The sequence below is a fragment of the Malus sylvestris genome, chromosome 8 (assembly GCF_916048215.2).
Source record: "Malus sylvestris chromosome 8, drMalSylv7.2, whole genome shotgun sequence".
In the NCBI taxonomy this organism is placed as follows: domain Eukaryota; kingdom Viridiplantae; phylum Streptophyta; class Magnoliopsida; order Rosales; family Rosaceae; genus Malus; species Malus sylvestris.
Window position 1 is genome coordinate 27643502 of NC_062267.1, and position 72089 is coordinate 27715590.

General features: G+C 36.9%; 5 protein-coding genes and 1 pseudogene across 6 annotated transcripts; 3 read left to right on the plus strand and 3 right to left on the minus strand.

Annotated features, from left to right (window-relative positions):
- Positions 1-2837: 2837 nt before the first annotated feature.
- Positions 2838-4729, minus strand: LOC126631501 (cytochrome P450 736A117-like; annotated as a pseudogene).
- Positions 4730-23058: 18329 nt separating this feature from the next.
- On the minus strand, positions 23059-26976 carry LOC126631032 (cytochrome b-c1 complex subunit 6-1, mitochondrial). The gene is made up of 5 exons (XM_050301193.1): positions 26823-26976; positions 26339-26406; positions 24251-24335; positions 23352-23441; positions 23059-23262 (listed from the first exon to the last, which is right to left on the minus strand). Coding segments are annotated over exons 2-5 (210 nt in total). The 5' UTR covers positions 26341-26406; positions 26823-26976; the 3' UTR covers positions 23059-23229.
- Positions 26977-34605: 7629 nt separating this feature from the next.
- On the plus strand, positions 34606-36405 carry LOC126631030 (uncharacterized). Its single transcript, XM_050301191.1, has 2 exons — positions 34606-34632; positions 35268-36405. The coding sequence occupies exons 1-2, from the start codon at positions 34623-34625 to the stop codon at positions 35753-35755; spliced, it is 498 nt and encodes a 165-aa protein (XP_050157148.1). The 5' UTR covers positions 34606-34622; the 3' UTR covers positions 35756-36405.
- A 10031-nt stretch (positions 36406-46436) lies between these two features.
- LOC126631029 (uncharacterized) lies at positions 46437-47729 on the minus strand. Its single transcript, XM_050301190.1, has 2 exons — positions 47424-47729; positions 46437-47015 (listed from the first exon to the last, which is right to left on the minus strand). The coding sequence occupies exons 1-2, from the start codon at positions 47616-47618 to the stop codon at positions 46614-46616; spliced, it is 597 nt and encodes a 198-aa protein (XP_050157147.1). The 5' UTR covers positions 47619-47729; the 3' UTR covers positions 46437-46613.
- An 8397-nt stretch (positions 47730-56126) lies between these two features.
- LOC126631031 (uncharacterized) lies at positions 56127-57703 on the plus strand. Its single transcript, XM_050301192.1, has 2 exons — positions 56127-56375; positions 57512-57703. Exons 1-2 carry the CDS (start codon positions 56127-56129, stop codon positions 57701-57703), a joined length of 441 nt encoding a protein of 146 aa, XP_050157149.1.
- A 4215-nt stretch (positions 57704-61918) lies between these two features.
- LOC126631024 (WAT1-related protein At1g25270-like) lies at positions 61919-69153 on the plus strand. 2 transcript variants are annotated; one of them, XM_050301183.1, is made up of 7 exons: positions 61919-62250; positions 62633-62695; positions 66266-66382; positions 66802-67048; positions 68097-68255; positions 68390-68541; positions 68734-69153. In XM_050301183.1, the coding sequence occupies exons 1-7, from the start codon at positions 62045-62047 to the stop codon at positions 68975-68977; spliced, it is 1188 nt and encodes a 395-aa protein (XP_050157140.1). In that variant the 5' UTR covers positions 61919-62044; the 3' UTR covers positions 68978-69153. The 2 variants fall into 2 exon arrangements, with proteins under 2 accessions (XP_050157140.1, XP_050157141.1); XM_050301184.1 differs by lacking the exon at positions 68097-68255.
- The last annotated feature ends 2936 nt before the right edge of the window (positions 69154-72089 follow it).

Sequence of the window (72089 nt, forward strand, 5' to 3'; positions counted from 1 at the left end):
GATATTTAATGACATATTATACGCCCAATTAATTTTGACACCAAAATATTCTTATTACCTTTTATGTTGCTATATTGATTTAATCCAATATTCCAAATTTTATTTGATTTAATCCAATATTCCAAATTTTATTTATTTATTTTTGCAAAATTTGAAACACTTTAGACCCTGTTTGATATTCAACTCGATACAATTTTTATAACTAAAAAATAAGTTTTAATTCCAAGTTCAAATTTTTGTTTGGTGGTCTAGGTTTTAAAAACTGAACTTAAAAAAAAAGACTATTTGATAAAAACACACTTTTTGTGTTTTGTTTACACTACAAAAAATATGTGGACCTTCAACAACCTCCAAATACAAAAATCGATATGGCTGACTCTCTCTCCTGTCCCTCTTTTCTCTCCCTGCCGATCTGGACTCTCTCTCTCTCTCTCCTGTCCCTCTTCTCTCATATCTCTCTTTCCTCTTTTCTCTCACGTCTCTCTTGTCCTTTTCTCTCACATCACAACCTGAAAAAGGTGATGAAGTTCAACTGAGTTCTATAATTTTGAGATTTAAAACAGTTTATGAGTTCAATACCAACAAATAATTGGATTTTATGAAAAAACTAATTTTAAGAGAAATTCTCTTTAGTTGTTTTCAACAATGATAATAGATTTTGAGTTGAATACCAAACAGATTTTTCTTTTTGTTTTTATCTTTTTTCATCTAAGTTCACCCATATCCATATCCAATCCTTCATCGGTGATGAAGTTCAACTGAGTTCTATAATTTTGAGATTTAAAACAGTTTATGAGTTCACTACCAACAAATAATTGGATTTTATGAAAAAAACTAATTTTAAGAGAAATTCTCTTTAGTTGTTTTCAACAATGATCATAGATTTTGAGTTGAATACATTTTTATCTTTTTTCATCTAAAGTTGACCCATATCCAATCCTTCATCGGTGATGAAGTTCAACTGAGTTCTATAATTTTGAGATTTAAAACAGTTTATGAGTTCAATACCAACAAATAATTGGATTTTATGAAAAACTAATTTTAAGAGAAATTCTCTTTAGTTGTTTTTAAAAATGATCATAAATTTTGAGTTGAATACCAAACAGATCTTTTTTTTTGTTTTTATCTTTTTTCGTCTAAGTTGACCCATATTCAATCCTTCATTAGACTCCTCCACTTGTAAGGAACTCGACCTTGATTTCATCTTAAAATTGATTTTGACATTAGGAATCACGAAGATGGATAAACACATATTATCTCTTAAGATGAGGAGCAAAAAAAATTTCAAACATGGTTGGTACAACCATGTGGTCAATTCCATAAATAAGATTTGAATATGTAGTTTACTCATCTTGTTGTCCGGGTTCATATGTTTGGTAGTTCCTGTTTATGTTTGAGTTTTATTAATAACTTGTTCGCCATGAATGCTAAATTGAATGTCTTCTTCTATTTTGGCTTGTTATTCAATCTTGAACTCACTTTCAATTGGCGATTTAGCTTCCTTTTCTTCAATTTATTCCTCTATCTTTTCTAGGCATATGTGATCTCAAAATAATTTTTCATTCACTACTTTTTTTTTCAAAATAATGTTTTCCGTTCTTAAAAGATGCAAATCATATTCAAACGAAAACTGTACATTTATAATAAATCTCTTCATCCTATGCCAAGATCGGATATGGTTTTTTCCTTCTTTCTTTCGTGCCTTTTGCTTAGCAATATTTCCCATTACATGTAAAGTGGCTATCTTGACCATCTTCTCCTCTAGAATAGTTATTTATTCAAAGAATTGCTCCACAACTGAAACCCAATCAAGAAAATCTTTTATGGATTCACCACCCTCAAACGAGGAAGCTTCCCAACATCAAGTTAATGAGTTTGCATTTAGGCAAATCCTCCAACACATTCCCCACCAATAAAAAACTGTCTGCAACCACCATAGAAGATCTTTGGTGTGCCACAAATAGCATTCCTCCCACATTAACGCTGAAGAAGAGGTTTGCATCTCCCCATGATCGATTGCCATTAGAACATGGCAAACCAGTGCTCTAATACCAATTGGCGCAACATGAAACTAACAAGGGATACCAACTTAAGCCCAAGTTCTGGTGTCCACTAGATTTTGAGAGAAATTCTAAAGAGATTTTTTTTTTATTATTAATAATTGAAAGATGATTACAACAAGAGCCAACCGTTAACTTAAATAACCTGATTACAACACCCTTAGGTGGCTCAAAGGCTTTAGGAAATTGAGTGAAAATAAAATGACATTAATCGGACAACAAACAAAAAATTTAGTCTTTATTATACAAATTAAAATGCAATTTTTTTGCCTTAAACACGACATACTCATGGTATCTCCCACGATCAACATTGAAGAGAGGTTTGTATGTCCCGATATCAATTGCTATTAGAATAGGGAAAATCTCTACTCTGACACCAATTGACGTAGAACCAGTGCATAAGGATTACAAATGTAATCCTAATGAAGAACAAAGGTTTTTGAAATCCACTAGAAATTGGGATAAAACCAAAAGGTTGTTTGATTATTGATTTGAAAGATGACATTACAAAGGAACCCAACAGCCTAAGTAACATAATCAAAAAGTCCTGGGGAAGCTCAAGGGGCTTATGGAATTTAACGAAATCAAAATGACATTAATCAGATGATCACAAACGAAAAGTTTGACTTTTATAACAGAAATTAAAATGCGCTTTTGAAAGCCTAAAAGATCATTTTATTTTCTTTATCTTTCTTCGTTTGAGTTGACGCATCTTGTCCTACACCAATCATCGAGTGCAAAAAACTTTAGACGAGCACACGCACACAAACACATAATTCAGCAAGAATATGGAATAGCTACTGCTTTTAGAGGATATTTGCTGTGGACATGCGCACCCGTTGATTCGGACATGTCCAGGTCCTCCCCTCTTGCACCACCAGGCAATGCCCAATCAAACTTGTGCACTAAATTTGCCAAAGTAATCTCTTCAACAGCCACAGCAAACTGAGTTCCAGGGCAAACACGTCGGCCAGCCCCAAACGGAATTAGTTCTTAGTCATTCCCTTTATAATCTATTTCACTACTCAAGAACCTTTCCGGCTCGTACTCCTCTGGATTGTTGTATGACTTGGGATCTCTCCCAATCTGCCATGCATTCACTATAACTAGTATGTTGGCCTTAATGTTGTAACCGTTTTCACATCTTGGGTTGAGATCCTAGGCAACAGTAGCGGAAGTGGAGGATGTAAGCGAAGAGCCTCCTTAATCACCGCCTTCAAGTAGTGCATTCCTATTAAATCATCCTCCGTTATGTCCGTTTTGTTGCCGACCGTTCCTCGTACCTCGTTCTGCAATTTTTTCATCACTCTAGGATGCCTTAAAAGCTCAGACATTGTCCACTCTAGGGCTGTAGATGTCGTATCAGTACCAGCCGCAAACATATCCTGCAAGAGTATTCATTAATTTTATTAAATCCTGAACATATACTGCATTGCTTTTTCGTTATCAATTAATAGAAATAGTTCAAATAATTTTCAACCATAAAATCAATTTTAGTTCTTTGTGTCACACACAGAGCAGTACGAGAGAATGTCCATTGCCAAGGTAATAGCTTTGATGCAAACTCGATCAAGAGGAATAGCGAGCACGTTTTCTTTCTGAAGGGAAAGCAAAACGTCCACAATATCCTTTTCGTCCTCGTTCTTGACATGACCATCGCCATCCATATGCTCTTGAACAACTGTCTATAAGAAGTCATCTAATATTGATGCGTGATGTTATCTCATTCAACTCCAGGGCAAGCCCCTTAAACGTATTCCCATCTTGGTCGCCATCGTTGTACTTGGTCCCAAGTGTAACTCTAAAGATAACGTCATTAGTCAGCGTCCGGAAGATATCGCTTAAATTAAAAACTGACGATGTAGTTGACGTCGATTGCTTCATGATGTTGTTGATCATGGATTTGGCTTCCTCTTCTCTCACAGTGCGAAAAGAGCGAGCCTTTTTGCTGCTCAGAAGATTTAACACACATATGCTCTTGATCCGCCTCCAATACTCGCCATTAGGCGCCGATGCCACATCTTTGCAGTCGTAGAGAAATTTCTTAAAGAAGGTGATCTTGGGTCTGTTGGAGAGTGCGATGTCATGGGTCTTCATGACCTCGAAGGCAGCCTCAGCCGACAAGACCACGAGGACTGGCATGCTTCCGAAATGGAGCTGTTTGTGTTAAAACTTGAACTTTGGGCTCAAGAAGGAATTGGTCCAAAAGGAGGTCTAGAAGGGGAAAAGCCCGAAGCCCAGCTAAAGCCCAGAAGGCAGGAGAGGCCCTTTTCTGACTAGGTGCAGGCTATTTGAACCACTTGCTCACCTGCCTAGAGACCAAGTGGTGTAGACCAGCCAGCTAATCAACCTAAAAGTACTTTACAGTGGCAGTACAAGTAAATAGCTGATGAGTCACTACCCTTCAAGCTGCATTCGGGCAAGCTTAATGCTACAGGAGGCTAATCCGAAGTGTCTATAAAAGAAGAAAGAGAAATCAGAGATAAGGACACAAACAAACAAACAAATACAAGCACAAACTTTGCTCAAACCAGATTTGCCTTTAACGAAGCTGTAGTCAACCCAAGTCTTCATCCCTTTCGGGATCAACCCTCACCAAAAGCCTTTGTAATAGCTCTACTACCTTGTCTAAATCTTGCTGTAGTATCGATTTGCTTCTGTAAACTCATCTCCCTATCCCTCTTTCTAAGCTTTCAAACCCCTTGATAAATCACAAAGATAGGAAGTTGCAAGACGATCAGCCTTGCCCGATAAGGTGAAACCTTGCCCGACCCTCTTTGTTTTTTGTCTTTTCATTCATTAGTCTAGCAATATGTTGTATACTTTCAGTTGTATCCATGTTATTTCTAGCAAGTTGGTGATTAAAAGACTCCTCAATTCTTAAATCTGATTGACATTTGTCTTCACAGTTTAAATCAGATCTAAGTTCTAAGCCCTCGGGCATGTAAAATTGATCATTCAAAAGTCCTTGGTCTCAAGGCATAAAAAAGAACCTTATGTGGACTTAACTCATCCACGACAGTCCTTGATAGATAAGAAGTCCGAAGTTACTTGGGGTGCAAGTAATCGACCTATCCCTTAGTTTTATTTATGTTATATTATGATTATCATAGAACGTTTGAGTAGAGATGGAGTTCTGATGGGAAGCCTCAAGGCCTATATCTAAGGCCCTACAAAGGCACCTATTTGGATTCATTCTGCTATTCGGGCTCGGGTAATTATAAGTATAATGGTTATAACACTTCTGCAAACACTTAAACAAACATTATATGTTCGAGTACTGGGTTAGTTATTGACTGAGAGCCTCAAGGCCTACACCTAAGTCCCCACAAAGGCACCTGTCATAACTAAAACGGTCTCTCGGGTATATATACAACTAAAACTCAACATCTGTTTTACATTTGCCATGCTAAAGATGGCAGTGGCACGCCAAAGCACCTAAAAGTTAATCTTGATTGTGAGCCTCAAGGCCTACACCTAAGGCCCCACAAAGGCACCTTTCAAAGTTAACTCTGTCATTCTCTTTCAGCCTTGCCCGACAAGCCTTGCCCGATAGGTTTTGCCCGACAAGCCCCTAGTAAGCAGAAGCCCGAAAGAAAGCATCAACCGGCGCCAACCTCTCGGGGAGCTGTGTGCTCATCGGCTAGGAAACATCCCCAACGGAAATTCTAGCCAAAAACATAGTTTTGGCATGCTCGGTATGATCCACTTGATCAAAAGAAATATGTCAAAACTGCCAGCAGATTTGCAAACTACCTTGTTGCAAATGTTGCAAAGATTGGAGAGTGCCTCCGCAGGCTTCAGAAGGGAAGCAGACCTGGTTATAAGACCAACTATTCCTATATCTTTACCTCAACTTAAGGAAAAATATGATAGGGAAAAAGAGAGACTTAAAACCAACCAACCAAAAGAAGCAGTGGTTGACAAACCTGCAGATCCCTTCTCAGATGCCCTAGTGAATTTGATCAGTATGGCATGGGCTGAGAAAGGGAAAGAAAAGGTCACAAGGGAAGAAGAAGGAAGATTGGCTGACAAATCCACAAAATGGGTAATCAAATTGCCCGAACATCCAAAAGCAGCCATAATCAAAGGGATAGTTATGTGCAGTAAATGCCAATGCGAGTGTGAGCTCGAAATACCACCAATAGGAGTCCTTATGGATCACAAGCTAATCAGGAGGAATGAAGAAAAAGAAAGAAAAGAGGCCCGTGAGAAAGTTAGGCGGACTGCAGGAAGGGATACTTCCCGAAGTGTTTTTCAACGGTTAGGAGGCGATTCCCAACCTAAAGCTTTATTAGAGATATTTCGTAATCATGAAGTTTCTGAAGAGGCAGAAGATAAAGATGCCAAAAAGCCAAAAGAGAGGAGTATAGAGCATTCTCAATACGGCCATATGGGAAGAGAAGTAAAGAGAAATGATAGGATAATGAATCCTGTCAAGAAAGATAACCCTGCCCGTCTCGAACAAAAATGGTACGTGGTTGGGAAAAATGGACAGCTCGTTAAACAAATGGGAGCCTCCATGGTCAGAAGGGTCCAAAGGCAACACAAAGCCTACATGAACTCCTTAAAGACCCTTGCGACGTCTGAAGCATCCAAGAATCAAAAGTTGGAAAAAACGTCATTTGGGGGAGTAGTCAGTTCCGCTGGAGGAGTAAAAAAGAGGTGAAAAAGGCTAATAGTAAGACAGATGGCGAGGGAAACCATATACCACAAAGCCTACACCCTGGGAAATATAGGATCTTGAGGAAAGCTCAAGAAGATATGATCATGGTACCAACTCCCGGATGGAAGACATAGCCTATTTGTTTTGGAACTATTTCACCTGAAAGAAAACCACATTCTCTATCATTAGTGGATCCTTTCGGTGAAGTTCCAAATCAAACACCATATTCGGGCATGAATCAGCAGGAGGGGGCACCAGAACCACTACTTCCAGAAGATGTGATGGCTTGGTTAGATGAGTTCATGGACCAGATCGAGAGTAAGAAAGAAGAACTGCCAGAGCCTAGCAATTTTCATATCAACATGGCGTATGTGCTATCCGTTATGTTTGGTGCCAGATTTAATCAGCCCGCCACTATGGAAGTTGACTATGTGACAACTGAGCCAATGATGGCCCATGTCAGTATTAAGGTAGCTGAAGAGGGAGAGTCGGGAAAAGCTGAATCATCCGAAGCATCCAAGGATGGTCCTTTAAGGATCTATACAGATAAAATGGTGTTCAGCCGCCCAAACATTTTGCTTGCCAATCATCTTAAGCCAATATATGTTACAGCTCATTTGGATGGGGTGCCCTTCAAAAGGGTTTTAATAGATGGAGGAGCAGCTGTTAACATGCTACCAGCCAAGCAAATGAAGAAGATGGGGAGAAGCACAAAAGATCTTATTCCTACGGACCTCACGGTTTCAAGCTTCTTGGGCGCTATCACCAAAACTCATGGAATATTGCCCTTAGAAGTGGATTTGGGGTCCAAACAAATCATGGTGGCATTCTTTGTGGTAGATTGCACTTCCACCTATGGAGCCTTACTTGGAAGGGATTGGATCCACCAAAGTCTTGCCATACCCTCCACTCTACATCGACAAGTGGCTATTTATCATGAGGCAGGCACAGATGGACTAAGCTTTTGGGAGATGGTAGAGGCCGAATCACGGCCATTTCTCCCTACAAATAATGTTGCGGAAGCAAGTTTCTACAATCCTAATGTAGGAATTCTGAAATGTTCAGGAGCAGATGAGAACGGCCGCCCTACCAAGGTGACGGCCCAAAAGCTTTTAGAACAAGGAATGTTCCTTACTAGAGAAGAGTGGGATAGACCTTGTATCGTCCTAACGCCCCTACACCATCAATGACAGAACAAAAGATGAAGGATCAGGTAATGGCAGTCAGGTTCTTGATCAAAAGACTGTTGGTGTATGGGAAAGAAAGAAAGCAAGAAATGGAGCTCTTAGACAAAGAAGAGCAAGAATGGCAGCTAGGAACTCCGACCAATCAGGATAAAAGCAGAGAAGAGCTTTGCGAAGAAGAGTTGGATATGGCCATACGAATGGCCGCGTGCATATATGACCTGGATGGGCCAAACGACTTGCCCGAAAACCCGGAGTTAGTCGAATTTTTGTGTGCAGAACCTGATAAGCCACCTCCAGAAGTTCAGGATCCTTTGGAAGTTATTGATCTAGGGACAGAGGAAGATCCAAGACCGATACAAATCAGTGGTTTATTAGAGACTAATGATCGAGCAAAGATTATCTGTCTCTTGCAAGAATTTAAAGATTGTTATGCTTGGCATTATACTGAGATGCCAGGTTTAGATTCAACCTTGGTGGAACACAGAATGCCCATCAAGGAGGGATATAAACCTGTTAAGCAAGCACCACGAAGGATGTCAAATGAGATAGAAGAGAAGGTCAAAGAAGAAATTGAAAGGCTAGTAAAAGCTGGATTTATTAGGCCAGCCAAATATGTAGAATGGTTAGCCAACATTGTACCCATTTTAAAAGCTATAACAAAAGCAGTACGATGTTGTGTTGATTACAGAAATATTAATGGCGCTACACCAAAAGATGAATATCCCATGCCCATGGCTGATCTATCCATAGATGCAGTAGCAAAACACAAAATCTTATCTTTTATGGATGGAAATGCCGGATACAATCAGATAAATATGGCCCAGGAAGATATACATAAGACATCTTTTAGGTGTCCCGGGCATGCGGGGGCATATGAATACCTGGTCATGCCATTCGGGTTGAAGAACGCTGGTGCAACCTACCAAAGGGCAATGAATGCCATCTTTCATGATTTGATTAGCCAGAACATGAACGTGTACCTCAATGACATCGTGGTGAAATCCAAAACAAAAGAGCAGCATCTGATAGACCTCAGGCAAGCATTGACAAGAATGAGGATCCACAAATTGAAAATGAATCCAAAAAAGTGCGCGTTTGGAGTAAGAGCAGGCAATTTCTTGGGATTCCTGGTTCATCAAATAGGTGTAGAAGTGGACAAGAACAAATCTCGGGCAATAATGAAGTCGCCTTCACCCATCAACAAAGTGCAACTCCAGAGGCTGCTAGGCAAAATTAATTTCTTAAGAAGATTCATTTCCAATTTAGCGGGTAAGATCCAGCCGCTGACTCCTTTGCTAAGACTAAAGGATAAAGAAAATTTCGAGTGGGGACCACCACACCAAAGGGCTTTCGGTAGCATCAAAGCCTATTTGACTTCTCCACCAGTGTTGGTACCACCTCAAAGGGGAAAACCCTTAAAACTATATATCTCTGCTTCAGAGAAATCAATTGGGAGTTTGCTAACTCTAAACAATGAAGGCGGGAAGGAGAAGGCGGTGTACTACCTCAGTAGAATTCTGATCGAGGTAGAAACAAGATATTCCCTAGTAGAAAGATTGTGCTTAGCTCTGTATTTTACTACCAGTAAGCTGAGGCATTACATGTTACCTTGTCACGTGCACATCATCGCCAAGACATATGTGATAAAGTATATGTTGTCAAAACCAATGCTAGCAGAAAGGATTGGGAAGTGGCTTCTAGCATTATCAGAATTCAGCTTTCAATGTGTACCCCAAAGGGCAGTCAAAGGCCAAGAAATTGCCAACTTCTTAGCGGAGCATCAAGAGTCTCAAGGATAATCAATATCCCGGGAACCCTGGAAGTTACAAGTGTTTGGATCCTGCCAAGCAAAGATATTTCGGGCAAAGATGAGTAGGTCCAGCAAGAGATAAAAAGAGTGACTGGCCTCTGGATTACTCCTTGGAAGCTGTATTTTGATGGTTCCTACACTCAAAAGGCTTCAGGAGCGGGGATTGTAATTGTCAACCCTCAAGGGGCTTATCATTATTACTCATTTCTTCTAGATTACCAAGGGAACACCAATAATCGAGCAGAGTATGAAGCCTTAATAATTGGTTTGGAAATCTTGATGGATCTGGGGGCAGTGAAGGTAGAGGTCTTTGGTGATTCAAAGTTAGTAATAAACCAGCTAAATGGGGAGTTCAAGTGCAGACATATCACCATGGCGGTGTATTACTTGGCGGCCACGCAATTGCTGAGTTATTGGGATTCTGAGATATCAGTTAATCATGTTCCCAGGGGATCCAATCTAACGGCCAACAAGATGGCGCAATTAGCCTCAGGCGTGCCAATACAGGAAAGAAAATATGGGGTAGATGTCAAGATTCAAAAAAGAAACCTTCCTTCTATCCTGGAACGAGGATTTAGTCTGGATGTAATGTTTCTAGAAACTGAGATTGAAGATTAGAGGTCACCCATCATTCATCATTTAAAGGATCCCTCTTCACCGACAAGCAAGAAGAATAGACAGCAAGCAACCAAGTATGTTTTATGGGCGAAGAACCTGCTAAGGAAAACTCCAGACGGGTTACTATTGAAATGCTTAGGCCAAGAGGAATCCATGAGAGTGAAGGCCGAAGTACATGAAGTGGTATACGGATCACACTAGGCTGGAACGAACATGAGGTGGTTGCTTAGAAGGTATGGGTATTTCTGGCCCGACATGGAAAAAGATTGCAAGTCCTATGCTCAAGGTTGTGAAGAATGTCAAAGGCGTAGACCCCTCCAACATGTGCCTTCAGTGCCTTTAAATCCAGTGGTCAAGCCTTGGCCTTTCAGAGGATGGGCAATGGACTTCATCGGGCAGATCTATCTAGCTTCTAGCAAGGGGCACACTTTCATAATTGTAGCAATGGATTACTTTACCAAATGGGTAGATGCCTCGGCCGTAAAATCCATAACCTCAGCTGTAGTCAAGAATTTTATTGAGACCAAGATTCTGTACAGATTTGGGGTGCCCGAAACTATAGTAACGGATCGTGGGCCATCTTTTATTTCAAAAGAAGTTGAAGAGTTTGCAAGCAAATACAAAATAAAGATGATCTAGTCCAGTCCTTATTACCCACAATCAAATGGCCAGGTAGAATCCAGTAACAAGATTTTGGTAAACATTATAAAAAAAATGGTGACAGATAGTCCGGAAAAGTGGCATGAAAAGCTGGGGAATACTTTGTGGGCATACAGAACTTCTAAGAGGGCAGGAACAGGGACAACTCCTTATGCTTTAACTTTCGGGCAAGATGCAGTGCTTCCCATGGAGATCAATGTAAGTTCTGTCAGAATTCAAAATCAGTTTGGGTTACACAATGAAGAGTACATCGAAGCCATATGTCAAGGGATTGAAGACTTAGATGTAGCCCGAATTGAAGCCTTGAACCAGATTCAGGAAAGAAAGAAAGTTGTTGCCCGAGCTTATAACAAAAAGGTAAAGATAAAGTCTTTCAAGGAAAGAGATTTAGTGTGGAAGACAGTCCTTCCTCTAGGAGCTCAGCTTAGGGGCTTTGGAAAATGGAGCCAAGGTCCTTTCATGATTAATCGAGTATTAGACAAGGGAGGATACTACTTGGCGGACCTTGAATGGAATTGGTAGAAACATCTCATTAATGTTAAATTCTTGAAAAAATATTGTCCTATATTATGGGATGTTAGAGATTGTTATATTGAAGAGGAGGTAAGGTAAAACAGGCTTTGGGACACCAAAGTGCAGTGTTTGTTCATCAATCATTCAAGAAGACAGAAAGATAAAAGGTTGCCAAAATAATGTTTATTTCATTTCGACAAATTGGTGAAATTTACAACAGATTCAGTTCCAATGTGCTATGTTCGATTCCTTTTGGATGTAACAAGGTCTCAGCTGGTTTTCCGATGTCTTCATGGATAGAATCTGATTAGGTGATCGAGTCGTGCGGCCAAAATGAGCTTGGTAGAGGATCCTCAAACAAAGTCATCACCATATATGATGGTGAAGCCCGACTTATCATAGCAATGAGCAGGAAGGCAAGCTTTCAAGAGGAAACCGCCTAACCAAAGGTGTTGGGGATAGCGAGGTGTTTGAACAAAGGTGTTGGAGATAGTTGTCATTTGATGAAAATACTTTTTCTCACGAAAAGGGAGTTTTAGGAAACCCCAATTGAATTCGGAGGAACCCATTTTCCAGTTTTAGAAGAAAACTGAGAAGGCAAAAACGTCTGAGGGTGATGAAAGAGAAGGCTGAAGAGGATCTGTTGACTGGACAGGAGCAATTCGAGTCTGAATTTATAGAAACCTCAAAGGATAGCTCAAAGGTCATGAGCAGAGCAAGAGGTGCAAGATTGCATTCGTCCCGTAGAAAACACAAGTTCCAAGAGGAGATGTACAGACATGCGCCTATTCAATCAATATTGGCGCCTGGAGTTCCAATCTGAATATAAATTGAATGGGGCACTATTTGGGTTAAAACTTGAACTTTGAGCTCAAGAAGGAGTTGGCCCAAAAGGAGGTCTAGAAGGGGAAAAGCCCGAAGCCCAGCCAAAGCCTAGAAGGCAGGAGAGGCCATTTTCTGACTAGGTGCAGGCTATTTGAACCACTTGCTCACCTGCCTAAAGACCAAGTGGTGTAGACCAGCCAGCTAATCAGCCCAAAAGTATTTTACAGTGGCAGTACAAGTAAATAGCTGATGAGTCACTACCCTTCAAGCTGCATTCGGGCAAGCTTAATGCTACATGAGGCTAATCCGAAGTGTCTATAAAAGAAGAAAGATAAATCAGAGATAAAGACACTCAAACAAACAAACAAATACAAGCACAAACTCTGCTCAAACCAAATTTGCCTTCAACGAAGCTGTAGTCAACCCAAGCCTTCATCCCTTTCGGGATCAACCCTCACCAAAAGCCTTTGTAATAGCTTTGCTACCTTGTCTAAATCTTGCTGTAGTATCGATTTCCTTCTGTAAACTCATCTCCCTATCCCTCTTTCTAAGCTTTCAAACCCCTTGATAAATCACAAAGATAGGAAGTTGCAAGACGATCAGCCTTGCCAGACAAGGTGAAACCTTGCCCAACCCTCTTTGTATTTTGTCTTTTCATTCATTAGTCTAGCAATATGTTGTATACTTTCAGTTGTATCCACGTTATTTCTAGCAAGTTGGTGATTAAAAGACTTCTTAGTTCTTAAATCTGATTGAAATGTGTCTTCACAGTTTAAATCAGATCTAAGTTCTAAACCCTCGGGCATGTAAGATTGATCATTCAAAAGTCCTTGGTCTCAAGGCATAAAAAAGAACCTTATGTGGACTTAACCCATCCCCGATAGTCCTTGATAGACAAGAAGTCCGAAGTTACTTGGGGCGCAAGTAATCGACCTATCCCTTAGTTTTATTTCTGTTATATTATGATTATCATAGAACGTTTGAGAAGAGAATGAGTTCTGATGGGAAGCCTCAAGGCCTATATCTAAGACCCTACAAAGGCACCTATTTGGATTCATTCTGCTCTTCGGGCTCGGGTAATTAGAAGTATAATGGTTATAACACTTCTGCAAACACTGAAACAAACATTATATGTTCGAGTACTGGGTTAGTTATTGACTGAAAGCCTCAAGGCCCACCTAGGGCCCCACAAAGGCACCTGTCATAACTAACACGTCCTCTCGGGTATATATACAACTAAAACTCAACATCTGTTTTACATCTGCCATGCTAAATATGGTAGTGGCACACTTGAGCATCTAAAAGTTAATAAGAGACATCTATAATTGAAAGTTGTTGAATACAAAGAGTTTCCCTCTAATTAAAACCATGAATACGACTTTCACACTTCTTCTACTGTATAAAGAGGATTAGATTTTGAACTTTTCTTCTCTAACAACTCAAATGTACTTGAATTTGAATGATGAATTATGTTTTAAAATGTATATTTTTGTTGCTACATACATTTTTATTTGCCGTATCCATAGCATATCGTATCTTAATTTTTAGAGATTTTATGTATCGTCGTGTCGTGTCGTATCGTATCGCCGTATCCGTATCCATATCCATGCTTCATAGTTGATAGGGCTTCATCTATTAGTTTGATCAGCTCCACCATTTTCTTTTCTGCAAATCTCTTCTTCTTCTTCCCTAACCTACTGAAAATATATATAAGATCTATCTGGTTCCGGTTTTCAACGAAAGAGGTTGAACAGCACACATCAAGGGAAAAAATAAGAAGAGTGTAGTCAAATTTGGATGTGAGAGGATTTTAAAAAACTTTAAAATCCTAGTGTAGTAAATTAAAAGATTTTAATGGATTTTAGAATCCATTCAAATCTAGGTGTAGTCAATTAAAAGATTTTAAAATCCATTCAAATATAAATGTATTAAAAAAATTAAGATTTTGGAGGATTTCAATAAGTTGTGGATTTTGTGGGATTTGAAAGCAAAAAATATATATAACCAAGACTAAAAATAATCCAACCCCACCCCCTAGGATTTCAAATCCTTCCACCACAATCCATTCAAATTCTTTAAAATCCATATGAACTTTGTAGGAGTCTTTAATCCTCTTAAATCCTATAAAATCTATCACTTTTAAATCCTATATAACAAAATAATCATTTGTGTTGTGGAAATAGTACCACTGAATAAACAACCAAATTACAGGCACTGTTCAAAAAAACATCACCTAGCGCCGTCTAGGCGGCTGACCACTGTCTTAATTAATGTCTAGGTGTTTGAAAATTAAGAAAGGGCGTCTAGACCTGCTCATAAAGCGCCCACCTAGCCTGCCTAGACCCGTCTAAGTTACGACTCACTTAGACAGAAAATAGATAACTTTAATTATGCATTTTTTTTTTCAATATTTTGTAAGAGACTTGTTGAATACTTAAATGAGCACACATTATATGCTTGTTCCCTATGTTTTCATTATGTTCAAACACTTCATAATATATATGTCATTATATTTTGTAATTTATGATAAAATTATATATACTTTAAGTATAAACAGACACTTATTTATACGAAATATAATAGATTTACTTAAATTTGCCTAGTCCGCCTAGGCACCTGTCTAGATCATGCCTAGGCGCTAGGCTCCAGCCCGCCGCCCAACTAGCACCTAGCGCCTTTTAGAACCTTGATTACAAGAGACTTAAAACAAGAATGCCGTAAAATGCGGGAAACCTGGCCGAAATTATTTGTTTATGCATTTTTCTTTGGAAATTTTAATGAAAAGCTTCCGGTATTGTTCACTTTAATGAAAATTCACATTTTTACTCTAAAAAGTCAATCTTGGTACTATTCACTACAATACCTTTTTATCATTTTCGTTAAAACTCAAAGTTTTCAAGACATTTTCATTAATTTTCTTTTTTTTCTTTTGTTTTCTGAGAATGACCGTTCACGTACCAGTAATGTATTCTTTTCAATATTAATTAGACAGGTTCTGATGATTGCGAATCTTCCTTCTTCATTAATAAAAAAAAATCATGATATATATACACCCCATATATCGAGTATTTATCATACATAGCCCAAACCTCTAATTTTATAAATGTTATTTTTTATAAAAATTATCAATTATAGCCAAAAACACACCTAAATAGACTTAAATACCCTAAAAATTAAAACCCAATTACACTAGACCTAAAATCCTTGGAGTTCCCTTCGATTCCAACTCATGTAATACATACAAAAGGACTACTGGCTTATTTCTGGAAATACTAATTTTGACTGCCGAAAAGTAGATTTCCCCCTAGTCGTTTCATCACCATATAAATGTGAAGAACACTAACAATAACAATCACCACCTCAAGTTCCGAAATGGAGGATTAAAACAATTGGGTACTCTGACCCAAATCTTTGCAATCCAAAGAAATTAACCTTTCTTAGATCAATACATGTCTGACAGCATGTGAAGCTTTTTCGCTATCAATACATGTTAGGGCATAAGAGTTTATTGGAGCATTTTCGATTGTTTTTACCGGACGATTTAATCTTATTGTAGTATTGTATCAAGGGGAGTTTTTTTTCTTTTTCCTAATATGAAAACGAAACTAGACTTATATAATTTGCAATTCCCCAAAGGTTGATATATTCGAACAACAGTTTTCTTCCCAGTGAATCCAAATTTATTGTAGGCCTATGAAATTTTGCATACTTGCTGCTCATTCATTAAGAGGAAAAGGTAGCACACGTTACAGAAAAAAAGGTTTAATTGTGGGTGTTTGGGTCTACTCAAAGAGTGATTTTGACTATGTATGAAATTTGTTACAAAAGTTGACATTTATGAAAGTTGGGCTAAAATTTGGCCATATATGATAAAAACTCCCATATATGGCCTTTTTTGGCATGGAGGATTGGGTTGGAATGAATAACTCTTTAAATTTAAATTATTCTGAAGGTGTCACTTAGCACTACGATCTAGTAGTATTCATTTTTACTTGTAAGTGAGAGGTCTTAGGTTTTTTCCCATAAGTGATTTTCTTAAAATCTGCTGAGTTAATTTATGTTTTGCTGATATGTTTTCTTTAATTTAAATTGTTTGGTTCTTATTTTCATGTTTTAAATTCATAAATTCAATCTCTTTTCTAAAATATGTTTTCAAATAGTATATTAAGGATTAGTTTAAATACAAACATTTCATTCAATCTCTATGCAGAACGACCTTGCATGAGCGATTATACTATAATTCTTTTGAACTCTTGCAAGTATTTTGTGTGATTTAATCTATTTGCGCAGATACTACAAATCCTATTAATCCACACACTCATTTTTACTACTTACACACCGTCGGATTGAATGAATTGAAAACAAATTAATGAACAAGAATTAACAAAGGTGTGAGAGGTAATGTGCGAATAGCACTACCCATTTTTTACATGTATCTACTATGAATAAAATACCTGGATTTAAATAGAAAAATATATCAAGGGGTTGACCAGATAAAACACCCGACCCCGTTAAACTTCGACCTGGAATTTGATTTTTGCTTGTCGTTTATATATTTTCCAGATCTAGTCCTAGAGTCTAATTGTATCCTTTGGTCCTCGTAAATAGATAATACAAGTTCAAATCCTATAATGGAGACTTTGATGCCAAATATGTACCTACGTATTTTCATAAATTGTTCTGAATTCAATTTGAACCGTCTATTTGATAATGTTGTGTGATCTTTTTAATTTGTGTACTCCAAGGGGTTTTAAGTTCCACAATAGCATCAGCAAATATACCGGCCAATAAGAACGAAAACACTCCAAATCACATTAAAAAAAACATGTATAAGTAATCAACACATTGGCTAGATAACTCCAAATCGTCCTAACTTGTGTTTACAATTTACCCAAAAAAAAAAAAAAAAACTCGTGTTTACAAGACTATCATCAAGAAATTATCGTGCGCATCAGGCACACCAAAGAGCCTAACTTTACTTTTTGTTGATCACAAAATCAATGCCTCCATGTTCATAAAATGTGTCAATCATCCATCCCTAGTTCGGGGAACAAAACATACTATTTTGAAGCATTTAATTGACCAGGAGGATCCTGATAATCCTCAAATAGTATTCGTTGATTGAATATCGTACGGTCAGTTTTCGTCATATACTATTCATATTTCATTTAAAATAAAAGTATTTAAAATGATTTCTGATTGCACGATTTACGATGAACGGACACGATTGAAGAATCGCTAAGATCCTCACAAAGAGTATCCGAAGAGAATCCTCATTCTTTAATTGACTCAAAAATTGAAAACCAAATGCAGTCATTCTAGGAAAAAACTAATCAGCACAGCACTTTAGTTTCAGGAAAAAAGCTTTGGAGCTACCAGCATCGAGCAATTATAGTGTTAGACTTTTAGGTGAACAAGCAAGACAGTATAACTAAATGAGTTTCAAGAAAGACTTATCTTTTCTTCTACGATTGCCAGTTATATTGTTTTTATTTTTTAATGTTGTAAATATGGTGTATGACCCAAATGATGAATTTGAAGCTAATAATTGAAATATTACTGTGCATATGAAGACTTTGAAGCCTGATAATTGAAGTCTTTACTGTTCACATGAACACTTTCTAAATAAGGTTAGTTTGCTTTTTGTAATTGTCGGATGAATACCTTTATATATGATTTGCATTATTGTACACAACAAAATATCACACGCAAAAGAAAGAAGAGAGATGCATAAGAAAAATACAGTGACATATACTAAGAAAAATACAGTGACATATACTAAGCTCTGGTTTGGTACTGAGATGATTTAAAAAAAAGTGGTTATCAAAAAAAAAGTTTGGAAAGTTTGTGGTGCTCGGTAAACATTCCAATTCAGTTTTATTTCAAAGTTTTAGATGAAAAAAAAAAGCTAAAAACCTTCTTGTGAAAATCACAGAGATACAATAATTTTAGTAATGAAATTTTCAATTTGCCAACATTGCCCACCCCGTCTCCAACGCCTCGTCGTCTCCAAGCATTCGCCTCCGCAACTCCAACTGGGTTTGTGAGATTAGAGCCAAGCATGCACCTCTAACTAGGACTTCATCCGAATGCGAATTGGGTTTGTGAGATTCAGATTCGTGGTGCAGCAGCAAGCAATTTAGGCTTTATTCGATTCGAGCTTCGTTCAGGTTCGATGGTAGAGATTGCAAGTATGGCTTTGGACTAGAGGCTGCAGATTTGATGATCTGGGTTTGACTATGTCTAATTCGATGTTGCAGTAGTAGCAGAGTGTGGGCTTTTGTAGTTGGTTCGTGCCTTCGTATTTGGACGCAGATTGATGGACAAAAATAATCATATTTTTTTGGTGAAGTCGATGAGGTTTTTAGGGAGAGTGGAGATATGCCGGTTCATGGGGAACTCTTTGGGAGTTGGACTTTTTTAATGAGCATGATGGGTTTTAATGGGGGGAAATATATGAATTAATAATAATAAAATACTAAAAAAAGGATTACAAAATAACAAAAAGAAAAAATTTAGTGGGAAAAATGCTCATAATCGTATAGAAAAAGAGTACATTAAGATCAAGCAAGTATATTTAGTAATTCATCTTTATTTGTTAAGAAAATTAGATTAATGACACATTTAGTATTATACATTTTTTTGGTCATTTTACACAGTCACAGCTGTTTTACATAAAAATTTACCAAACACTATAATACTGCTCTCTTTTTTTTCCAAAAGTATTTTTACAAAAAAGTTTACCAAACATTCTGCTACTTTATTTTACAGCTTCTTATTCTCACAGCACGGCAGAAGTAGTTTTTTTTCAAAGCACATCAATACCAAACTAGCCCTAAGGCTAGGGAGAAGAGAAAAATAGTAAGAGTTATTTTTGTACTCTTAATATGTTAGATAATGAAAGAAACTAGCACCGAGGACATAGGTACAGTTGCCAAACCTCATAAGTATTATGCCTTATTACTTTATATTTTACGTCTACTTCTTAACACGTTATCAGCATGATAAGTTCTCGTGTCAGTGGAAGGCGCAACACTATGAATCCGGTGAAGCACTACTTACCTCTCACCTCTTTCTGTCAAAATCTCACAGATAAGAAAATTATTTTTATTTTATCCTCATACCTCTGTACGACTCATTTCTTAAATCAAGTGTATAACTTGTCATATGAATGTAGATTATTATTGGCCGAAGAAACAAAGAAAAAGTGTTGAGTCGATTTCATAATGTATATTTTACCTTATTCTTAGTATGTTTTAGTGAGATTTTGATACTCTATTTTATATTTTAAATGTAGGACATGTGACTTTATTCTATGCAAAAAGTGATTAAATGTTTTGGGGAATTTCCAATTGGAGTAGACTCACAAGTGACCACCGCATAGTCCTGGAAGATTGACCTATTGGGCTTAATTCTGACTTTGGTGTACGAAGATGGCATTTTCTGTAGTTTAGCCATTCTACAAAGTTGTAGTAAGACGTCCTGACCTTTAAGACAAGACTTTTTGGGCCTTCTTGTGTGTTGGTTTGGTCCAGAAACGTGAAGAGCTTCTAACTGGCAGATTACCTAATTGGATTAGGATTGTGATTTTAAGTTATCCTTTTGTTATTTTGCTTACAGTTTTTAAGAAGACCTTACTAGGTGGGATTATGAGTAAGTTGCTGTTTATAAGCACCCAGTCGACCATTAGGGTTCTTTACGCGAATTGAGAGAACTCTGCTGATGGCTCTGGCACTTTGCAAACTTCAACCTACAAGGGTGCTTTTCTTCTACTTAATTCTAATGATATTTTATGTGACTTTTATTATGAATATGTAACTAATTCATTTTTCTAAGATGAGACCACGAGCCTTAGCATGAATATGTAATTCTTATCAAATTTCTTATGAATATATGCATGTTTGTTTTGAATTATTAATCACTTTGCTTAAATTATCTAATTGACTTAGTGAGGAGAGAATTAGACAAGTGACTTGACGCAATTTCTGTTGGAACATCACCTGAAATTGAGGATAGCTTCTTGTGATTGATAATTGTGATTTTCACTTAAGGTGAATATCATGATCTTAAGCATTGGGGTGTATTTCAAAGGGTTTTCACATAACTTAATGAGTCTTACATATTCATATTTGATCTGCATATCACAATCGGATTGCATGTTAAATATAGGTTTTTGTTAGAACATTACGAGGAAAATATGTTATAGGAGAATATGTTATAGGAAAACCTAACATTCAAAACATGCATGTAGTAATTCATCATTAATTGGTAGAACAGTGTAGAATTGTTCATGGCAACCGCTAAACTTTAGTCTTTTCCATAAGTGATTTTCTTAAAAACTGTTAAATTTCTTCTTGCAAGCGTGATTTTGTTCTTTGAATCATTTTTGTTTCTTTTATTTACATCTTTTAACTTTCACAATCTCAATCTTTTTTTTTCTAAAAATCTGTTTCAAATAGTTAATTAAGGATTAGTTTAAATACAAGTTATTCGTTCAATCCTTGTGAAAGAACGACCTTATTTGAGCATTCATGCTACAACTGTCTCTGTCTTGTACTCTTGCAAGTATTTTATGAGATTTTAATCCTACTTATCGAACCTCGTAAATATTATGCCTTATTTACTTTATATTTCACTGCACACATATCGTAATTTCACAACATTTAACAATTCCATCATTTGACCCAGGTTAATCAAATCCTTTAACATTTTTATATATTTCTAAGATTCAATCTGCATTTATGTAGCATGCTCACGTATTTTTTTAGGGGTGTGATATCTACACATCACTTATTAATTTACATCCATTGATTTTATTCAATTCAACAGCTAAAAAATAAGATAGTGCGTGAGAAATAAAAAAAAAATGTGTGGACAACACAACCCTTTTTTTATGCATCCAAGCTTTTCAAAAGTCTCTACTATGTTTTTTTTTTTTTAACCTTTTATACTGCGACCTGGTTTCTAATTTTTTTGAGTCGAACTTTTGTGTTGTTTATAAAATTGCCAGATCTAGTTCACACCCCATTTTTCCTTGTAATTGGATACTTCTAAAATCTAGTACTTATGTGCTTGTAAATATATAGTTTCAAAGTTCAACTCTACAATGGTGACTTCAATTCGATACTAAATACGTACCTACGTATTTTCATAAATAGTTCTGAGTTCAATCCAACCGCCTGTTTCGTCAAGAATGTTGTGTGATGTTTGTAACTTATGTATAACAGCGTCAGCAAATATACAGGCCAATAAGGAGGAAACACTCGAAATCACATAAAGAAAAAAAAAAAAACATGAACAAGTAATGAGCACACTTGTCACATGCCGACCTAGAGTCCATCACATTCCGGGTTTCGCCGTAGCATGATATTATCCGTTTTGAGCTCCAATCACACCTTCACGGTGGTTTCGTCGTAGCATGATATTGTCCGTTTTGAGCCCCAACCACACCTTCATGGTTTTTTTTTTTGAGAACTCACACAAGCAAAGCTTCTCAGTGGATTATCCATCCTGAGAATGCTCTGACCCCTTTCTCGCTTAACTTGGGAGTTCCTATGAAATCCGAAACCAGTGAGCTCCCAAAAACCCTCGCTTAACTTCGGAGATCAACATGCACATATAAGGCATAGATGATCCACTCCCTAAACGATGTGAGATCTAACAACACTAGCTAGATAACTCCAAAACGTCTTAACTTGTGTTGTCCATAAATTATCGTGTGCAGCGGGCACACCAAAGAGAAATTTTTCACAGGACCAGGTACACACACATAAGCAAAACAGGTGGTGTTCCCAACTAATTACTTACTGACACCTGTAAAATAACAATTAAAACAGAGATAACTCTTTCAAAAATTAATTGTTTTGATAAAAAAAAAAACAAAAAAAGTCATTAATCGATTCCAATTCCCCAGTGGACCAACCACCCTTTCTCCTCCTTCCCCATCCGCGCAGACTACCATTTCCACCATTCCTCCCGTGAAACCCATCTCATCTTTACAATTTTAATCATGCTTAATCATTTTGTAGATCAATTAAATATCACCAAATTCAAAATAAAGTAAGAAAACCAATGATTGATCTACAGGCCCTTAAACATGATTAACTGATCGGGATTCAATTGACCTCACAAGCCATTAAATCGGAGGCCGGCGACAGCAGATCTGAGGTTGCGACCGACTACTCTCGCGTTACATGTCAACATAAGAATGGGAGAGAAAAGAGGGAAGAGGAGAAAGAAAAGGAGGAAGAGAGCAGGGATGGGGCGTCGTTGGCAGGGTCACAGGGCGGCGATAGACGTGGGTAATCGCTGGTGTTGTGGGTGTTAAGAGGGGAAGGGATAAATTTGGCATCAGATAGGGGTAATTCAGAATCCAATTGACCAAAAATTCTAGTTATTTAACAAAATTTCCCTTAAACGACAACGTGGCAATTTTTTTAACTTTAAAACTGAAATAGCCAGGTGTTATGATTCTATTCGCTGGGAACTCCTCGTCACGTCATGTTCCAGGTACTAACTCACCACCATTTAGTGTAGTGTATGCTCACTATCCTATTTATCACCGTTAGGTGAGTTTGAATTTTGAGAATCATGTAATAGATAAGCATAAATCTCGAAATTCAAACTCATTTAATGATGATAAATAAAGTGGTGAGCATACACCACACTAAACGATGGTGAGCAAAAATGCCCGCGTACTAAAAATTTATCCACACGAGAGAGTATAACTTTACTTTTTATTGATCACAAATTCAGTGCCTCCATATTCATAAATTGTGTCATACATCCATCCCTAGTTCAGGGAATAAAACATACCGTTTTGAAGCATTTAACTGGCTCAAAATTTGAAAAACCAAATGCCGTCAGTCTAGGACAAAACTAATAACCACATCACTTCAGTTTCGGGAAAAGCTTCGGAGCAACCTGCACCGCGCAATTGTAGCTTTAGGCCTTAGGTGAACAAACAAGGTGTAACTAAATGAGTTTCAAGACAATTCAACACAACTACTTACACATTTGTCGATACAAGACCAGAAATCAAAATATTGCCCAGTACAATGCTTGTGTCCGCTATCATCATCTTGGATCCTCTTAACGCATGCCTGCAACAAAGTATGAAATTGCCATTTTTACACACCCTTTGCAAACTAATTCAAATTCGAGGGCCACAAACTTCCACGTAGGTCAACCATTTTGGGAAAGACTTCTGTTTTCCTGTTCATCTCTGGCATGTAGCAGAGAATGCACAAAAGGTAGAAAACCACAAAATAATTACAGTGGACTGTTTGACAATCAATATTCTATATCTTAACTATCTCTACTTATTAATTCCATATAGTTAGGGTAAAATATTTCTGACTTCCTTTTGTTTCCTCATGACTACCCACCACTGACCAATTGCTTAAACAACGAGATCAAACTACTAAAACATGTATGACTCAATCTAGTTCTGTGTTTGTTTGTAAATTATATTACATGTTTGACTATCATCTCCTAAGAAAACTTTGGAAGAGACTCTAAGAAAAGACTTAGAGTACTTGGATCTAACAGAAGACATGACACAGCACCGAGCGCAATGGCGTTCTAGGATTCATATAGCCGACCCCACTTACTGGGAAAAGACTTTGTTGTTGTTGTTATTGTTGTTGACTAGTGGGAAAAGGCTTTGTTGTTGTTGTTGTTGTTGTTGATGACTATCATCTCCTGTCATCGTGAGTTTATGTTGAACTCGTGAATCTTGAAAAAAATTTACTTTCTATTTTCAGAAATTTGTCAAACTGTTTTTGGTGTTCGATATGTGCCTTACTAAATGTCATGCTGGTCTTCAAGGGCAACCCTTATCCTGGTCAGAGTAATGAAACAATGGAGAAAGACATTTCATAGCCGAAAAACATTAGGATGTTGGAAATACCTGATACTCGAGGAACGGTTTCACACACTTTGGCTTGCAAGACTCTTCGAGGTACTTCTTTTGATCAACAGGTTCCTCGTCCGCCCTAAATATGTTTTACCAAAAATATTATGAAAAAAAGAAGAGACGTACAGTACATGCACACACAAATAAAAAGGGACATGCCAAAACTAAATCGACAATAGAGGTGTTACACACAAAACCAGTTGAGCATTGGAGAATATGTAATAGTATAATCACTAGAGAAGGAATTGAGCTACCAATACCAACCAACTATTAAGGCAAGGATCCAGTAGTATGAACATCCAGAACTGACCATTTTGTTATGGAAAGAAGATTTTCTGCTAATTCTGCAACGATCATGCATTTTTGTAATTTACCTAGCTACTCATGTGAGATATTAATCATAAAATCTGACTACATATTATATTATTACCTAGAGTCTAACTTAGAATATGTGATTGTCATATAAAAGAGCAAGTTGTTTCTGTTCTTATATCCTTACAAGTTAATCCTGTGTTAATTGTGTTGTAATGCTTAATTGTAAAATCGTTTGCTATTTCTTATTTTCTACGACACATCTTTTATCCTCCATACAAATCAAAAAACCAAAACGAAGAAAACAACCAAGAAGCGTATCCCACAAGAAGATTACGATATAGTGACTTCGCAGTCAAGCCAAATAGCTGAAAAAAAAAATCCCTACTATGTGTAAACATAGCAGACTTCTAAATTCATGGATCCAAATTATTTCGTCCTTCTGCCTACATGTAAACGTATTCAGCCAAAGGCTTCTTTGAATAACTTAGTACATATAAAGGAAGCTTAAACTGAGGGATCCCTCAAATAAGCTTTATTATAGGAACACATCTGTAGGGCCCACTTAGCATTGTATTTCTATGATTCAAACAATAAGTTTTCATGTCTTCTCTCAAAGATCATCCTTGCAACAAATCACTCAAATCTGAAATCATTATTGTATGGCTTTCATTTTAGTGTTTCCTTCAAATACCCTGTTCATCTAATTCTATCTACTGAAACAAGATGTCTTACAGTTTCAGATTTGTCTCATTTGAGGATGAACTTTGAATGAAGAAAGTTCGGATAATTGAAACAAAATAGTGAACCCCACGAGGTGTTCCTCAAACAAAGGTTATTTGAGGGATTCCTCAACAGATAGGGACTCATTTTATTCACACAAGCACATACATATGCATACATAATTACATACCACAAATAAAATAACAAATAAAAAGAAAACTGAATGTGATCTTTCAATTGGTTAAAGTAAAGTCAGCCAGCTATGGCACAATAACATCATATATTACACCAAAACTTAGTTGATGAAATCTAAACCAAGCATCATCTGACAAGCGACTAGAACTAGAAGAATGATATCGTGAGATTGAGCATATATGATTTCTTTACTTACATGAGTCAGAAGATAAAGTAAGCTCTCCAACCCTAACTTTAATAATATAACAGAAAATATGAAACCATTTGAGAAGCGGTCTGCTTTTTTAACGGAAAAATATCTACAGTTAGAGAAGCAGGAGGTAGAACTTAGCTAGCCACTGAGTCTAGTTCTGTGTAATGTCATGTTGCTAACGCAAAATGTCAGTAGTAACTCCTGTTCACTAATCATCACCGTCTAACAGAACAAAACACAGTTTCAATTGAAAATTAATCCGAAGATTCTTTAGAACCAGGTCCTCACTAGAAGACCCACTTCAAAGCTAACTGGATGGATGAACTTGATGGAGTAACAAATCAAAAGATCAAGGGAATATATAAAGTGGTAATCTTTCTCTCTATCTGATGGATATTGCACAACATATTTAGCTCTCTTGCAGTCCCTTACCAAAAGAGCGGGTTCTCTAGTTCACTGAATCACTGGTTTTTGCTTATCTAACATTTTTCAATCCATGGAGCACCATTTTTAACGGTTTGAAACAAGAAGTTCACAAAATGTAACAAAACACCAATTTGGACTCTTGTTCAGATTGGAAAACAAAAGCAAAGCCGTATAAATCCCGAATACAAAACTTAGAGCAGATTCTAACAATTAAACAAAAGAATAACACTCACATGGCAAATCAAGAAAGATCAGTTGAGAAGTCACACGACTCGTACAGGGGAGCCTCCAAATGACCTGACTGCATCAAGTAACCCACACAAAAAATATCTCAAATACCCGGGTCGAAAAATTGCATAATAAGATGCAAATCACTAAACAAAATAGCAACAAATCCAACACCAGTGACCATTCAGGTGTTTTTGAATTACAAATTACAAGCATTAGATCTATCAAAGACACAAATTAGTTCAATTAATTACTAAATTATTTATATGCAAGTTTAAAAAACCTATCAATTCTTATAATCCCAAAACAATTCCACATATCCATCCACATCTCGCATGAACAAATACAGGTTTAATTTGACTTAATTAAATTTTTTATTTTTTTTTTTGGGATTAGAGAGTAAAACAGATCTGATTAACAATTATAACAAAAATTAGAGGTTGGTCCCAAGATATCTCGAAACAAGTGGAGAAGAAAATGGAGTTTTACCTCTGGAAACCGAGTCCACGACAAGTCTGCGCTGCGGGAGTTTGGAGTTTGTGGGCGAACCAAAGCTTGATTCAGCTACTACTCTTTCTTTCCCTTTTCTATTGCTTTGGCATATAACGCGACGCTGCGTTTTATTACCTGGGCTGAAAAGATCCAAGCCAACTACATAAGCCCAGTCCATAAACTGCCTCTCCTTCTATGCTGCTTTTTTGTCCATCTTCTGGTAGTCAAAGGTTGGAATTTAGGCGTGGCATGATGGCTGCTCTGCCATATGTTGATGGAAGAGTGGTAGACATGTGGTACCCTTTTAATTTTAGAAAAATTAATGAAAATGATTTAAAAATTTTGAGTTTTAACGAACGACAAAATAAAAAGTAAAGCGAATAGTATCATGATTGACTTTTTAGTGTAAAAATATGATTTTTCGTTAAATTAACAGTACTGAGAGTTTTTCGTTAAAATTCCCTTTATTTTTCCTACTTGATGTTTTGTCCTACATGATTTCCTTCAAGATATAGGATTTTAGAGTTTTCACTTTATTTTTCCTACTTTATTTTCCCTTTATTTTTCATCGAGGCTCACTGTATTAGTGTACTATTTCGAGCTTTATATTTTCACGACTAATCAAAATACTTCATATCTTAAAAGATATAGGATTGTAGAGTTTTCACTCGATAGGTTATAGAAGAGGTGCATGTGTGCGCGCTTCATCATTTTTATTTTTATTTTTTTATTTTTTTATTTTTTATGCCATGCTCGGTGATAGCTTTTAGGTAGCACAATTTTTTGTAATTAAAATATCGTGCTTTTATTGCTTATCTTCACTTTTGGATTTTGGATGGATGGTATTGAGCAAATCATTTATACCATCTTAGGTGTGCGTGTGTAGGAATAGGACATTATGAACCCCTGACAAAGGATATAGAAAAAGTACACATAGTGTAAGAGAGAAATACCGTTACAGGATGCTTTTTCTTTTTCTCTTTTTAAAGAGAGGTGGCTTCTCCACGCTATTTTGAAAACCGAGAATACTCTAGAGGCACTTTGGCCTCCTCTAGATCATCATCATGTGGTTCATTAGTGTCATGATATTTTTTCTCTCTTTCTTATTAATTGGGAGAATGAGTTGTACTTGAGATCTATTACAACATTGAGAAGATACGGTATAACGATAAACTCTTTTGATGTCTTGGTATATTTTATATACTTTATATGTGGTACATATAGAGCCATTTTAGACTAGTATCGAGCAAATTGATACGTGTCTGAGCCGTACGTATTAGTATTAGATGATCACCTGGCGAGCAAGGAATTTGGGTTAAATCCTGACTTTTTTTTTATTTTTTTTGTCAATCGTGATTTGCTTGATTAGATTTCAATGTTTATGTATCATGGATATTTGTGATTGCAATCTGGCTTGTTGGTCCTTGTGTTTTAATTTGTTTACTGTTTGAACATTTTCATCAAATTGGCGGTAGTTCAAATCCCCGACCGATTAGTGAAAATTATCACTAGTGTATCAAAGAACTCAAAAAATCCTAGAAGAGTGCTTGTATCAAGAAAAAGAGAAATTGACTAAATATATTTGGATGAAAATTTCTCTTCATTAACCTAGCTAGGCGCACAATGACATGATCATAATATTCAAAACCTTTTTTTAACCTCAAACAAAAAACATCATTTAAAAGGCAACCCTAAGTCTCTCCTTTTCTTGACAGATATATGAATTTATTCTTCGTTTTTCTGTGGTTGGTTGCAGCTTCAGAAGTCTTACCCAGAACCCTGGTTTAGTGACGAACCTCCTCTTTCCTCATTCTTCGGCTTTTCTTGTTTTGAACCACTTAAAACTTCAGATGACTCTTCACAAGGGGTTTCTTTCATTTCTTCGATCTACAAAACCAAATCATTGTGTTACTGGTTCCAAGCTAAACGTCTATACTAACGTAATTTTGTATAGGTTACAATCAAGGAAGAAAATATCGGTGATATCGGAAATATCGGTAGTCCGAAAACACGGAAATATCGATGGAAATATCGGTAAAATATCGATATCGATAAAAATTACATGGAAACCACGGAAATTGTAAGAAAAACTTGGAAATTTTTATTGAAACTTTGCAGGATGTTTATTTAGTCAATTATCTATTAGTTTATCATAAAAAATTGGAAGGAAATGCATTGCATGATGAATTTAACTGATTTAAGTTGATTATATAGCAAGCTGGCAAACATTGTAAGTGTAGAAAATATGTAGTAATTAATAAAATAAGTTTAAACACACCATAATCATTTATATATAATGAATTAGTACAATATTTTACACTTTATACATTGTATGGTAAGATACATGAGTGACTTAGCATCACATAGAATGAACGTGGTGAGTAGTTCAAAAGTAGATACTTGAAAAGAAATTAATCAAATTTTAGTATGATGTAATTATTTGGACTTGATTTAAAATAGAAATTAATCATATATAATATATGTAACTGAAAAAAAAAATAATCAAATTTTAATATGATGTAATTATTTGGATTTGATTTAAAATAGAAATTTATCATATATAATATATGTAACTGAAAAAAAAATAATCAAATTTTAATATGATGTAATTATTTGGACTTGATTTAAAATAGAAATTTATCATATAGAATATATGTAACTGAAAAAAAAATTAATCAAATTTTAATATGATGTAATTATTTGGACTTGATTTCTCTTTATACATATATTCTTCTTCCTATTTTCTAGTATTTCAGTTTAGTAAGTAATTTTAAATTTCGGAGACGAAATTCTTTTAAGAGGGGTAGATTGTTACACCCACCCCCAATTTAAATTGTATTTTCATTTATCTTACTTTTAAAATTATTTTTTGATCTTAATAGGTGTGCCCAGGGCCCACCTTGCTTTTGTGTCACCGTCTCTCTTTTCTCTCAGATATCTCTTTTCCCTCACTCTCTCATCTCTACCGTGCTCTCTCTCTCTGCACTCTCTCTGCACTCTCTGCACTCTCTCCTTCTCCCCGTGAACCAACCCACACGCCACACCCTCACTTTCACACCACTTAAACGGCGACACCCCCTCATCGCTCTCTGCACTCTCTCCTTCTCCCCGTGAACAACCCTCATTCTCCCTCTTCGCCCTCTCTGCACTCTCTGCACTCTCTGCACTCTCTCCTTCTCCCCGTGAACAACCCACACCCTCACTTCCACACCACATCAACGGCGACACCACCTCATCGCCATCTCCGTCTCTACGTCTCTGTCTCTGCCTCGGTCTCTCCGTCTCCGTCTCTCCCTCGGTCTCTCCGTCTCCATCTCTGCCTCGGTCTCTCCGTCTCCGTCTCTGCCTCGGTCTCTCCGTCTCCGTCTCTCCCTCGGTCTCTCCGTCTTCGTCTCTCCCGCGATCTGGATCCTTCTTCTTCGATCTGGTTTCTGGATCCTTCTTCTTCGATCGGGTTTCTGGATCCATCTTCTTCGATCTCTCTTCTCCCAAACACACACACACACAGAGATCGCCGTTGATCGTGGCTCAGGCGAAGTCAGAGGTGCGCCGCGGAGCAAGGATCGTTCGTATTCCGCTTCGTCAGGTGAGATTCCATGAAACCCTAAACCCTAATCTCTCCGACTTCACCTTGCCTTGAATCGTTTGTATATTTGTGAAATCTGATGTATATTTGTGAAATTAATGTTAAGATTTGTGTTTTTGCAAGGTTTTTGGGACGAAACCGGCCCGGGAATCGCCCCACGGTCTCCGGCGTTCTTCTCCGACGTCGCCTCGGATTCCGATTCCACCGTCCATGGATATTTCGCCGATAATTTCCAAATATCGCGATATTATCGATATTATCGATAATATCGCGATATTTGGCCGAAAACCCCACGGAAACCAGTTAAAATATCGCCGACCGGAAAAATCGATATTATCGGCGAAATATCGCCGATAATATCGATATTTAAATCTGTGGTTACAATCATTATGTTAAACATGATAACCAAAAGCATCAGTATGCATGACTTTTAATAGACTCAAAAAAAAGTAGCAATACAAAATTCAAAATACTGCTAAATAGTCAATAAGAACACTTACCCTCCGTTGGGAGGAGAAAAAAAACCTAAATTGATTATATAAATGCACTTGTTTGGATACATAAACATCAAATTAAGAAATTTCATGTGGAAAAAAATTTGAAATTTCATATAGATAGTTGTTATTTCTGTAATTTAATTAGCAAAGGGGAGAACATTCGTTGGCCCCCCACCTTGTCATGACCACCACTGCCACCTCCACCACTACCACCACCTATAGTGCCACCATATTCCAAGTTCCTTATTATCTTTCTTTTAAAACAAAACATGATACCACTTTTAAGTAAGAGGATGTATAAAGCTCAGTGTACTAGATCTGAGAATGAGTGAACGAATCAGAAAAAGAATTACAAAGAGAAGTGTGTTTCACATACTACTTTTCTTTCTTTACTTATGTTTACTTTTAATATGAGTAATGCTAGGGAGATCAAATTTTTAAATCAAATTTTGTAAATCAAATGATGTGGACGTTGATGATTTGATTATTACTTAAAGTGTTGATTAATGTACTTATTTTTTATTTGTGACAAATCATTTGATTTGCAAATTTAGTTTAAATATTAGGTCCCTAGCTAGCATTACTGACACACCCCGTCCCGAAGGAGGGCATGCTGGCCGTCACGTGAGAATGACGTAACCATTTGCACAGTACGAAAGCTTTAAGATACAATTTATAAGTTGATACACCCGAAGGTGAGTCCTAATTTTGTCCAATCTGTCAGAACACCGTCGAATTCCTCGTAGTCACCACACCTTTGTGATTCCTGAACCTGGAGGGGCGCAAAACCAAAATTGAGTGGGTCAGTAAAACAATTCTTTTAAAAATCCAAACATTTCTCAAAACGTTGTAACCCCTCTCCGTAAAACCTGTATACTTTCCCAGAAATGTAAAATATAAATATACATATATATTCTCAAAACTTCATTTTTACTATCTCAACATTTTTCTTTATCAATCATGCCATGCCATGTCTAATTCAACAGTTAAGTATGGATGCATCAACAATAATCATATCAGGTGCAAGAAAGTAATCAACCGGAGGCCCTCTAATAGCCCTGTACGGTTGCACCTAGAGCTCAAAATCTATCACTCTCACTCTGCCGGAGTCACCTCTGTGACCTGTACGGCCTTCTGCACATAAGTTACGCTCTAGTGCTTTCTCATCAATCATCTGTGCACATAATCTAAGGTCACCCACCAGTCGAAATCTCACTAACACTCTTCGACTGGCCCGTCGCACCCACTCCGCGTGGACTGTGCGACCAGCATCTACTTGGATCCAAGGCGAGCGTGCGATGCGGTGAATACTATAAGCACTAAACTATGGTGCAGGATTTGAGCTCAATATACATCAACATCATCATATCAGTATTTAAATACTCACCTGATACTCACCTGTGCGTCCGCCGCACCATTCATTCATATGCATCATATCTCAATTTCATACTTTTCATATCATTTCATGCATGGCAATTCGATTCACATTTCTATATACTTTTCATATAATTTTATACATTGCATTTAAAGCATACTTTCATTCAATTTCAATTTCTGGGAAAACGTCAAGTATATATATATACGGAAAACAAAACTGCCCACTCACCTGGAGTTCGCCCTACAACTCCCTAGCACAATACGCCAAGGCGTCATGACGATCGGCGCCTAAAACAATAATCAATTCCAACCTCAGAATTCATATCGATAGAATATATAACTTATATAAAATACGTCACTACGTAGTTCAATCCGGAAGATCCACCACTCAGATTTTAAATCCATAACTTCCAGAGGTCCACAATATATCTCTAGGATAACATCCTAAAATTTCATTACCATCCAACGGTCGGATCTCCGTCAATTTCCAAAACTAAGTGACGATTAACATTTTATTTTATGAACTTACAACTCCAATTCCGGAAGATCCGTAACTCGGATTCCCAATCCGTAAGTTCCAATAATCCTCAAACATTACGTATTGCAACGTATTAAAGTTTGGTAACGATCCAACGGTCGGATCATCAATTCACATTTTCACCTAATGCGAAAACTATAAAACGTTATTCGAACACCTAACCAACAATCCTTAATAACTTTCTCATACGGTGCTCAATTTGGGTATATGAATATACCACAGTGATCTACTCGACGTCACGGACGTCGACATATTTTTAAAATAATTTTTTACTGTAGCACGCGCCCCCACGCGCCAAGGAAGGCACGGGTCCACGCGCGCCCACGCGCACCTTCTTCCTCGCGGGTTCGCCGGACTGGTTTTTCCGGTGGCCGGAAAACTGGGGAATTTTCAAATGCTTCGTTCTCCTTCGTTTCTCAACCAGTTTCTTCGTATAATATATCAATTTAAAGCCCTCAACATGTAGAATCACAATATACTACTTTTAAGCTTCAAAAACAACTAAATCTCACCGGAAAAATCCAAGCAAAACCGGCCAAACTTAACCCTCGTGATCCCGACGTCCAAATCCTTCCAACGAAGCACTCCGAGCTTCCTTGGGACCTCACTAAGCTCACTATGAGCTTGGATTGTCCTAAAAATCAACCAATTCAAAGCTCATGAACAGTACACATTCACGGCAACTTTAGAAACTAGGGTTTTCGAAGTGAAACTTACCTTAAACTGGTACCTACGTGATCGTGGAGTCCTCAGGAGTGCAATGGTGGTTTTAAATCCGGCGTTGGTAATAGTTTTAGGTGGTTTTGATGGTTGCCCGTGTGTTCGAGAGGGTGAGAGAGAGAGAGTGAGGTCTGAGGAAGAGAAAGAGAGTATGAAGGACAGTATACGGGAAATGGGGAGGGAAATAAGGAATGGGGATCCCACGTGGTCCTTTTCCAATCCCCAACTCCAAACCACAAAATTTTAACCTAAAAATCTAAGTTCCATCCTTATTAAATTCCATTTTATTTTCAAAACTTAGGAACCTAGATAATTATCAACTTGAGCTTCACATACTTAGTATTTCTTAAGGGCAATTTCGTCCATTCACAGCCACGAATGTAATATTTTGGAACGGGCTGTGACAATTACCCTTTTAAAATATGAATTGAATAAATTAACAGTAAGAAGATAAACAAGACTAAGTGGATTTTGTTGTTGTTGGAGAGATCATTTCTCATTAAGAATTGAGGATGCAGATATGAAAATTATAAACCTATATATTGTAAAAACAAAAAAAGAGAATATATATATATACATATATATATATATATATATATATATATATATATATATATATATATATTAAGGTATAGCAGACTGCTTGCAAGGAAGAGTTAGATCGAAACAACAACAACTACAACAACAACAACATGTTAGCAACGTTCAAATATTTTCACTTAAGGTGGTCCACATATTAGTCATTAATATTTAGTTACTGATATTGGTAATTACTTAAGATATGAATTAGTCAAACAACCCACTCCAAGCATGACTCTAGTTGATTACATTTCACTAAGAGCATGACTCTAGTTGACAGATAAGAAGAGAGATTTTTACTCAGCGAATCCCTTGATGGTAGGGATTAGTGGAGTCAGTTTGTTTCCACGTGAGATTAAGGGGTCCCTAGCCTAGTCTTTATTAAGCCTTGCATTCCATCTGAGAAAGGTACTCAAGTGGCAATAGGCTAGAAGATCACTTAAACTATAGATACAGGAGCTTTCGATTTCGCTGTGCTGGAAACCTGCTGTTGGACGATCATGGCTGGAGGTTAGTACGAATTCTATTTTGCATATTACTGCGCTGAATGTGATCATAAAGATAATTAACATGTGGTATCAGAGCCACCTTCAGTACATATTGTTCACAATTCAGTTTTCCAAAGGCACGAAGTGATATTGTTTGATCGTGCTTAAGGGTTCAAACTTGTTTAATCTATTCATATTACGAGTTTCATTTCATTATTATATGAAAATTGTAAGTTGATGCCATATCCATGTATGTTATGAGGTTCTTTGAATTTAAACTCAGTAAGTTAATACATATATAATAGCTTCATGTTGATTTAAGATTAGCCGCAGCATCTTAAGTCTAAAGTGTGTGATTTATTCACGTAAGGAGTTCAGTTTTAATAAACATGAAATAAGGAATGAGGCATCTACAAATTACAGTAACCTAAATAACTACCCTACCCACAGGAAGAAAGTATTTAATATTAGTGAAAAGAAAAATGGCAATCTAGACATTTAAGTGTTAGTTTTCCTATTCCCACAGGTATGGATTTTTGGTTTAGATGTCTTGATTACCTTAAAGCTTATGTGAATTCTTGTGTTAAACAACCTTTGCCCACAGGAAGGTGTGAATTTACATTTCAAAAGCATGATTTGTTTGTTTTTGGTTTGCAGTTATCTCTTTTGATTCATCTCGTGTTCCAATGTTGTGTGGTGACAATTTTTCTAATTGGAAAGACAAAGTCCTGTTGGCTTTGGGGTGCATGGATCTCGACCTTGTTCTCCGTGGAGATGAACCACCCATGCCCACAGAATCAAGCACTCAAGAAAGCAAGGCTGTGTATAAGCGGTGGGAGCGATCTAATCGCTTAAGTCTAATACTCATCAAATCCAATGTGAGCAAGAGCATTCGGGGCTCAATCCCAGAATGTGATAAAGTGACAGATTTCATGAAAGCCATTGAAGAACAATTTGTGAAATCTAATAAGGCACTTGCTAGCACTCTGATGCAGAAACTTTCAGGCATGAAGTACGACAATTCCAAGAGTGTGCGTGAGCACATTATGGAAATGAGGGACATTGCAGCTCAACTTAAGTCCTTAGAGATAGAGATTTCTGAGTCATTCTTGGTCAATTTCATTCTTAATTCTCTCCCTCTTTGAGTATGGACCATTCAAGATTTCCTATAACACACATAAGGAAAAATGGTCTTCCAATGAACTTTTGACCATCTGTGTTCAAGAGGAAGAGAGATTGAAACTTGAGAAATTGGAAACTGCTCATCTGGTGATTAACGAGCATGAAGGTGCCAAGAAGGGCAAACCTTTTCCTAAGGTGAAAGGAAAGAAACCGATGAAGTGTTTTGCCGACAAGGATGCATGCTTCTTATGCAACAAGAAGGGACACAAGAAGAAAGAATGCGCCAAGTACAAGAAATGGCTGGAAAAGAAAGGTACTCTATTGGCTTATGTGTGTCATGAATCTTATTTTGTTGAGGCTCCTAATAATACATGGTGGATTGACTCTGGTGCTTCAATTCACATTACCAATGTCATGCAGGGGTTCCTAAACCACAGGAAGCCGAGGGGCAATGAGCAAAACTTCTACTTAAGAAATCGGATGTGCTCCAGTGTTAAAGCAGCGGGGACTTTTATAATAAAATTAGCATCTAATTTTAATTTAGATTTGGAAAATGTCTTTTATGTTCCGTCTTTTTCTAGAAATTTAATTTCAGTTTCAAAGTTGGTACTTTGTAATTTTAAGGTTTGCTTTGACAATCCAATAATAAGTTTATTTAAGAATGGTTTGAATATTGGTGATGGTGTTTTATCATATGGTTTATTTAAAATGAATTTTGTTTATACAATATTTAGGGTCTCGTATTTAGACCTCGTATAAATACTCGAGGGACTTAAATGTAATTATGTAATAAAGGAAGGGACAAATATGTAATTAGGGGAGGAGCCCTTATTATATAAAAGGGCATCCTCACCCTCACAAACCCTAAGCCTCTCTTATCTAGAGCAAAGCTCTCACACTCTCTCCCTCACAAATACTCTCAGAGAAATACAATCAGTGTGGACGTAGCCCAAACCTTGGGATGCACCACGATACATCTTGTGTTATTTACATTTATTGCAGATTCACGGTCGGATTTACGTTGTTCCAAGACCTCCGGTTTTGTGCATCAACATTTGGCGCCGTCTGTGGGAATCGATACGAAAGGTTGTGTCGGTTCTCTTTCATTTTTTCACTTCCGCCGTGGATCTGCAAAATCTGCAGAAACCCAAGAACCGAACACCTACATAGTCACTGCAAAATCAATGGAAACACAGTCACATTCCTTCTTTCTCTCTCCTATCACTAACCCACACAGAAAAACAGTCACAGCCTCTCTCTTTCTCAAATCGTATATGAAAATGGGGCAGATGGGTACACTGTTCACTAGTTGGACTGGCTGCTTTGCCGATAAATTCAACCGATCGATGAGTCACGAGTCATCGCTGAGTCACCAGTCTGAGGCGGCTGCCAAAGTGGATGGTGATAGGAAGGAATCGAAGAACATGATCTCGTCCGAGACGGTTGAGGCTGAAATCTTCTTTTTCGAGCCGAGTCTGAGTCGGCTCGCAAACGAACGGAGTCTGTCAGGATCAGGAGACTGTCGCACGAACTCCAACATCCTTGTTTGTCTTGGCCGTAGTGATGAATCCTGTAGTAGCGATCTTGAAGTTCTTCTGGGAAGTGTGGCTCCTTGTGTGTTATATGGAAACAATGCGGAGAAACTTGGATCTGCTCCTGGGACGTTAGCAAATCACTGCTTGCCATATTCACTGCCATCTGTCGCAAATTCAACCTAGAGGTGAGAGCACCAGAGGTCCCACTCTGTCTCGCCATAGCGCTCGAGGGTCTCGTCGGTGGCTTGGAAAAGATGGTCTACTTTGTTTGGCATTCCTCACCTCTTAAGATAGAGAGCATCATTCCTATAACCAGGTGAATCATCCTCCTCCGAGCCCTAATTTTCAACAACCCAAAAGCCCAAATCAATGGAACAATCCCAATCAAGGATGCCCACAACCTGGAAACCGTAATCAGTCCATGTGTTTGGGCCTAAAGTTGCTGTCAGTGACGGGAACCAGCGACCAAATCAGCACCGCCGCCGCCACCTCTAATGTCGTCACTGTACTCGGCACGAACGACGAAATTGCGATTGGTTCGCAGGTGAAAATGTTTCCTTTGGGTTTGGGCCTTGGCAAACACCACAAAACCTCACGCGCCTTCAGTTGACATCCACTGCCTGTGAAGGAGGTGGATAGAGGAGCAAAGCAAATCGCCATTAGATTTGAGAGACCCACTTAGAAATTACAGAAAGAGGCGCAGTGGAAAGAGATCAAGAAAAAACAAAAGATAAGCCTATTATTATAATTCTTTTTATCTGCCAGGTGAAGAGACATAAAGAAGTGCAGCAAACGGAGAAAGCAAAAAACCATGCAGCAGAGAAAAATAAAAAGATCAAAGCAAAAGTGAAAAAAAAAAGGGGAAAGAGAAAAGAAGAAAAGTAAAAGATTTTCCTATTATTATTCCTTCTGTCTGCTAGGTGAAGAGACAGAGAGTGTGCAGCAGAAAATCACAAGAAAAAGCAAGGAATAAACACCTTACCAGAATGATGTAATTTATTTTCCTTATCTTTCGGAAATATCTGTATAAACCCCATCAAAGGGTAATATGTATAAACCCCATCATAGGGTAATATGTATAAACCCCATCAAAGGGTTAAAAAAAAAAAAAAAAAGGCAAAGCCTAAAATAAATGGGCTGGCATGTTGTGGAGAGCAAAGGCCCATAAGCCCAAAATAGCACCAACCAGGTCATCAAAAGTCCGCCCAGTACTCCCTAATTATTCGGCAACCTGCCGTTATTACCATTAACCAGGTGACCAAAAGTACGCCCAGTACTCCACAATTATTCGGCAACCCGCCACTATTACCACCAACCAGGTGATCAAAAGTACGCCCAGTACTCCAAAATTATTTGGCAACCCGCCGCTATTGCCACCAACCAGGTGATGAGATGTACAACCCATACTCTAATTTGGCAACTAGCCATTCATGCCACCAACCAGGTGATCAAAAGTATGCCCAGTACTCCAAATTATACATGAGCATTACTCATGTCATTCATACATAAACATTCATGAGCATCACTCATGACAATCATACATAAACATTCATGACCATCATTCATGTCAACATTCATGAGCATCACTCATGACAACATTCATGAGCATCACTCATGTCAATCAACATAAACATTCATGAGCATCACTCATGTCAATCAGCTTCAAAAGCTTCATTTATAGAGCTCTAGCTTCAAAAGCTTCATTTATAAAAGCTCCAGCTTCGAAAGCTTCATTTACAAAACTCTAGCTTCAAAAACTTCATTTACAGAGCTCTAGCTTCAAAAGCTTCATTTACAAAAGCTCCAGCTTTGAAAGCTTCATTTACAGAACTCTAGCTTCAAAGTTTCACTTGCAAAGCTTCACCTACAAAGCTTCACCTACAAAGCTTCAGTGCAAGGTATATAAATACCGCCTCCGAACAACCGCCACTTCGGCCCATACATGGATTCAATTTGAAAGTCTCAAACCAACAGACTCTATTGACCGAAGACTTGGGGGACTATATTATGTACCATATATTAGGCCTCAACTGGGCCTCATGAAAAATACTTGGGGGACTTAGCCCATTATTTATGTATTAAGGAGCGATCCCTTATTCTATAAAAGGGACTCCCTTACTTTTCATTAGAGAGCACCCATTATTCATGTACTGAAGAGCGAGTCCTTATTTTATAAAAGGGACTCCCTCATCATCGTTAAAGAGCAACGCCGCCAGCTGAGCAACCGTCACGCCGCGAGCATCACTCCTAACCCATCACTTACGTATTGAGGAGCGAGCCCTTATTCTATAAAAGGGACTCCCTCACCACTATTAGAGAGCATCGCCGCCTACTGAGCAACCTCCTCGCCGCAAGCATCAACTCTAGCCCATCATTTATGTATTGAGGAACAAGCCCTTATTCTATAAAAGGGACTCCCTCACCATCATTAGAGAGCATAAACTCTAGCTCATCATTCATGTATTGAGAAGCGAGCCATTATTATATAAAAGGGACTCCATCATCTTCAAACGCCACAAGCAGAGCCAACCAAGGCAACATAAGCCACGAGCCGAACAGCCTCGCAGTGTGTACTACTTCTAGTTGAGTGTCATTTCAGATTGAGCACTGTCTCATATTGAGCATCAGTTCAAGACAACATCTAGTTACTTCGGCCCACACATGGACTGAATTTCAAGTCTCCAGCCAAAAGACTCTCTTGACTGAAGACTTGGGGGACTACTGTTTATACCATATTTAGGGCCTCGTATAAATACTCGAGGGACTTAAATGTAATTATGTAATAAAGGAAGGGGCAAATATGTAATTAGGGGAGGAGCCCTTATTCTATAAAAGGGCATCCTCACCCTCACAAACCTTAAGCCTCTCCTATCTAGAGCAAAGCTCTCACACTTTCTCCCTCACAAATACTCTCAGAGAAATACAATCAGTGTGGACGTAGCCCAAACCTTGGGGTGAACCACGATACATCTTTTGTTATTTACATTTCTTACAGATTCACGGTCGGATTTACGTTGTTCCAAGACCTCCGGTTTTGTGCATCAACAAATTTAGACCCCATGCATGAGTGTAATCTTTCAACAATGCCTGACAATGTTGGTACTAAACGATGTATTATTAATGAAACTCCTCAAAGCTTTGGCATAAAAGATTAGGTCATATCTTCATGGAGAGAATCAAGAGATTAGTAAATGATGGAGTCTTGATGTCTTTTGATTTTACTGATTATGGGACTTGTAGAGATTGCATAAAGGGAAAGCAAACCAACAAGTCCTCTAAAGGTGCCAAAAGGAGTTCGGAGTTGCTTGAGACCATACATACTGATCTTTGTGGACCTTTTCCGACCCCATGTCTAAATGGTCAAAAATATTTCATCTCATTTATAGATGATCATTCCCGCTTTATGTATCTTTACCTTTTAAATGATAAGGCTAAAGCACTAAGTGCTTTTAAAACATATAAAGTGGAGGTAGAGAAACAAAAGGAGAGGAAAATTAAAATCATAAGGTCTGATATGGGTGGAGAATTTTATGGAAGGTACACAGAAAAGGGACAAATGCCAGGTCCATTTGCTAAGTTCCTTGAAGAAGAGGGTATTATTGCACAATATACAATGCATGGCACACCACAACAAAATGGTTTGGCCGAAAGAAGGAACCGTACACTTATGGACATGGTAAGGAGCATGATTAGCAATTCAAGTCTCCCTTTATCCATGTAGAGTGAAGCCTTAAAGACCGCTGTGTATGTTTTAAATAGGGTTCCATCTAAAGTCGTTCCTAAAACACCATTTGAAATTTGGAATGAATGGAAACCTAGCTTAAGACACCTACACGTATGGGGTTGTCCAATTGAAGTGAGTTTATAATCCACAATTAAATAAACTTGATTCAAGAACAGTAAGTGGTTTTTTCATAGGCTATCTACCTAATTCGAAAGGATTCAAATTCTTTTGTCCTTCACACACACCTAGAATTGTTGAAGATAGAAATGCTAAATTTCTTGTAGATCATGAGCTTAGTGGGAGTGAATTTCCTCGTAATATAGAAATTGAGGAAATTAGTGAGGCTAATGAGTCTTATTCGAAAGAAGGAAGAGTGGTTGTTTTTCAAGAGAATCATTCAATTGATACTCCTAAAATACAACCTGTTCAAGTGGAACCACTCCATGAAGAACAAGCTCATGAAGAAGTTACTCCTCAAAATGAACAAATTGAAGATCAGGGAGTAGTTATAAGGAAATCTACAAAAATAAAGAAGCCTGCCATTTCTAGCGATTATGTTGTATTCCTACAAGAGTCTGACTATGATGTTGGACCACTAAATGATCCCTGCTCGTTTTCCCAAGCCATGAATGGACCAAATTCTAATCTTTGGTATAATGCCATGCAAGAAGAAATGGAATCTATGGCTAAAAATCAAGTCTAGGAGGTCGTTGAACTACCTAGTGGGCATTCAACTATTGGATGCAAATGGGTCTATAAGACCAAAAGAAATGCATCAGGTAGTATCGAACAATATAAGGCGAAACTTGTAGCTATGTGTTTCACTCAAAAGGAAGGCATTGATTACCATTAGACCTTCTCTCCGATTTCAAAGAAGGATTCATTTAGAATAGTGATGGCTTTAGTAGCTCATTTTGATTTAGAGTTACATCAAATGGATGTAAAAACGACATTCCTGAAGGAGATCTTGAAGAAGAGGTATACATGAAACAGCCAGAATGTTTCTTTGACAAAAAGAAAAGTCATTTAGTTTGCAAATTAAGAAAATCCATATACGGACTAAAACAGGCTTCCCGCCAATGGTATTTAAAGTTTGAAAATGTAATTACCTCTTATGGTTTTGAGGCTAATATTGTCGATGAATGTGTATAACTTAAAATAAGTGGGAGTTAATTTATAATTTTAGTTTTGTATGTGGATGATATTTTACTTGCAAGCAGTGACTTGGGTTTAATGCATCAGACGAAAAATTTTCTTTCACAAAATTTTGATATGAAGGATATGGGTGAAGCCTCTTATGTCATTGGCATAGAGATTCACAGAAATAGAACTCTACAAACATTAAGCCTATCTTAAAAGCCCTACATTGAAAGGGTTTTGGAAAGATTCAAGATGAAAGATTGTTCGCCTAGTATTGCACCCATTGTCAAAGGAGATAAGTTCAGTCTTAATCAGTGTCCAAGGAATGACTTGGAGCTAGAACAAATGAGGAATATACCCTATGCTTCAGCTGTTGGCAGTCTAATGTATGCACAAGTGTGTACAAGACTTGATATAGGATTTGCAGTTGGAATGTTGGGTAGATACCAAAGTAATCCAGGCTTGGAGCATTGGAAGGCTGCTAAGAAAGTCATAAGATATTTACAAGGAACCAAGGAATATAGGCTTACGTACAAACACTCTGACCTTTTAGAAGTAGTTGGTTATTCAGACTCGGACTTCGTTGGTTGTGTAGACTCAAGAATGTCTACTTTAGGATACATCTATCTCCTTGCTGGAGGAGCTGTGTCTTGGAGGAGCGCCAAGCAAACTTTAGTTGCTTATTCTACCAAGGAAGCAGAATACATTGCTGTTTTTGAAGCTTCTGCGCATGCGAATTGGTTAAGGAATTTTATCACAGGTTTAAAGATTGTCAATAGTATTGCAAGGCCTTTGAAGATTTACTATGATAATATGGCTGCAGTTTGTTTCGCAAAGAACAATAAAAGTGGAAGCCACAATAAGCATATTGACATCAAGTATTTGGTTGTCAGAAGACATGTGAGAAATGGTGAAATTTCTATTGAACATATAAGCACTCAACAAATGATGGCAGACCCTATGACTAAAGGTTTGCCGACAAATTTGTATAAGAGTCATGTGGGTAATATGGGAATCATTGAATCATCTTTGTAATTAATTGTTGAGCTTTGTATTTAAGTATTTTGAATTCAATAAAGCATTTTATTTTTGTGCACAATAAAGTTTTTCAATTCAATGTCATTGATAAAGAAGGACCGAGAATAACAAGTTAAAGTTGTTCATGTAGGACTCAAACAGAGAGTTTCAAATATTGTAATACATGGAAGGGAATGACTTGGTTTTGAGTCTTGACCGCAATGATTCATGTTTGAGATGTTCTATTTGGGTTATGTTTCTTGTCATTATTTGTCTGGGAAGTTTTGATTGAGCTATCTATCTATTCAGGTCTATATCATTCTTGATGTTAATACGTGGACCAAGTGGGAGAATGTTAGCAACGTTCAAATATTTTCACTTAAGGTGGCCCACATATTAATCATTAATATTTAGTTACTGATATTGGTAATTACTTAAGATATGAATTAGTCAAACAACCCACTCCAAGCATGACTCTAGTTGACTACATTTCACTAAGAGCATGACTCTAGTTGACAGATAAGAAGAGAGATTTTTACTCAGCGAATCCCTTGATGGTAGGGATTAGTGGAGTCGGTTTGTTTCCACGTGAGATTAAGGGGTCCCTAGCCTAGCCTATATAAAGCCTTGCATTCCATCTGAGAAAAGTACCCAAGTGGCAATAGGCTAGAAGATCACTTAAACTAGAGATACAGGAGCTTTCGATTTCGCTGTGCCGCTGGAAACCTGCTGTTGGACGATCATGGCTGGAGGTTGGTACGAATTCTATTTTGCATATTACTGCGCTGAATGTGATCATAAAGATAATTAACACAACAGAAGTCTTATTCCACTAAATAAGATCAATTATATGAATCCAAAATCAAAGTGTTGATAAAACAAATTGAAAAAGTTCTTAATTGTTCCAACATGGATAAACCCAACAATAAACAGTAACAAATGAATTTCAAGTAAAAGAAGAACTCAGTACGAATAAAATTACACGATCATGCTTACCGCCTTGAGCAATGTCCCGATAGACTTATCAGGGCCTGCGAGAGCCACAGCATCATCCTCCACTTTGGTCGTCGAAGGGGCATCGACGTGATCTCGTTGCTTTGGCAATGGCGTAGGACCTTCTTTCACGGCATCCTTCCCATCGGCGCAGCCACAATTTCCCATACTGTTCCCCATTTTTACACCACCAACAACATGAAGAAGAGGGACAAGATGTAGAGGAAGAATAAAAGAGATGAAAATATAGGATATGATTATGATAAGATTACGGCCTAGGGTTCGGGTTATGTTTGTGTGTATATATAGGGCTCCAATTTAGGGCCGCATTCACCCTTCTTTCTAAGACCTAAAATTTTGCGATTCAAATCCAATACTTTATTGGCAGAAAGTAGTAGTTCACTTGCTTGGATATGTCTTTCCTTTTTTGTTTTTTCTTTACGGATTAATTACCATTCCCTACCTGGGTTGACCTGTCAAATATCATTCCTTTTTTGGTCTCTTTATGGATTAATTACCATTCCCTACCTGGGTTGACCTGTCAAATATCATTCCTTTTTTCATTTTGATATCAAAATATCAATACTGTGGAACAAGAGATTCGCAGAAAACTGATGAAGATTTCTTATATTTTAAGGAATGCTATCTCCACACATTTTTACTTTTCACATATTTTTCTTAAATTTCGATTGTCGGATATAATGAATTAAATAAGATTAATGACAAAAAATTAACTAGTGTGTGAGAGTAAAAATAAGTGTGTGAATAGTGCGGTCTTATTTTATTATTATTTAAAAAATGGATTAAAAAAATTTTGGTCACTATGTTTTAGGTTAAAATCTAGTTTGGTGATTGTGAAATTTAACCAATTTGGTCCCCAACACCACCTCTCTCTCTCTCTCTCTCCCCCTTCCCGCCAACCACCAACCCAGGCTGAAAGGTTGCTATCGAGGTTTATCTTTAAAAAAGGGTTGCTGAAAAATTGGTTTGCCATGGTCTAAGACAGTGTGTACCAGCGTTTAGGGGTGGGACTTAGACGGTGAGAGGTGAAGTGATACAGATAGTAAGCTGTTGACTTTTAGGGGCATTTCATAAATAGGCCAAAATATGAAAATGCTCCGAACTCGCAAGCGTATATATGTGCAATATACTATCAATTAGTGTTCAAAATATGGGGCGAACGAAATTTAGAACATTGCTATCAATCCAAACTTATTTAGAGAGAAAGGAGACTCTGACTTTGACAACCACAATTCCCAAGAGTTTAAATTCTCTTCAAAACATTTGTGTTGAATTTCAGAATTTGTATATTGATCATAGTATGAGATTTAGTAAGGAAGCTCTTAGAGCAGTTCCACCGGGGAACTGATAGGCCAGCACACAGCCAAAAAACCAGCCCACCACCCAGGCTATATACTCTAGCCCAGCATTTTGACCGGCAACCAGCCCAAGCCAGGCAAGAGACCGGCCAAAAATCGACAGACCCACATGTCGGGCCATCTGACTTCAGTTGGGTCATCTGATGTCAGCCGAGTCATCAACCTCCCGCTCGATCAACACGTCGCAGAGAGATCTTGGTGCAGAGCTCCTCGCGGCTGAAGTTGATTCTGGGTTCTTGGTGCAGAGCTCCTCGGGGCTGAGGTTGATTCCAGGGCGGAGGGAGATCAAAGACGATAGAAGAAGAAGCACAGCAACCACCGCCAAGAAAACCAAAACCGGGTATGAGGAGGGGGCTTCTCTACTGCAATAGTGATGATGTCCCATTAAAGATTCAATGGCCTTTGTCAATGGAAGTTGATTTTTCTGCAGAGAAACAAAGTGGATGGAATTTGAAATTTGAAACCCAATTGACATATAAACAAGGACTTGTGTATATCAGGGAAGAAAAAGAAGGAGTCTAGGAGACCCTTTTGAGAAAAGTGGGAAGAAGAATTAAAAATTAAATTATTATTTTATAATAAAAATTAATAATATTTTAATAAAATTGACTTGGCTATTTAGTTTTTGGGGTGAAGATGTATTTGATATATTATTGTTCATTGGGGTCTATCACTATTCACTGAGTGGATAAAGGCACTGGGTGCTGGCGTATTTGTGTTAGGGGTGGAATTGCTCTTATATATAGAGAGCCAAGGTGACCGGCAACAACCCTATGGAAAAAGGACATACCATCCTTGTTTGTAACAACTACAACAACTCCATGATTTAAGCCCTAAAAGCCAGGACACACCTTAAATCCAAATTACAAGAAAAGTAACACTAAAATTAAGGAGAAAGTTGATGAGGTGAGAATGATTGACAAGGGAAGGGTAAGAGGTAAGGTTGTAGCCATCACTCTAACCCATGACTAGCTATAGTGATAGCTACAACCTATAACCTTATAATCCATTTCAATAAATTGGAAACACAAAGTTGTAAATAATGTTCAAGTTACAAGCCCACAGTCACTCCCCCTTATAAGCAGGTTTAATTTCAAATTTGGTCCTTCACTTCAGGATTTGTCTCCTTGATCTTTTCTGGGTTTGTTTCCTTAGTCTCTTCTGCTTTTGTCTCCTTGATCTCTTCTGCTTTTGTCTCCTTCACCTCTTGGGGTTTCTTGATCTCCTCAATATCAGATTTCTTGTCTTCTTGGGTAACTACAGCTGCTGCTGCTGCCTCAGGTGCTTTCTCGAGCTCAACTGCCATCTCCTCTTTCTTCTCAATGGCCTTTGTCTTTTCTTCCGCTTCTTCTAGCTTTGCCGCAACTTCAGCTGTCTTCTCTTCTTTTAGCTTTGTTGCAACTTCAGCTGTCTTCTCTTCTTCTAGCTTTGCCGCAACTTCAGCTGTCTTCTCTTCTTCTAGCTTTGCCGCAACTTGGGCTGTCTTCTCTTCTTCCTGAGTTCATAGATTAAGGGATGTATCAATAATAAGTACATCCATAAAATTACGAAAAGAGATGTGGGAATATGAAATTGGAATGAATGAAATACTTGTGAGGGAAACTTAACTTAATTTGTAATTGTAAGCATACAAATCTTATAAACTAACATAGGAAATTATGTAAAAATGTATCTAACATGTCCAAAACATATGCAAGTTTTGTTATGTTTGATTCAATAATTGACGTCGATGAAATTTGAAGTTAGGACTCAAAACCTACGCAAGCCGCTAAATCAAATGGTGATATATACGTCGAATACATGCATGCATCTCTGCGTCCATATTCCATATAACTATATAGGAAATTCATCTTAATTGGCCTATAATTAAATTAAAGAAATTAAAAGAATTATTACTGTATACCTCCTTGAGCAAGGCCCCAAGAGAGGGTTGCTTGTTATGACCACCATCGTTATTTTGTTCATCCTTGTTTTCTTCCTGCAGCTGCTCAGCATTCACATCCTTGGCCTGAACCGATTCCTCCTTCCTGGGCTCGGGTACTGGGACTGCAGCAGCATCATCACCCTTGGTCTTTGGTTCACTAGCACAATTACCCATGTTAATTTCTTTGATTTCGATCGAGAAAGGTCTTCTTTCCCTCTCTACGTTTTAGTGAGAGAAAGGTTGAAGATCGATCGAGAATATTAGAGTAGTTGTGACAGATACAACATAATTGTGTTTGACGTTTTATAGAGGGTCGATTAATGTGTGGGATAGCTATCAAAATCTCAACGCCAGCCATTCTTTCGATGGTGCGGAACATTTTTAGGAAGCCAACGGTGGTTATCATTTGAGTTTTATCCATATTTAGCATGCAACATCAAACTTAGCTCTTAACATGTTGGATGATTATCTATAGATGACATGCTGTAAATTGTATCTATACATCAATCATTTTATCTGAATTTCATTGAGAAGAAATTAAGAAAGAAAAATATTTTTTTTAATGTATTTAGTTATAGAATTTTACTATAAATCTGTCTGTTTACCTGTTTACAGATATGGATCGGTATATATGACTGTTCATCCCTTCGTACCAAAAAAATAAGGAAAACGGAGAGAGAATCCACTGCCCAAAATGTGCATATACCTCATTTGTCTAAAATTAAATATAGGTGGGTGGTAGAGGGGGTCAAGTTATTGATGTGAGATGAATCCCGATAAAAAAAAAAACTAAGGTTCTACTGACAGGATTCTGATATCCTCCAAACATTAGGGTAGACACGTGTTGGCTGACACCCGAAAGTGACGAAGCCATATTATAATACATGAGAACTAGAAAGAAATAACTAACATAAATAAAACTTGTAAATTTAACTATAATGAATATGCAATTGTGAAACATGTTCAGAGCATACAACTAAACCGAGACATTAAAAAGGAATAATATAAAATTGAATGAACAAATGGATGGGTCCTACACCGAGAAGACTCAAAGATGCCGATGCGAGAGCGCCTTGATGCCGAGATTGTATGCCTTGAATCTAAGTCCCGAGAGGGCGCAAAACAAAACATGAGTGGACCAAGTTGATATATAGATAATACTAAAATAGTTAATCTTTAATGTACTAACCCCCAGGTTTGGAAAACTCGTATAGCATAATAATTTATAGGTTTTTCCGAAAACTCTAGCATGCCATAAAACCTTTCATAAAACATATATCATATATAATGTGCTTAGTAGTAATAGCCCAAGGCATATATATATATATATATATATAACTTCATTCGCCCGAAGGCTCTTCATCTTCCGCCCGTAGGCATATAATAATATCTTCTGCCTGTAGGCACTACAACCCACGGCCGAAGCCAATATAAGTATCATTCGACCCGTAGGCTCGTATGTCACTCGACAAAAGCCATATATAGATACCATTCGACCCGTAGGCCCCTACATCACCCGACCGAAGCTAATATAAAAGTATCATTCGCCTGTAGGCAGTATCGTTCGCCCATAGGTAAATCATTCGCCCGTAGGTAGATCATTGAATAACCACTAAATAAGTATATAAAAACATTAACATAATATTTCCAAACATAATACATATATCTCAACGGAGCTCAGTAACCCAAACATCATATCTTAAAACATTTTCATAGTATATAGTCATCCATATATACTACAAAGAACGTAAAAATCGATAAAGTATGGTAATCCAAAATATTCTCAGTAAAACATAATATCTCATAAAGTGTAAATCTAATTTACTCATAAACGTTTCATAAAACGTAACCATTAAATCATGTTTTTCATGTATAAATTTCTAATAGCAAAATATGCATTTTAGAAGGGGTCCACTCACAGATACTTCGCCGTCGAAGAGTCATGCAAAACAAGAGAGGACGGAAACACCATACACAATTGCACCTAAGCACATAAAGGTACCAATTAATAAAAGGAAGTTTTAACGAAAAGCCCACGGTACTGTTCACTTTAATGAAAAACCACATTTTTACACTAAAAAGTCAATTCTGGTACTATTCACTTTACCCTTTATTTTGTCCTTATCATTAAAAATCAAAGTTTTCAAGCCATTTTCATTAGTTTTCCTTTAATAAAACTCTACCATAACGATTGAATTTCGGGAAACGGACGCAATAAATGGTCGAAAAACATAAAAGGGGACCTCGGCTACCCCCACGCACCGCCGCACGCACCTTCACACACTGCCACGCGCCATTTTGGGTCACCGGAAAAGTTGACGGAGTCGCCGCACAGTACCTTTGGTGGAGGCGCGTGTAATACCCTGGAAATTTAAACATATGAATTATATATTCATAATTATGAATATGTGGAGAAAATCAAAAATAAATTGATTTATGGTTATGAAAATAGAATTGGGAAATTTTAAAGTTTTGTTTCCGGAAATTATTATAATTCATGTATTTGTATTATTGAGAGTTTATATTATTTTTTAAGAATTTATATTAAGTTATTTGAATTGAGTTTTAAATTAAACTACTTACGAAGTTTAAAGTTTGGAAATTGATTATTTAAAATCCGTAGACCATTCAAGGTCACAATTTATATTTTTTAATAGAGCTTGACCTCATGAAAGCGTAGATGTAAATTGTTCATGAAACAGAGTTATAACGAAGGAGTTATTAACAAGTGAAGTGGAGGGCAAAATAGACATTTTACCATTTAATTGGATGGCTCCAGAAAATATGGAGTAATGGGATGAGCCACGTGTGTGGTTGAGATTGAGAAGGGAAGTGAGATGGAAGGAGGAGATGAAGGAAGAAAGGAGAGAAAAGGAGGGAAGGGCTGCCCAATGTTTTTTTTTGGGGGGGGGGGGGGGGAGGGGAATCTAGAGGGAAATGAGGGAAAGAAAAGAAAAACAAAAAAAAAAAAGGAACGGGTGTTCATCCCCACCCGACCCGGTGACAAGCAAACCGATGCCATTCGCGGCATTTCACGGTGGATTTCCACCATCCCTCACTTAGAAATACCTACCCAATCTCTCCTCTACCATTTCCACCCAAAATCAGAAGAAATTTAGTTGAAATTTGGTGGAAAACCCACCATGGCTACCGCGGGAAACCTTGCCCTAGATCCATCATCTGTGAAATGATTTCATACAATTACCACCACTAAAACACTCCCCTAGAGGTTAGAAACAAAGCCCAAATAACTAAAGGGGTGGCGGAACACCGGAGGTGAAGGATCGAAGCCACCCATTTCTACAGTTTCCAACGGGTTTGAGGGAAATTGGAGCTTTTCCCGGCCAAATTGGACTTGGCCACAAGTATAAAACTTGCTCTACTCATTGAGATCTTCATTTTGTGAAATTTGAGAATTTTTTGAATTAGTTGAAATTTTTCAGTGACTCGGGGCGGCGTGTGCGGCGGCACATGGCTAGAATGACGATATTGTTTTTTAAAAGCTAATTACAATGTTCTGAGTCCATATTTAAAATATATTTGATGTGGATCAATTGTTTGGACCAAATTTGTGATTGTTAGTCACTTAAATATCGAAGATAATGAATTAGGAAGTAGAATGTGAACTACGAAATGTTTGATCCCGCTCAAGGATACGTAGGCAGTCTAACAGTGTTAGATGTAGCCTTAAATGATCGAGACAAATATGTGATTGAGAAATTGAGATAAATAAGAAATTTGGTGTTTGTTATAAAATCAAATCTTATGTATTGATAATTAAATTTTGGTTATAGATTTTGTGAACAATTAATAAATTTAAGTAAGGAATTATAAATTATGGTAATTAAACAATTGAGTTTGATCTCTTGTTGGGAAATTAGAATGAAGAGAAGGAATTAGTGCAAAAATTAAAAATATAAACATAAGTTTTGCTAAATACATTTGGTGGTATACTTATGTAAGTAATTAGGAAATTTTAAGTAAAGAATAATGTGTATTGGTAATAAATTAAACAAAAATGTTGAATTAGGCCTATCATTGAAATTATTTCCCGAAATTAAATATTTCGGGGCGATTGTTACAGCGGGGCTAGGACAGACGCCCCTGCACGCCTACGCCCCGATTGGGATCTGGGCTTCAACTGGGTTTGGGCCTGGGATTCTAAGCCTGGGCCTGGTTCTTAGTTGGGCTTGGGTTTAGTTCTGGGCTGGCTTAAGGGTTTTTGGGATGGGTTTAGACTTGGGTTCCTTGGGCCGAATGCCTGGGTTTGCACGCCCCAAAGGCCTGGGTTTAATAGGTCGTGACTTTGGGTTATCGGTCAGGTTGACCCGGTTTTAGATTAGTTTCGACGGAAAAAGAGGCCAGAGCTTCCAGAGCTCTTTTCAACTCCGATTCTCCACCTTAGTATGCGATCTACCCACCAAAATGAATACCACCAAGAGTAGATTAGGATTTTACCAATTTTAGGTCCATCCATGGTTGAAAAGTGGTCGGGAATTGGCTCGAAGCTGTCGGACTTGTTAGAGAGAGGGTTGTTGGGTTCTCTGTGCTTCACATAGAAGAGGGAAAGAGAGGAAAGGCCCAACACGGTGGTGGTGGTGGTGGTGGTGTCATCGTGTATCGTGGTTCCTTGGGTGTGCGTGGCTCGAAGAGGAGAGATAAATGTAGAGAGAGAGACTTGCGAAAGAGAGAGGAGTTTGAGAGTTTGTTCACAGGGAGGGAAGGGAGGAAAGAAGAAGAAGGGAAAGTGAGGAGGGGTGCCACGTGGCAGATGAAGGAGAGGGGAAACCAATGACAAAAATCAGGGGTGGGCCCCCTTGGGCACACCATTTAAGACCAAAAAGTAATAATTCAAACAAATATCCCACAACCCAAGTGAAATTACCAAATTACCCTTTTGATTCACCAACACTAGGACAGGTTGTTACATCTACGTTCTAGTTATATCCTAGAAAGGATGTGTGCATGTATTTCACCAAGATTGTGAAATCAAAAGACGTAGTTGATACTATGGTCTGCTGGCATCTTCGTCTTTACTTTCAAATCTCGCGGATAACAAGTATGGTATCAATTTATTCTCCTACTGCATAGTATAAATATATCGTTGAATAAAAAAAGACGTAATTAATAAAGTGATTGGATGACAAAGAATGAGAATAATAAGGGTACATATTGTTTCAAAAAATTTACCTAGCTAGACAAAATATATGCCTTATTTGCAAGATGGATCATGGAATGCTACCCCTTAAAACAATTTTACTAATCACAAGATAAAAGTTAACAAGAGTTGCTCTTGTAAGGCCCTGTTTTTTAAGACCTGTGAGGACCTCTTGTATATGAGCCGTTGAATTAATCTAATAGTAGTAAACTTGATAAGATTATATAATTCTATTACACCTAAACAAAAACTAGTAAACCCAATTTTCCTTGTAAGAAAACGAAAAATAAAAAGGTGGCTGAGCAAAGGTGAGATGGATGATGATCATCGCTGAAAAATCACGACGACGACGAAGATGACATCTCATTGAACCTCAAGAAATACCATCAAAAACCCAATTTTCACTTCTTTTATCTTTTATTTTCTCATATTTTTTGCTTGAAAAGTTGTAAACCCTCGGCCGCTTGAAGACAAAACTGTGAAGACTCTCAGACTCTTTTGAGACATTAATGGCCAAAATTTGATTTTTAATTTAAAAAATGTCAATTTTTATAAAAACTTTTAAATATAACAAAATATTAATTGAATAGACACAAACACCCTTATAATTTATCCCGATTACACCCAAAACCCTTTTGATGTTCTGCAACCTTCAAACATGGAGAGGAAATTGTAGAGCCGCATCCCAATTGCCGAGCAAACTTCCAAATTCAAAAGTAATTTTTGCGATTTATGAAACTACCATGGATACAATTTTATCAAGCGATGCTTCGTCCACATATCTTAAATTGCCTTCCACTTCTCTCTCTCCCATTCTCAAAATTCTTACTTTTTTCTTCAGTTGTAATTTTTATACTGATAATATATGCAATTTTTATTGTCTAATCAAAATTACAGAAGAAAATGTATTTTCCACTTCTCTCTCTCTCTCTCCAAATTTATGTAATTTTTTTTCCAGTTGAATTGTCTAATCAATATTTTGATTGTCTAATCAAAATCTTTTTTGGAATTTCATTTTCCACTTCTCTCTCTGTCCATATTTCTGTAAAAAAATTCTGGTTTAATTGTCTAATCAAAATCATTGATTCTCCTTTTATAATTCTGTATCTCACTATTTTCTTTGTAAAAGATCATTGATTCTCTTTTTATAAACACAATTTTGAGCAAGCACTCATGAAGAACTTTTCATCTGATAAATAAATTCATATCGCTTTTCAAAAAATTCTGTTTTTCTTGAACGAAGTTGTCCCATGGATAGTAGATAGAACAATGCCTTTGCATTCGATGACACAAGAAGAGCGGGTTTTGCTTTAGGACTTGTGAATTTCTCTTTTGGCATTTGAGGGTATTTGGGTAAATTTATATATGTATTTTGTCATATTTGAAAATTTTGTAAAATCTGACATTTATGAAATTAAGAGAGTTCACGTTCATCCTTTCAGTCTGCAGATTTCGCAGGTTGAAGGAGAGCAGCTTGACTTCAAATTTAGCAGGATCCTGGGAGAGCACCCCTGTCTTCTCTTCCTCCTCTTCCCTTTCCTCTCCTCTTCTTTCTTGTTTCTGTCATTTCTGGCATTCATTCTTCCTAATCCTCCTTAATTATCTCAAATCTTTCACATCCATCCATCGATCTCGCATCGCATTGCATCTCGGATTCTGTTCTAGATTACAATTATCTTCTCATCTCAACGGGAAACAGCACACAGATTAAACAGACAACACAAGGAAGAAAAGAAAAACCTTCACAATTTGGATCCGGCTTGATCAATAAAAAGGATGTGGTGGTGGAGTTACCAAATTATGCAGCCTGACTATTATGGTTGATCTACAAAGGCTAGTTATGGTACGCTTTGTTGCTCCCTTGAATCCATGACTCGCGTGTTTCGATTTCGAATATTGGTTCTATAATTTCTGTGATCTGCCGACTGGAAGGATGAGCGTGAACCTTTTTTTTTTAGCTTTTCATTTTGTTTAGGTATAACAGAATTATATAACCTCATAAATCTTGCTACTGTTAGATTAATCCAATGGCTTATATAAAAGAGGTCTTCGCAGGTCCTTAAAGTTAACAAAGCTTTAAGCAAACATGTCAAACAATTCAAGAATATCCTTCTTTCCCTCTTGACAAACCATATGCAATTTATTTTCTATACAACTCCAACAATTTTAAATATTCCCGCAAGAACAAATTTCACTATTATCTTCAAATGACAATCAAATCACTTGCATCTTCAAATGACAATAGCGAAGAAAGTTGAGGACTATAAAACCATTTAAGATTATGAGGAGTAGTCAAACTTACTTATAAGCCTATTAAAAGTCTCTCCTCTTATCAATGTAAGATTCATTCCAATATGCACCTTCATGTGTGGTAATTTTTTAAGTCCACGTGGAGAACACAAATTGGGTGATGTGGCCATTAAGCTTCACACATGAGACAACTTGTTTTGATACCAAGAAAAAAGTTAGGATTCTACAATAAAACAATTGACAATTTATTATCTACAACCCCAAATTTAAACGCTGCTTGATTAGGCATCAAAGCAACCCTAAGGTATGCTTCTTCATAAGTTGCATCCCACTTTCAGTTGAAAATCATAGTACACAACAAACAAATGGAATATAAAACTTTATTAACCGAAAACAAAAAACTACAGAATTGCCGAAAAGGTTATATGAACCGAAGATGCTACATCTTGACAATGATGTTTTTAACTACGGTACAAACCATCCTATTTATGGGAGAAAATGTAAGCAAACCCTAACTTAATGAGCAAAACGAATAAACTTAACGAGCAAGAAATCATAATCCTTGACCCACAAGAAAAACAATAACAATCTTATTAAAACTAATTTTCCAACAACCCATGTCAAACTTACGGTGGTAAATAACATGAGTTTGCCAACACAAAAAAAAAAAAAAAAAAAAAAAAGACAACGTGCAGACATTTGTTCCAAATCTGACTGCATCCGAAATTACATGGCTTCGACATTTAAAATATGGATTTGCATATGAACTTGTCTCTGAAATTGATATCTGCATGGCTTCGACAATTTGTGCATATGGCCCTGGCATTTACATATGTTTCGGTTGGCAAACTCATGTTGTTTACCACTATAAGTTTGACTGAGGTTGTCGTAGAATTTGTCCTTTATAATCTTTTTATGATTTAATTTATTTAATTCTTGAAATTAAAAAATGGGTGTACGATTTTCATAGAAACACTCAGTCAGTAAGTGTAAGATTTGAAAGTCTTTGCTTAACTTCTAAATCAAAACTGATCTTCTATAATTGAAAAGAAGATACTTGACCAATCAATGCGAGATTCAATAGGTAAACAAAAGTGGAAAGTTGATTTTTGATCAGCGTAGCAAAAAAAAAAAAAAAAATTCCCGAAAAAGTCAGAAGAAAATCGGATTGAAAGAAAACCCTAAACCTAGCATATTATATAAGCCGCTCTAAAATCATATTGTACGTCATTGACTTTGTCCTTGTTGAAAGCAAAGCCTAAGGATTTGCATAAATGGGGGGTTGTATGAGCAGCTCTGTACCGGCGTGGGCAAAGGGAAAAACTAGAAAATCATCGAAACCACCACGGTCAGAGCAGAAATCAACCGAAAATATGGTGGATATTCCAGAAATTGATGAACACAGCATGAATGAGATGGGAAAAGATAATGGCGAAGAAAATGGAGGCCCTAAGGATCAGCATGATGCTAGGGATGAAAATGGCATTCTGCCTCAGTCACAGACGGGTTTGCTTGAGGAGAAGGTATATTATATATATATATATATATATATATATATATATATATATATAACCTTACACCTTTTCAGTATTTATTGTTATATTTTTGCAGCAACGACGTTACACAAAATTTAAAACTTGTTTATGCTTTGATTAATTAACTCATTAGACTAACACTATTAAGTAATATACACAAGCCGAACTCACCCTCTTCAGTATCCAGTCCATCGATTAAATAAACTTTCTTTTAGTTTTTCCTCAATTTTTAACTTCAGACTACGGTTTCATTTTCTTTTGGTTATTGGTTCAATTTTTGCGGTATTATTTAAAAAAAAATCGAGATGCTTCAACCATGTTTTACTGTTTTTCTTTAGTATTTATATTGATTCCCTGTCCATCCTAATGCAAAAGTAAGGCTTTAACCAGGATTATGTGTGGTTGTAAAAATAAAAAATAAAAAATGTGATTCTTACCACATATTCGTGTTATTTCTCTAATAGAGATAAGATCCACACGCATTAGGCCACTTAGTACTAAGGTAGTGATATTCCTTTTCACTTGTAAGTGAGAAGTTTTTAGGTTCGATTCTCGCCAAAAACGAACTTGAATCATATTATTGTTAGCCCATTGTGAGGTTTAGTCCACTCCCCCATCCCCCTAGTGAGATTATATCGTTTGTTTAAAAAAAAAAAAGAATTTTGTTGTTTCAAACAAATAAAAATATATAATCAATATATTTAGCAATTTGCATGTGGTCCAATAACCAAGTAGATGAGGTGTTGGGTTTCCAATGTCTTGGATTCAGAACTTATTCCTATCCTAAATTATTGTATTAGTTTCAAATCCTTCTCTCTCCTTTAACAATAATAAAAAACCACAGTTAGGTATTTTATATTCAAATTTTTTAATATCTTCACTAATTTCTCGAATAAATTGACGTGGACAATGATGACATTTCTGTATTAGTTTTATGTGTTTCAAATTCAGACAAAAATACAGGAACAAAAACCAAGTCTTAGGTTACTAAATGGGATCGGTTGTATATTCATTCATAATCTTAATTCCTATGTACGTATATCCACTTTGTACATTTCAATTGGAACTTGGAACTTCCACAAACTGAAAACTGGGGTGTACTATACTAATTTTTGAAATAGCAGGATGGTGAATTTGCAGCATATAACATAACCCTAGATCGTTCTACAAGGGTGCTGGATACAATATCAGAAGGATCTGAAAGGTCTGATGCAATTAATGGGCCTCAAAGAGCATTTCCGATAAAGGAGACCGAGCCAGTTAATGGTGGAGATAAGATCTTGTTTGAGGAAGATCAAGTGGTTGTCAAGAACTAAGAAGTAACATTTTAGACTTATTGACGTTTGAACTGAATCAATTTTTTTTTATGTTTTGGATGTGACTGGATCCTGTTTGTGAATTTACCAATTCATTGGAACATTATTGGAAGGAAGGGGCACCGGGACAATTATATTGAAATTAACCTTCTAAACTGTAGCTGCCACGTCTCTCATCAGTTCCATTTAAAGGTTTGGATGAGATTAAAAAGATTTAAATAAAAAGAATAATATCGTATCAAATATCCCACCAATCTCACAAAGCCGGATCCCATTAAAAAAATTAACTTTACGGGTTTGAGGTTATACTGTGAGTGCGATTGACAAAATGGACCCTTTGATGCTGTTTCTCTCTTGTGCCTTGATGGCTTCTTAATTGTCCGACGTCGATCCAAAAACAAATTTGCAATAATATTTTCTTTAAGGTAATGCTTGGATTAAAGATTTTCAAGTCAAGTGAATCACAAAATGTTGATGAGAGGATTATAAAATTCTTATTATAAAGGTATGCAAGAGGAATTTGCAAATCTCTCTCACATTTGTGATGCTCTAATGTGAATTTTCTAATCCCTTCCATTAACATTTTGTTATCCATTTCATACTAGATTGTGTTAGTATACCATGGGTCCATCACATGATGAAGGATGGTTAAACGTCTTCAGAGAACTAATGATACATTGGAGAATACTACATTCAAGGGAATGTTAGGACAAAATATGGGTGAATTTTGACGGAAAAAATATAAATCAAAGGTTTTAAATTCTGAAAAAGATGAGTTAAACTTGGGAATATTGGATTCAATCTATATGGCAATAGAAAAGGCAGTAAGAAAATATTTTGGTGTCATAATTGGGTGCATAATATGTTGTTTTAATAAGAATCGTGAGCAAAACAGGACTCGTGTTAAAACCATGAGCCTGTCACGTTTAAGACCAAAAACAATAGTTTTAATTTCCAAAACAACATTTTAATGTAATAAAATCGGACTTTTAGTTTCATTTTGATTCCAAGGAGACCTTTGATCTTCCACAGGGCTGGGTTTAAATGTATTTAAGCCCTTTGGCTTCTATTGTAATCCACATTCAACAATTGATCAAAATACTTTTGAGATTTCTCTCTAAACTGGTAAACTCCAAAACTTTGTTCTTCGAAGGAATTATGCTTGTATCCTTATTAGCTTCGTGTTGCATAAAATAATTAATTTAGTGGTTGGTTCATTTACCAAATACATTGGATCCTTTTGGAATTGCAAGTGGCATTAATCAACAAGGGAAGTTGATCCCTTAACTTTAGATGAATAAAGTCATGGTGACGTCTCTAAAGCAATTGCTACTAAGATGCCTTTAGACCAAAGAATGTTGATCAGGGAGAGCTTGATCAAGATAAGCCAGACCATGAAAATGCTGATCATGGAGAGCCTGATCAAGATGAGCCAAACCATAAAATTGTTGATCAGGGGGAGCTTGGTCAAGATGAGCCAAATTAATGGGAACTCAACCAGGGGAAGTCTCCAGCCCCACAAGAGAATGAAGGCCAAGTCAAAAGATCAGCAGAAATTGAAGATTGTCGACCAAGTATCCTTCATCAAAGTATCTTATTGACTGATGATGGAGTGCCTAAAACTTATGAAGAGGCCAGAGCCCATAATACAATGATAAATTAATAAAGGCAATGGAGTTAGACATGGAATCCTTATTAAAGAATGGTACCTATGAGCTGGTGGAGCTTTCAAAGGGCATAAAAGCACTGAAAAACAAGTGGGTGTTCAAATTGAAAAGAGACGACATATGACAAAATAAAAGGCCCGTTTGTAGTCAAAGGTTTTGGTCAGAAGAAAGGCGTTGACTTTGATGAGATTTTTTAGCCGGTGGTGAATATGACTTTCATCTGAGTTATTCTTAGTATGTGAGCTAGCATTCATCTTGACCTCGAGCAACTAGATGTTAAAACTGCATTTCTCAACGGTGATTTAGAATAAGAGATATATATGGAACAACCCAAAGGCTTTGAAGTCAAAGAAAAAGAAAATTTGGTGTGCAAACTGAAGAAGAGCATATATGGTCTTAAGCAGGCTCCAAGACAGTGGAATTAAAAGCTCAACTCATTCATGGTGAGTAATGGGTACAAGAGAACTCGTGCTAATCCTATGTCTATATCAGACGATATTCTGAAGGTAGGTTCATTATTCCATTACTATATGTTGGCAACATATTGATTTTTGGTCAAGATGCTTCTGTGATTAGGAAGCTCAAAGAAGAGTTATTGAAGTTCTTTGATACGAAGGACTTAGGGCCAGGCAAGCAAATTTGGGCATGTTGATTATCCATGACAAAAAGTCCAAGAAGTTGTAGTTGTCACAAGAGAAGTATGTTGAACAGGTGATTGACAGGTTCAACACAAAAGGAGCCAATCATATCAAGCTGAGCAAAAAGTCATGTCCAAAAACAAATGGAGAAAAGGAAAAAATGGCAGTTGTTCTCTACTCTTTGGTGGTAGGAAGTATCATGTATGCTATGGTGTGCACACGACCACATATTGCTCATGTAGTAGGTGTAGTGAGCAGATTTCTTTCTAGTCTGGGGAAACACCATTGGGAATCTATTAAGTGGATTATCCTATATTTGAAGGGAACTTCTAAGTTCTTGTGCTTTGGTGGTACCAAATCAATTTTTGAAAGGTTTACGTATGCTGACAGGGAGGTGACCTTGATGGTAGAAAGTCTACTTCTAGGCACTTGTTTACTTTTGCAAAGGGAGTCGTGTTTTGGCAATTCAAGCTACAAAATTGTGTTTCTTTATCCACAACTGAGGCGAATACATGACCGCTATAGAAGCATGCAAGGAGTTGTTGTGGTTAAATAGTTTTCTCCAAGAGTTGGGTTTGAAACAAAGTGATTATGTTGTTTATTATGATAGTCAGGGTGCTCTTGATTTGAACAAAAAATCTACATATCACTCACACACCAAGCATATTGGTATTCAGTATCATTGGATTAGAGATGCTATTGAGAATAAGTTGATACAGTTGAATAGGATTCATACTGATAATAATTCCTCAGACATATTGATAGTTACTAAATCAAAGATGAAATTTTGCATTAAGGTAGCTAGGATGAACTCCAGGTAACTTTGGAGTCATGATTGGAGTTCCTCCCTCATGGGCTAGAGGGAAAGATTGTTGGTATACCATGTGTCCAACCCATGATGAAGGATGGTTATTTGGAATCTCTAAAAGACTTTAGAGAACTAATGATGCATTGGAGAATATTACATTCAAGGGAATGTAATGGTCGGTTCGTTAACCAAATACATTGGATCCTTTTGAAATTGCAAGTTGCATTAATCAAATATGAGAGCTCTATGTAGTGCATGAATATATAGAATTCCAAGCTTTATTCATTGGATGGTGCATGAATGTTTTGACTTCCAATGTTAATGGTGGAGTTAATTCTTGGATTCACCATGATAACCCAAAGAGAAAATGCTAAAGAGACTTTCGCAAAGTGAAACTCTTCATGAACTATCCGCCACCTTCATATTTTTGGCACAATGTGCTGGAATTGTGTAAAAAACATGAGGTGACGGAGAGTTTATTGAGAGTCCCACTTTTGAGAGAATCTCCTTAGCATTTCTCTAATCTAAAAGCAAGCATACAACTTCAAAAGAGAGATAGTGAGAGTTCTAAGAGTTGTTCCACTCCAAGGTTTAGAGTGAGAGTGTTCCACCACAAATTGTGCGAGTGAGATTTATAGTGCAAGAAAAAGTGCGTTATACTTTCTTGTATCCATCAAGCCAAAGGCTTGGTTTAAGATTGTCCTTGCATGTACCCAATATTTTGATATAGTGAAAGATAATTCCTACCCCATGGATGTAGACACAAATTGCCAAACCACATAAATATTTGGTGTATATTTTTCTCGTTTATTTTGTGTTTTTCTCTGTTCTGTAGTACCATCGATCCTATCAAATTGACCTCGACCCCTTGAATTTAGAAATTCCTCGTCCAAACATAATCTAAACATTTTGGGGTAGGTATTATTTATCCCAAGCCCAGTGCCACATATCAAACCTGATTTGAATTTAAGTTGTTGCTGTAATTAGAACGAAAAAGAGAAACAGTACAGCACCGATTTTGTATCTAGTTTTTAGGCTCCATGTGGTACGTAGGTGGTGACGTGGGGAACTACCAAAGAAGGAAGCACCGAGAGCTCTAAATTCTCTCAATTTCAATCAATACCCAATTCACTCCTTAATTTCTTCCTTTACCACTCAAAACCTCTCTCTCTCTCTCTCTCTCTCTCTCTCTCTCTCTCAGTGTGTGTGTGTGTGATATTGGTGATCGATGACGATGGGTACTGATCAGACATGTAATGCTTTGCATGGGTTGAAGCCAGTGTTGTTAATGGTGGTAGTTCAGTTTGCATTTGCAGGAGTTAATGTTCTCTACAAACTGGCCGCTAACGACGGAATGAACTTAAGGATTCTTGTTGCATATCGCTTCATCTTTGCAACCGCCTTCATTCTTCCTATTGCTCTTTTCATTGAAAGGTGATCATTTGCAATTTTGCACCTCTCCTTTCTTCTTATACATAATATAACTTTCATTTTGTTTTTCCATAGAAGTATTCAGTGCCATATAATTGCTAATTGTTGTTATTTTGTTAATCTTTTAGTTTCTCACCGAAAAAAAAAAATCATATTATTGTCTAGCTGGTGCTTTCTCTATTCGTGCTCTCTCTTTCTCTGAAAAGTGGCTGCGCAATCTTTGCTGATGCATTTACAGTAATGTTTGAGAACATTCAATAAGTTCATAATTGACTTAAAAACCCTGTGCAAATTCCAAAACAAAAAGGAGAAAAGCAGAGAGAGCAAGCAAACCCTATCTGCTACTTTTTGAAAACAGTTAACTGGTCTTTATTTTTGCACGCAGGAAGAGCAGGCCAAAGCTCACATGGATGGTACTGTTGCAAGGATTTTTGTCTGGCTTGTTCGGGTAAGTACGTATCCGTGTGCAATTGTCTTTCTTCCATATCATGATCTCCTCCTAGGTTATAATTGGAAATAAAAAATTTGTATGGGGAGTAAGTAATTGTAATAGTATAAACAGGGCCGGTCCAAAGATTTTTGAGGCCCGGGGCGACGTAAAAAAAAATGCCCTAACTTCATGTAAAAAAATTATTTATTTTCACACATAAGACATCGAAAAAATTATACTTAGAAAAACACTTTAAACTCAATAATTTAGAAACACAGAAAGACTAATTTATTTTGTATTGAGAGAGGGAAACAAAAAAACTGCGGGCTTACAAGTAGATAGATGATGAGTTTTGTTTTCCATTTGAACTTTGAATGTGTTTTTGAATAAATCGTGAGGTGTTTTTTTCTTATTTACTAAACTTGTCAATACTGGACTAAAAAATAATGATGTTTTCGAATCTTTAATTAATATGTATTATTAATGAATGGGTACTAAATTAAACATTTTGATGACACGTCATATAATTTGCAAATTTGGTCTACGTATTATTCTTTGTTGAAGATTAGACTTGAATTAAAACGAATATTTAAAAATAACAACCCACATAGCTACTAGATAGTAACTAAAAATAAATTACCAACCAAACAAAAATTTGTAAAAATTGAAAAGAATAAACATGCATATAGCATTTCGAACTTAGGACCACTTGTTAATTTTAAACAACAAAAATCATTGTTTCTAATTAAACTTTTTGATCCTTTAACCAAATTTTCTAAATTTATACTCTTATAAAAAAAAAATTTGTAAAAAAAGGAAAGTAAATAAGCACACATGGTGTTTTGAACCCAAGACCTCCTTATTATTTTCAAATGACAAACCACCACTTCTAGTTAAATTTATGTGTCTTTGAATCAAACTTTATAAATTTATACTCTTATAAAAACATATGTAAATATACCACCCTAATAATTTTGGTGCCCCTAATTTTTTTGGGCCCTGGACGGTTGCCCCTCCTGCACTGGGCCTGGGCCGGCCCTGAGTATAAAGCTATATATTTGTATTTCTTGGTATATATTGGTTGTGCATGCTGTTGATATTAGTGGTTACAGTTGGCGGTCCACTAGAAGTGTCCACAACTTTTTTACGTGACTCTGGCGACACTAAATCTTTGATCTTTCTAGGCTTCATAAAGCAGCTTCTACAGTTTTCCCATTTAAAAAAAAAATTAAATAAAAACACAAAAAAGACAACATACATCGCAACCATGTAGTCTCATGCTAAGAAAATAAAGACAAGAGCTAAATTTTTTTGTACTGTCTTTATTTCAGCAATAATATTATTCTTATCATCTAAATATACGATAATTATGTTACTTAGTACTACGATCTAATATTATTCTTCTTCACTGGTATATGAGAGGTATTAGGTTCGATTCTTACTAAAGTAAATTTGAACCACATTATTGCTAGCTCATTATGAGGATAAACTCACCCTCTCCCCCTTAGTGTAGATAATATTGTTTGTTCTCAAATATAAGACAATTCTACATCATTTGATGTGGCGTGTGATATGGACAAACACGAAAATTAAAAAAAAAAAGCATCTTGTGACAATTGAGGTGGATAATGATATCAAAAAAAAAAAAAAAAAACTCAAAATTTCATTAATTAATGTTAAAAAAATTAGAAATCAGTCAAAACCTAAATTAGGTTTTATAGTCCCTCTTTGCATATTCCTCCCTCTCCTCTCTCTCCATCGTTATCTTGCTTCTTTTTTTTTTTCCTCCAGATTGTCATCCATGTCCATAGAAATCATCTTCCAACTCGGGATTGATATAACTTAATATCAATAATAGCTCTCAAGATCATTATCTTGTCGTAAAGTCAACGAACATGAAGGCTTCAGATATCTAAACAAGTAATATATACAAAAAGTAGTGAGGCGTGATGGATTCCTGAAACATCATGAGCAAAAAGTTTAGGGCAACAAACAAACAATATCTCATAGGAGCAACATGCAACAGACAAACAAGATCTCATAGGAGCAACAAGGATAAGAAATAAAATATTTTTTAAAGCTAAATAGCCAAAATGATCTCTGAGATTTACATAATCAATAGAAATGGTCCCTGAGATTGAAAATCAATAGAAATGGTCCCTGAGATTGTCCACTACCCATGATTTTGGTCATTCCATTAAAAAGTCTTTGGGCAATTTTCAAAGCTTCGTAACTCAATCGTTTCTTAACCAAATTTGATCCATAATATATCAAAATGAAGATAGGAAAGTGTAGAACAAGATTATACCTATTTGGAGGCCCAATGGTTGCTAGAGATGGCCGGAAAATAGCCTGAAAGGTGATTGGTCCGTGGAAAAACTGGAAAACTTGCCGGAAACTGGGTTAACTTTAAACTTTCATAACTTCTTCAATACTCAACGAAATCGAGTCATCCAAAAACAAAAATCATACTTCTTGATGAGACAAAGATAGTGGTACCTTTCTTGATGGCTAACTCACCATGGTTTGGCCAGAAAAGGGCTCCAAAGTGGCTATCCATCTTCAAGTTAGCCACTTTCGAGCCATTTTCCGGCAAAACCACGGTGAGTTAGCCATTGAGAAAGGTATCATCGAGAAGTATGATTTTCTTTTTTGAATCACTCAATTTCGTCGAGTATTGAAGAAGTTATGAACGTTTAAAGTTTACCCAGTTTCCAGCGAGTTTTCTAGTTTTTCCACGGACCAGTCACCTTCCAGGCCATTTTCTGGCCATCTCCGGCAACCATTGGTCTTCCAAATAGGTATAATCTTGTTCTACACTTTCCTATCTTCAATTTGATATATTATGGGTCGAATTTGGTTAAAAATCGATTTGAGTTTCGAAGCTTTGAAAATTGCCCAGTGAGTTTTTAACGGAATGACCAAAATCATGAATAGTGGACAATCTCAGGGACCATTTCTATTGATTTTCAATCTTAGAGACCATTTCTATTGATTATGCAAATCTCAAGGATCATTTTGTCTATTTAGCCTATTTTTTATTCAGAATCAACAAACAAAGAAAATGATGAAATAGTGAGGCGTGCTTGCTGGGCAGAGCGCGGTGCACGTGGCATGGTGAATCCCTTATAACAATCTAATTCCACGCATGTAAAATAGCAAATGCCCAAGGTGATCCGTCGCTGCAGAAGGAGGGGGTGGAGAACCGATAAGGGGTGACAAGGAATGTGACAATGGAGAATGGGGAACCGAGGAGGGAGGATTGAGGGGTATGGTTTGATTAATTTTTATATTATTTTATTAATAAAAATTTGTCCACCCCAGCTGCCACGAGGATAATTTTTAATTGATGTGGCTGTCCGCTTCCATCTGCCACATCAGATGGTATAAATTGCGACATATTTAGGTAATCATAATAGCATTCCTTTTTTTCAATGGAATTGAATACTATGTGACGGTATACCAATGTAAGTTGTTCTAAAAAAAAGGTAAAAAGAAGCTTATATGCTAAAATCATATCTTTAATGACTATAAATATTTTTTCCATGTATTTAAATGACTATTAATTAATTAACATTAATATTGCAGTGGATCGTTATCACAAAATTTGTACATTGAAAGCTTAGCCTTAACATCGGCCACATTTGCTTCTGCCATAGTCCAACTCACCCCAGCCATTACTTTCATCTTGGCCATCACCTTCAGGTAAATATATACATATTTTCCAGCTTTATTATTATTTTGAAAAAAAAAAATAGAGTAATAGTCTTTGGACTTAAGCCTAATTGAAGATTTGGACTTCAAATTAAAAGGTTGCGAGTATTGTTCTTGTATTCGTCTCAGTGTGGAGCAATTATTCATTTCAGTAACACATTTGAACTTTTATTCAAATTAAAAGGTTTTAAAGGGTAATAAGGAATGAAGTTTTAACGGAGTTATCCAAAATAACCATTAGATACTTTGACCTAAATCGATCGAGGAGAATGAGCAATGGAAATAAGAAAACTAATATGAAAATTCAAAAATACAATCAATGAGAAATTGAAGGCAAATTAATCATGAAGATATAATTGATGATACTTAACATTTTTATTATTAACATTAATCAAGATCCTTTTTCTTAGGCTGGAGAACTTGAGTTTGAGAAGCCCGGCAGGGAAGGCAAAGATGTTAGGAACATTAATGGGAATAGGTGGAGCAATGCTTCTGACCTTTTATAAGGGTGTGGAATTCAACATATGGTCCACGCATGTTGACCTTTTACACAGCCACTTGGCATCATCACCGCATACAGACTCTGGTAATCGACTATTGGGTTGTCTGCTAGCCTTGGGAAGCTGCTTTTGCTACGCTACATGGCTCATTATCCAGGTGATTCTCTAACCAAAGTTTCTAACCCACCATTTTATTTTGGCTATATTTTTAGGTAAACTTTAACTAATGAAGACTAGGAAGTCATTCTATGAGCTCTTTATAAAATTTATATTTCAATTATGTTCTCCAGTCTTCATCCTGTTACTAGGAAGCTATTCTTGGGTGTAATGGGGTGGACATAATGTTATTAGGAGACCGTTGAATATGCTTTTGCCACACACCAATCGCGTTAATATAGGATTTCCTCGATACTAGACATACATTCCTAATTGGATTCAATTATATTTTCCTTATTTCTTGAAGAACAAGTCTCTGTCGACAAGACAAATCTCGCCTGCCAATCCGGGGATACCATAATCACTTGTTTTGATACCCTGGTTTGAGGGGTCCAATCTGAGGAGCCTGATCCGCTCCGACCCACCCACTTCAGAGCTTGCCGGCCATTTCGGCCACACTAAGTGCTATGTGGTGGAGTCCCATAAATTATGATCCCACATAGTAGAAAATCAATATATACATACATACATACATATATACATACATACATACATACATACATACATACATATATATATAGGATATCTATCTCATATTTAATAAAACCATAACTCTCTCGTAGCAATGAAGGAGAAATTTTTCATTGTGATCGAAACACGGATGATACACCACTTGCTTTTATATAAGTGGTGAAATTTTTTATTTTTTTAAGCTATTAACTTTTTATTGACAAAGCCAAAGTTAATGTCCATAAAAAAAATTTACAACTCAAGTAGTTAAGAGCGCTTATCATCATATCGAGGTTTTTTCTTCAAAGTCCTTCAACATAACTTGTGAACAAAACAAAAAAACTTAATCTCTGTGGCCTTTTTGTTGAGGTATAAATAATTGATGTGGAAATAGAAGAAATTAATGAAGAAGAAGATTTTCATTTATAAATAAATTAGCATTTCTCTTCCTATAAAATTTCCTCTTCATCTTTTCACATGATATTAGTACTTATATTTTGGGTTTATTTAGCTAAAAATTTGTCTTGTGCAAAGCGTAGACTAAAATGAGTGCGACATACACTTGCTATTATTCAAGCACTGCTCTGATGTCAGCAATGGGGTCAATCCAGGCCGTTGGGTTTGCCCTCTGCAAGGAGAGGGAGTGGAGCCAATGGAAGCTAGGTTGGAATATTAGGCTTCTAACAGCGGCATACTCGGTACCGCACACCCTTCTTCTACTACCTAGTGCTTGTTTTTACAATTTCGTTATCGTTATCTAGATATACTTGAATTTGATAGTCAATTATTAATAATTGAGATAGCTATACAAGTTGGTGACTTTATGCTGTAGGGAACTATGGCCACTGGGCTAAGTGTGACTTTTATTGCTTTGTGCATACGCATGAGAGGCCCTTTGTTCGTATCCGTTTTCAACCCTCTCATGTTGGTGCTCGTTGCCATTGTTGGGTCTTTGGCATTAGATGAGAAGCTACATCTTGGAAGGTATGTACGTACCCTTGACTGTAAAAATTAATTTTCACATTCTAAAACAGCCATTTGCATTTTTCTCGAATAATAACAGTTTTGTTAATTGATATTTCTCTAATTTCTCATTGATTATACTCTAAAATATGTATATTACTTATACATGTTCTGGCTTGTCTTTGAGTTTAACTAATTGGAAATATATAACAGCGTTTTGGGAGCAGTATTGATAGTGATTGGTTTATATGCGGTGCTGTGGGGCAAGGGCAAAGAAATAGAGAAGATGAGTAATTCAGTACCATCAACAAGCTTTCACCATCAGGATTCTGGCTCAATTGACATTGTGGTAATGTCTCCAGATAATAATAATAAAGGCAACAGCAACAACACTGAGAGCCTAACAAATAACAACGCGTCAAAGGCTACTAATTCTGTACTCAGCATGATTCGTTAATTCAAGGAGAGGGGGAGGAATTAAAGAGACTTCTAATTATCGAACTAGCCAAAACAAGTGATAGATAAGGTATTAATAATTATTAGATTATTTTTTAGCAATATCAGATATAAATATCCATATACATTGTTCATCCTGCCACCTTAAAGTAAATATTTTAGCCATTTAAATTTTAAATTAAGCATAAATATACATTTTTTCTTTTTATATTAAATAAAGCCTAAAGTCTATGTTTAGGTAAAGGCAGGGCCGGTCCTGAGTTTTTGAGTGCTCAATGCGAAAGCTCAAAATATGCTATTTTTTAATACGAAAACATATGTTTTAAAAAATATATATTTAATGAGGGCTGGAACCAGTCGAAGATGGGGGGCTAGGCTCTCACGTTCAAATTATAATTCTATGTCACTTGCAAAATTTTATATTAAATTATGAATTGATAATTCAAATTTTAAAAATTAGTTTACCTCAAAACTCAAAAGGATTGGTGGTGAGTGAATGCTCTTGGCACTTGCACTTGCAGCAGCCAATCAATGGTGAATGGGCTTGGCGCTGAGGAGAAGGGACATGGACTTCCTGTGCTGCAGTAGACTGCAGTTGAAAAGGGAGTCAGGGTTAAGGACGGCAGGGAGGGAAGTTGGGGAAGTGGGGAACAAAGGGAGGGGGTGGGGATATTGGAAAAGGGGAGTGGGGATATGAGAGTTAGGTTAGTGGGGACCGAGTTGTCCCTTTAATGTTGTTTTGTTTTGTTTTTTTTTTTTGTTTTTTTGTTTTGGTTGTGATGCCCAAAACTTGGACCAAGTGGTCCTTCTAATGTCATTTAATTTTTTTTTTTGTAACGCCCAAAACCTGGGTCATTTTTTCATCTTTCTTGGGCTCTTGCCCTCCGGCCCTTATTTGGGCTTTGAACTTTTTTTATATTTTTTATACCTAGTTATTTGGGTTTTTTTTTTTTTGGTGCCCCCTTAAGTTTTGGGCCCTGGACAGCTACCCATGTGGCACTGGGCCTGGGCCGGACTGTAAAGGATTCATTATTGAGACTAGGTCATAAAGGATTTATAAATCTAAGATTGAAGAAATTTTTAGTTGTGACGGAAACACGGATGATACATCAAGTGTTTTTATGCAAGTGGTGAAATTTTTTAATTTTTAAGTTATTAACCTTTTAACACACATAACCCATAATTTATATAGGGACATGTGGTATACCATCTTGTGTGACGGTCACATTGAAAAATCTCTCCTAAGATTGAGACCAAATCATTCAGGATTTGACTACAAAATGTTAGAGGTTGAGAATCTCTCTTTGAAACCCCCGATATGTATGCTCTCCATGTCCCTTGAGAATTGATCGGTCCCACACCCTTGCATTGAACTTAATTCTAAACTTCAAATAAAAAACATAAAGAACTATTTAAAAAGGAAGAGGAGGAGATGGAGAGGGGATGCCGGCAACAAAAGACTTGCCAACGTTGGTGAATAAGCCGCCGGAAAGTAGTGGGCGTCAATGTAATTGGTGCTTACATCGACTATTATTTTTAACAATTTTAGGGGCAAAATAGAGAATTCAATGTTGAAATGTCCCACATTGACCGTATCAATGAGAAAAGAAGAGTTTAAATATTCTAACCCCACTTCAACTAACACCGAAGCCTTTTGTGATGAAACCTCATACTTGACGGATTGTGTAGGTGGTAATTACCAAGTTGGGGACAGTATCGATGTTGTTGGAAGTGGGACATCGGCCCGGCTCTCTGATAATTCTACATTCAGTGATGAAAATATTAAGATTGGGTATTAAAAGCGACTTAATGGATCCAAATAAAATTTTCCGTTTATTATCCAATCTTAGTTTTCTCATAGTTTGGGTTAATAAGTGGCCCAATTTTATTTAGGCCCCAAATTGAATTTTTCTTTTCCTTATTTATTTTGGGAAATAGCCCTTAATAGAAGGGGTAGAAATATTGACAAATGGAACGGAGTTGTGGATGCAAATTTTATCCTCTTCGATCTTGGACGATTTTGCACCTACAAAACAACTAGCACCTTAGGTTAAGGCCAAAAACCTCATGCGCCCACGATGAATGGGGGGGGCTTTGGCCAAAGAACCTCCAATGCCAAAGTTAGAATTTTAGAGAGAAAAAGTGTTTAGAGTGTTTAGGATTTTTTGCAAGAGGATTGGAATGATCTTTTGGTGAAAATGGGAATCTATTTATAGGGATAGGGGTGGCCAGCCTAGCTAGGGCTTTTGTGTTTGATTTAGGTTTAATTAGCCAATTTATTTGGCTATTTAAACATAAAATGAATGTTTTGGTGGTTTTTGGAATTAATTGGCTAGTTAATTAGGGTAATTAAAAAGGGAAAATAGTGGAAAAGGTGGAGAATAAGATGGTTTACTTTTCTTGATGGGATTGGCCGGCCACTTTAGTAGTTTTAGGTTTGGATTGGTGTTCCAATTGATAATTAAGGTATTGATTAGGTAATTAATCCCTTAATTAGTCAATTATTATGATTTTAGGAAATATGAAAGGAATAAGTATATTATTTAGCTAATTGATTAGCTAAATAATGAAATGGGAAATATATGAATAAATTAGGTTTTAAGTTGATTCCTATTTTGGGCACTTTTGACTTGGTTGAGGGATAATTGCCTGTTGCTTACGCGTAGGAATCCCGGTATGCCTCAAGGGTAGTTTTGTCTTCTTTTGTCAAAAATCCACGTGTCGCCTTGTGATTATTTTTGGCTCCACAAATGCCCCTACACTTGTTGGGCTGCTCGTAGGAAAGGGCAACAGGTGTAGAGATTTTCTTGCTTTAGGAAACTTTGAACTGCTTCCTATTTTGTTGTTGATTCTCTCTTTAATTGGAAATTAGGTCCTTCTAGGAAAGGGAAATAAACTTCTCTCAAAGCCTGTTTAAGTCCACCTTAAGTGGGTTATTAAATCAACTTTGGAGAGTAATTTATTCTACCCCACAAGAGAGAGAAAGTTAGATGATATTTGTTCCCCTTTCTCTAGTAATCTTCTACATCTTGCCCGTGCAAAGGACCGTCTTTCATTGATTTTTTCGTCTTCTCCGTGCAGCACTGATGTAAGAAAAATTTAATTTTTCTTGC

Coding starts and splice junctions, on each gene's coding strand:
- LOC126631032 (XM_050301193.1), bottom strand. Junction 23,442..24,250: donor AACCGTTCCTCGAGTATCAG/GTATTTCCAACA, acceptor ACTTTGTTGCAG/GCATGCGTTAAGAGGATCCA. Junction 23,263..23,351: donor GGTCTTGTATCGACAAATGT/GTAAGTAGTTGT, acceptor TGCGCGGTGCAG/GTTGCTCCGAAGCTTTTCCC.
- LOC126631029 (XM_050301190.1), bottom strand. CDS start 47,618: ATGGGTAATTGTGCTAGTGAACCAAAGACCAAGGGTGATGATGCTGCT. Junction 47,016..47,423: donor TTGGGGCCTTGCTCAAGGAG/GTATACAGTAAT, acceptor CTATGAACTCAG/GAAGAAGAGAAGACAGCCCA.
- LOC126631031 (XM_050301192.1), top strand. CDS start 56,127: ATGGGGGGTTGTATGAGCAGCTCTGTACCGGCGTGGGCAAAGGGAAAA. Junction 56,376..57,511: donor CGGGTTTGCTTGAGGAGAAG/GTATATTATATA, acceptor TTGAAATAGCAG/GATGGTGAATTTGCAGCATA.
- LOC126631024 (XM_050301183.1), top strand. CDS start 62,045: ATGACGATGGGTACTGATCAGACATGTAATGCTTTGCATGGGTTGAAG. Junction 62,251..62,632: donor ATTGCTCTTTTCATTGAAAG/GTGATCATTTGC, acceptor TTTTGCACGCAG/GAAGAGCAGGCCAAAGCTCA. Junction 67,049..68,096: donor CTACATGGCTCATTATCCAG/GTGATTCTCTAA, acceptor TGCAAAGCGTAG/ACTAAAATGAGTGCGACATA.